We start from the raw sequence: 72,089 nt of genomic DNA, 5'->3' as shown, positions 1-72,089 counted from the left end.
GGAAGTGTCTGGGGCTGATCTAGACTGGTCATGGCCATGTCTGGTTAACACAGCCACTGGGGACACATAGAATAAACTCAATGAGCCTCTCAGAGAGGGGTTGGGACTTCTGAGCTGAGAGAAGGAAAAGAAGACCCAGAGGGGACTGTGTTGGGCAAAGAGGTCCTGGAGGGGCACACCCCGACCTCCTGCCCAGGTCACCTGCTCTCGGGATCCCTGGATTCAGACTCCAACCCCGTCTGTTGAAAGTAAGGATGCTTTTGACCAGCGTCTGTCCAGGTGACTTCCCCAGCAAGTGACTTTTGAGATCTGCTGCCTTCCATCTCTATGAGACAGTCAGCAATGAAAATGGGCCTGCTCAGGAGAATGAAGAACACCAAAGACACAAGGTAATTATGAGCCCAAGAGACAGAAAGGGCCACATAAATCAGAGACTACATCAGCCTGAGACTGGAAGAACTAGATGGTGCCCAGCTACAACTGATGACTGCCCTGACAAGGAACACAACAGAGAACCCTTGAGGGAGCAGGAGAACAGTGTGATGCAGACCCCAAATTCTCATAAAAAGACCAGACTTAATGGTCTGACTGAGACTGGAGGGACCCCTGAGGTCATGGTCCCCAGACCTTCTGTTAGCCCAGGACAGGAACCATTCCCAAAGCCAACTCTTCAGACAGGGATTGGACTGGACTGTAAGATAGAAAATGATACCAATGAGGAGTGAGCTTCTTGGCTCAAGTAGACACTTGAGACTATGTGGGCAACTCACATCATACACAAAAACTAATTAAAAATGGATCAAAGACCTAAGTGTAAAACCCAAAACTATAAAGACCATAGAAGAAAAAAAAGGGTAAATGCTAGAGGCCCTAATAAACAGCATAAATAGGATACAAATCATAAATAACAATACACAAACACCAGAAGATAAGCCAGGTAACTGGGATCTTCTAAAAATTAAACACATATGCTCATCAAAAGACTTCAGCAAAAGAAGGGAAAGACAACACACAATACAGGAGAGGTCAGCACAACTGGACTAAACCAAAAGCAAGGAAGTTTCCTGAATAAACTGAACGCTTCGAAGGCCAGCACAGCAGGTGTGGGGGTTTGGGGACCATGGTTTCAGGAGACATAAAAGTCATTTGGCATAATTAAATCTATTAAGAAAACATTCTGCATCCCACTTTGGAGATTGGCATCTGGGGTCTTAAACAGCTAGCAAGCAGCCACCTACGATATATCAACCGGTCTCAACCCACCTGGAGCACAGGAAAATGAAGAACACCAAAGGCACAAGGTTAATTATGAGCCCAAGAGACAGAAAGGGCACTATAAACCAGAGACTACATCACCCTGAGACCAGAAGAACTAGATGGTGCCCGGCTATAACAGACGACTGCCCTGTCAGGGAACACAACAGAGAACCTCTGAGGGAGCAGGAGAGCAGTGGGATGCAGACCTCAAATTCTCATAAAAAGACCAGACTGAATGGTCTGACTAAGACTAGGAGGACCCCGGAGGTCATGGTCCCCAGACCTTCTGTTAGCCCAAGACCATTCCCAAAGCCAACTCTTCAGATAGGGATTGGACTGGACTATGGGATAGAAAGGAAACCCTGGTGGCGTAGTGGTGCTACGGCTGCTAACCAAAGGGTTGGCAGTTCAAATCCGCCAGGCACTCCTTGGAAACTCCATGGTGCAGTTCTACTCTGTCCTATAGGGTCGCTATGAGTCTGAATCAACTCGACAGCACTCGGTATGAGATAGAAAATGATACTGGTGAAGAGTGAGCTCCTTGGCTCAAGTAGACACATGAGATTATGTGGGCAGCTCCTGTCTGGAGGGGAGGTGAGAAGGCAGAGAGGGACAGAAGCTGGCTGAATGGGCACAGAAATAGAGTGGAGGGAAGGAGAGTGCTGTCTCATTAGGGGGAGAGCAACTAGGAGTTCATAGGAAGATGTATATAAATTTTTGTATGAGAGACTAACTTAATTTGTAAATTTCACTTAAAGCACAATTTTAAAAAAAGGGGGCCCTCTCTGTCTGATGTCAGGAGACTGCTCACGCAGAAGGGAGACAGCTGTCTCGCGGAGGAGATGGTAGGAACCAGGTGGAGCCCTTCAGGGGGGCTGGCGTCTTTTGACAGGCGTTATAATCTCTGCCCAGGATGTCTTTAAACATGCCCGATACTCATGCTGGGTCTCGGGCAAAGAGTAGACCCTTTGTGAGAAGGTGGGTGGGGAGCTGGGTCCTGGCCAGGAAAGGATGAGGCCCTAACTGGAACCCTCTGGCTGGGGAAGGGTGCCTGCCCGCCCGCTCTTTCTCCTGTTTTCCCGCCTGCTGCAGCTTCCCTGCAGGTTCCCCTCACCTGGCAGCATTGGGGCTGGTGTGTGTGTGTGTGTGTGTGTGCGCACGCGTGTGTGTGTTATGTCTGTGCATGAGCATGTGTCTCTATGCGCATGTCTGTGTGAGACTGTGTGTGTGTATACGTGTGTCTGTGTGTATGTCTGTGTGTATACCTCTGTGTGTCTATGAGACTGTGGATGTGTGTGTGGATGTGTGTAGCTATGTCTGTAGTTTGTGTGACTGTATCTGTGGTCTGCGTGTGTGTGTATGTGTGTGTGTCTATGATGTGTGTGTGTGCAATCTGTGTATGCATGTGTGTCTATGGTCTGCGTGTGTATCTGTGTGTGTCTCTGTGGTCTGTGTGTGTGTGTTTGTGTCTCTGTGGTCTGTGTGTGTGTGTTTGTGTTTGTGGTCTGCATCTGTGTGTATGTCTGTGGTCTGCACGTGCATCTGTGTGTGTTTGTGGTCTGTGTGTGTGTGTATCTATGGTCTGCATATGAGTGTATGTGTGTGTGTCTGTGGTGTGCGTGTGTGTGTGGTCTGTGTATGCGTGTGTGTGTCTGTGGTCTCCGTGTGTATCTGTGTGTGTCTCTGTGGTCTGCGTGTGTGTGTGTGTGGTCTGCGTTTGTGTGTGTATGTCTGTGGTCTGCGTGCGTATCTGTGTGTGTGTCTGGTCTGTGTGTGTGTGTTTGTGGTCTGCATCTTTGTGTGTATGTCTGTGGTCTGCATGTGTATCTGTGTGTGTTTGTCTGTGGCCCGTGTATGTGTCTATGGTCTGTGTGCGTCTGTGGTCTGTGTGTGTCTCTGTGTGTGTATATGTGGTCTGCGTGTGTACCTGTGTGTGTATGTCTGTGTTCTGTGTGTGTGTCTGTGTGTCTGTGGTCTGCATGTCTGCGTGTCTGGAGCTAGGAAAGGTCAGCAAAAATAATAGCTGAGTGAGTTAACATAAAATAGAAAAGCTATGCATTAATAAAAGTTTATTTCCATTGTTAAAAAGAAGAGATTTACTTTTTACAAATATTTTGAAAGAGATTTGTCTTCTCTACCCTAGGATAAGGAGCCCTGATGGCACAGTGTTTAAAAGCTCAGCTGCTAAGCAAAAGGTCAGCAGTTAGAATCCACCAGCTGCTCCCTGGAAACACTGTGGGGCAGTTCTACTCTGTCCTGAAGGGTCCCTATGAGTTGGAATCGACCTGATGGCAATGGGTTTTTTGTTTTGGGTGTACCCTGGGATTTGAGAGCAGCGAGCAAAAAGAAACCCCGGCCCCAGGGCAGTCTCTGGGTGAGGATGCTGCCACGTTGTGCCCTCAGCAGGTCCTCAGTCCACAGGAACGCCGTGTGTCAGTCACGCCTGCAATGGTGGCCTTGCAGCTTGTGCACAGCGCTCAATGATTCTGATAGGTAATTCCAGGAAGTGTGGTGTAAAATCCCAGGGAGCATGCACCAGGCGTACGTCTTGCACCAGCTCCTAACTCCCCGTGGTCGGACTGCTGCTGAAGATTCTGGGTGTCCTCGCTGCATAACCTGGGTCCGCACCTTGCTTGGTGTACTTAGCAGCGACTTGTGGCGATCGTCACAAACAAAGCCACCTCGTGCTTTTTAACGCTCTGCCCACTTAAGGACAAACACAAATTAACAACAAGAGGTTTTAATTCTCCCCTTTGAAAGTAAAAGAAGGGATCCACCACCATCGCCCCCACCATCTTCCTGAATTCACTGAAGTTCTTTGTGTCTCTCTGAAAAGTCTGGATCAAGGCAGTCCGCCAGGACCTGGGAGCTGGCTTTTTTGAAATGGAGTCATCAGGGAAGATGGAGCCCCTGACTTCCAGCTTCCTGGAAGGAGGTGGTCATAACTTCTGGTGGCTCCTGCTGTAAAGATACTAGAAAATTAGCAATTTTATCTTGACGACATGACTGACGTAGGCTGCATCTACCGGGCTGTACAAAGGGCCAGATTCCTTTCTGTCCTCACAGTGGCAGAGGATTGCCTGGGCTGCATCACGTTCTGGCTTAATGCTTATTCACTAATGTAACTGTTTTCTTTCTCTTCTATTTTTGTGGAAAGGTTTTCTGGGTTGAGGGGTGGGTTTTGTTTATAATTCTATTTCCCCGGCACCTAAGACCAATTCCACTGTCTAGATGTATTGTAACCACTTGACCAGGCACCTCCGGGCAGACACTGAGGTTGTTGCCAGCTTCTGACTATATAAAGATGCAATCAATATTCTCGTACAAATGCTATTCAGCCCATAGGGACAGATACGTGGATGGAAAATTCGTAGAAATGGAATTGCTGGCTACACGCATTATAAATTTTTATGTTATTGTTGTTAGCGGCTGTCAAGTCAGCCCCCAAATCCTGGTGACACCACGTGCAGCGGAACTAAATGCTGTCTGCAGCCATCCCCATGATTGGTGGCAAATGCGACCCCTGTAACCCATAGATTTTCACTGGCTGATTTTTTGGAAGTAGATCACCCAGCTTTTCTTCCTAGTTTATCTTTGCCTGGAAGCTCTGCTGAAAATTATTCAGCATCATTAAAAAAAACCAAAACAAATAAACCCGTTGCCGTGGAGTCGATTCCAATAGGACAGAGTAGAATTGTCCCATAGGGTTCCCAAGGAGCGGCTAGTGGATTCGAACTGCTGACCTTTTGGCTAGCAGTGGAGCTCTTAACCACTGCGCCACACTTAAACCTCTACTGACGGATGGGTAGTAGCTGTGCTTGAGGGGCATTGACCTGGGGTCAAACCCAGGTCTCCCACATGGAAAGTGAGAATTCTATCACTGAACTATCACTGCCCCCTCAAAAATTTTTATACCTTTTTCCAAACTGCCTGTCAAAGAAGGTGTATTAATTGGTAATTTGTGAGACCGCTTTCTCCTCCATCTTCACCAACAGTATTTTTTGTCTTTGTCAATTCAATAGGGAAACCCTGATGGCATAGTGGTTAAGTGCTACAGCTGCTAACCAAAGGGTCGGCAGTTTGAATCCTCCAGGTGCTCCTTGGAAACTCTATGGGGCAGTTCTACTCTGTCCTATAGGGTCACTATGAGTCGGAATTGACTCAACGGCACTGGGTTTGGGTTTCAATCCAATAGATTTAAAGAATGGTATTCCATTTGAATTTTAACGTGCATTCTCTTTATTTTGAATGTGTCTGAATATCTTTTTATATATTGAAGAACTTTTAGGAGTCCCAGGGTGGTGCAAAGAGTGAATGTTCTCTCCTGCTAACTGAAAGGTTGGCAGTTTGAGTCTCCCAGAGGTGCCTCAGAAGAAAGGCCTGGCAATGCACTTCCAAAAAATCAGCCTTTAAAAACCTTTGGAACACAGTTTTTGTCCGACACCCATGGTGTTGCCCTGAGTTGAAGTCAACTCGATGCCAACTGGTTTGTTTTAAGAATCTTTTGTATTTCTTGGTGTCTGTGTTCGCAAGCTGTTTTACCTATTTTCCTGTTACTTTGTCCGTCTTTATTATGTTAATAAAACCAAAAAAAAAAAAAAAAAAAGCTGTTGCCACTGAGTAGATTCTCACTCATAAGGTTTCCAAGGCTGTAAATCTTTATGGAAACAGACTGCCCCATCTTTCTCCTGCAGAGGGCTTGAACCGCCGACCTTTGGGTTAGCAGCCGAACGCTTAACCACTGTCTCGCCAGATCTCCTTGTTAATTTACAAGCCCTGTTTATATATGTGGAAACCCTGGTGGTGTAGTGGTTAAGTGCTATGACTGCTAACCCAAAGGTCGGCAGTTCAAATCCGCCAGGCCTCCTTGGAAACTCTACGGGGCAGTTCTACTCTGTCCTATAGGGTCGCTATGAGTCGGAATCGACTCGACGGCACTGGGTTTGGTTTTTTTTATATATGAACAAAAATTAGTACTTTTTCTGTGATGTATGTTACAGACACTTTATTTCATTTCTCATCTGTCTTTTTTCTTTGTTTATGGTGTTTTTGCTTCTTACATGATTGCTTTGGCCAGGCTAACGTTTTTTATTTTATTCTTATTGTTGATTTCTATTGATTTTTTTTTTTTTTTTTTTATGGCTCCTGGGTTTGTACTATATCTGAGAAGGACTTCCCCATTTCAAGGTTATTCAAGGAAACTATCCTGTGTTTCCTTCTGGTACGTTTATGGTTTCAAATTTTACAACTGAGTCTTTGATACCTCTGTCATTTCTTGGAGTATAAGGAGTGAAGTAGAGATACAATTTTATTTTTCCCAAAGGACTATCTTGTCTCAACATGACTTACTGAACAATTGGACTTTACTGTACTGACACCAACATTGTCTCTCTCCATACTAAATGCCTGCGTGTGTGTGGGCCTGTCGTGGATTGAATTGTGTCCCCCCAAAATATCTGTCAACTTGGTTAGGCCATGATTCCCAGTATTGTATGATTGCCCACCATTTTGTCATTTGATGAGATTTCCCTATGTATTGTAAATCCCATCTCTATGATGTAATAAGATGGATTAGTGGCAGTTATACTGATGAGGTCTACAAGATTAGATAGCGTCTTAAGCTGATCTCTTTGAAATATAAAAGAGAGGAGCGAGCAGGGAGACCAGGAGACCTCATACCACCAAGAAAATAGTGTTGGGAGTAGGGTGCGTCCTTTGGTCCTGAGGTTCCTGCGCTGAGGTGCTCCCAGACCGAGTGAAGACTGATGACAGGGACCTTTCTCCAAAGCCGGCAGAAAAAGAAAGGCTTCCCCTGGAGCCAGATCCCTGAATTCGGACTTCTAGCTTCCTGGATGTGAGAGAAATGGTCACAGCCTTGAAAACCCTATGGAGCAGTTCAACTCTGACACACATGGAGTCTCCGTAAGTAAGAATCAACAGCAACTAACAACAACGTAAGCATTTTAAATAATCTAGTAGGATTTTTTTTTTTTTTTTTTTAGTAGGCTTAGTGCCCCGGTGTAACCTTCTGTTCTAGGATTTCTCTAATGACTCGTGCCTGCTGATTTTTCCATGTGAACTATAAGATCAGTTTGGCTAGTTCTAATTAGACAAAACCTACTGTATATTATTGGTATCACAAGAAATTTACAGACTAATGTCAGAAAACTTGACCTTTTTTTTTATTGTGCTTTAAGTGAAAGTTTACAAACTAAGTCAGCCTCTCATAGAAAAACTTACATACACCTTGCTGTATACTCCTAGTTGCTCTCCCTCTAATGGGACAGCACTCTCTTTCCCTCCACTTTCTGCTTTCGTGTCCATTCAACCAGCTTCTGTCCCCCTCCACCTTCTCATCTCCCCTCTAGACAGGAGCTGCCCACATAGGCTCATGTGTCTACTTGATCCAAGAAGCTCCCTCTTCCCCCCTATCATTTTCTATCCCATAGTCCAGTCCAATCCCTATCTGAAGAGTTGGCTTTGGGAATGGTTCCTGTCTTGGGCTAACAGAAGATCTGGGGACCATGACCTCTGGGGCCCTTCTAGTCTCAGTCAGGCCATTAAGTCTTCATCCCACTGCTCTCCTGCTCCCTCGGGGTTCTCTGTTGTGTTCTGTTCTGTGTTGTGTTCCCTGTCAGGGCAGTCGTCGGTTGTATTTGGGCACCATCTAGTTCTTCTGGTCTCAGGCTGATGTATTCTCTGGTTTATGTGGCCCTTTCTGTCTCTTGGGCTCATAATTACCTTGAGAAAACTTGACCTCTTTATCAGATTGAGTGTTTGTAGCTAAAAGTAGGATTTCGTTTTCACTCATTCATTCAAGAAAACATATTAGAGTTTTCTTTTTAATCCATCCTTTTCTTTAATTTATTTAGCCCATCCTTTTAACCTACACAGTTCTTTTTAATCCATTCTTAGGCATTTTGTCATTTTTATTGCTACTGTATATAGGATATTTTCTCCCCATACATTGGCTTTTTCATTGCTGTTTGTATATGTCAGTTCCACGCTGGCCACCTCCCTGAGTTCTCTTTCTCTATGGTTTCTATGTGGACTTTCAGTAGATCTTCTTGGGTTTACGGTTGTCAACCCTGCTCACTTCAGCAAACTTTCAAGCCAAGGTCTGAGGTTGCCAATGGGTGGAACAATGCTTCCTCACATAGAGAAGAGCCAAAGCCAGGTCAGCTTCAATAGTGGGTGCAGTCCCCCACGGCCAGCAGGTCAGTCCCCACAACTGACACAGGGCTGGTATTCTGTACACACCCCGCTCGTGTTGTGGTTGAGAGACCCTGTTCCTCCCCTCTGGGAACAGATATAGCAGTGGGGTTGGCCAGGTGCCATGTGACATGCACGAATCAGCAGAACAAAGAGGTACTCACTAGACCTGAAACAAGGAAGGAGTCTCTCTGATAAAGAAGAAGAAACTGGGACAGAGGGAGGCTCAGTTCCCAGCTTCTATTATTAGAAAATGTTGTAGATCCAAGACTTCCAATTAGGTGGTCCAGGTGAGGGTCGCAGGGCCTGTGGCAGACCACTCTTCCACCCCCAGGCATGAATCATTTCATCTGCAAACAGCTCTCTCTTCCTCCTTCTCCTCCTGTTGGCTGGTCCTCCCAAACCCATGTTAAACAACAGTGTGATTCAGGACACACTTCCTCTGCTTCTGCCTTTCATTTCAGTACATTCCTCATTCAGCATGACTCCGACACTGGTAGAGGTCTGTTAAGTATTCTATTTATCATTTGAACAGTCCATGTATTTATTGTTAAGACTGTATTTTAAAAACATGAGCCCATGTTGAATGATATCAACTTTCTCTTCAACATCCGTGGAGGCAACCGTGTGATTTTTCTCTTTTGCTCTATGAATACAGAGATCCCTATTGAGAGATTTCCTAATATCAAGCCATCTTTGCAGCCACAGGGTCATGGCTTCTTCACTTTTACACATTCTGCTTTGTATTTTTAATTGGTATTCACAAGTGAGATTGGCCTGTGGCTTGGTTTAGTTCTTATCTTCCTGGGTTTTGGTATCGGGTCTTCTGCCAGCTTCGTAAAGAGAATTTCGAAGTTTTCCTTCCTTGTCTGTGCTTTGCAGCCAGTGGTTAAGAGCTACGGCTGCTAACCAAAAGATCAGCAGTTTGAATCCACTGGCCACTCCTTGGAAATCCTATGGGGCAGTTCTGCTCTGTGCTGTAGGGTCGCTATGAGTTGGAATTCACTCAACGGCAATGGGCTTTGGTTTGGTTTTGGTGTTGTCTGTTCCTTAAGGGTGTGGAGGAATCACCTGTAATACCATAATGGGCCTGGGGCCACTTGAACCTTTGTAGTTACATAGCTTGCGGCCCTCGGGGCCCAAAGCTGAGATCAGTGGAACAGCAAGGGGTGGGTAGCACGTAAGTGAGAGCAGTCTGCCCAGGTGCAATAAGGAGGTGCGTTGTCCGTAGAGAATTGAAAAACAGTAGTAAAACCAACGAAATTCAGTCTGCTTTATTATTATTATTAACATGTGCTATCAATTCTAAACAGTCAGTGAAAAAAAAGCCCCCCTCTTGAGCAGACCCCTCTTGGCACATCCCTGGCTAGGACATCACAAAAGCGCACCTTCCTCAGTAAGCCTGCACAGATCCTGAACCCTGCCAGGGCCTGGCGCCTGGTCTTACAGCTTGGTCTCTGCGTGGTTATCGTATTCGAATCATACTAACTCATCCCTGCAGCATGGGAAGATGGAGAAAAGAGAGTGTTCGTCATGTGAGTTGTGTGACATTATTATAAGCCTATTAGGGGATTTCCCAAAGAAACCCCAAACCTTCACAAAATTGAAACTGAAAATAAAAGTAGAGAACCCATCAGTGGCTGTCAATCAACTCTGACTCATAGTCACCCCATAGAGTTTTCTATGGCTGCTTTTTTGGAAGCAGATCACCAGACCTTTTTCCTGAGGCACCTCTGGATGGACTCGAACCTCCAACCTTCTGGTTGGCAGCCAAGTGCATTAACTGTTTTACACCACTCAGAAACTCCAAAGGCAAGAAGAATCAAAATGAACCCTCTGCTCTTTGGACCTGCTCCCAGAATATTGCTTTTGTGACTTGGAAAAAATACTTGCTGGGCCTCTGCCCACCACACACCCCACACATGCCCTCTCTTGGAACCAGCCAGAGAAGGTTTGGAAAAAGCCTTCCAGCTTTGCTGCATCTTGTCCACGAGACCCATAATATTTCCCAGCCAGCTGTCCTCCCACCAGTGCCACCAAGATGGCTGCCTCTCTCTGGCTTTCTTCCACTAACACAATCCTATCAGAATCTCAATCCTTGCTCTTATTTCATAAACCAAACTGAAAAAACCAAACCCATTGCCACTGAGTTGATTCCAACTCACGGTGACCCTGTAGGACAGAGTAGAACTGCCCCATAGGGTCTCCAAGGGGTGGCTGGTGGATTCGACAAGCAGACCTTTTGGATAGCAGCTGAATGCTTAGCCACTATGCCACCAGAGCTCCATTTAATAAACCAGTGAGTTTAATTCCTGGGGTTCAGGGTTACTCTGCTCATGACTAGCCTGAACTATGTTGTTTCCCGCTTGGGGAGTGAAGTTTATTGGCAGAGAGAGGAGTAGCCATCCTAGTGAACGGCCTTCAAGGCTGTGAGTTAGCATCGTCCCTGGACAGTCTCTGCAAGGGCTCCAGGGAGTGGCGGGCAGCCCTTCCCACACACTGCTCCCCACCGCAGGGAAGGGCTGCTCTGTTCAGCACAGAGCCTCACAGTGAAACCTGTCCACCGTGGGTGACCCTGCTGGTGTTTGAAATATCTGTGGCACAGCTTCCAGCATGACAGCAACACACCACCCACCACAGTGGGACTAACTCAAGGTCAGCTCACAGGAGTCCTTGGTGCATTTATGCAAGGGGCCCCCTAGGGTACTCAGAGACTGAGCACTAAAGATGGATCATAATGGTGCAAAGGGCAGAGCTGTCAGACAGCTGTCTGAGGAATCTGGACCCTCTAGAAAAGGCAGCGTCTCTGTTCCCCAGTCAAACCTGCCTAATTTCATTCTTCGCTTCCCAAGCAAAGCTGAGTCATCAGAGCAGCTGCACTCCCAGCTCCGAGCTGGGGGATAAAAGGCTGCAGCAGACGTAAACATGCTTGGAACGTACGAGATCATTCTGTGGTGCTGACATATTGCGGAAGGGAATCCAGCATGCGGGACTTTAAAAATCTAATATGGGTATTTCCTTTTTTATAATTTTCTTTTATCTGGAAGGTAAGAATGTATGGTCCATAGTTACTTATGTCGAAAGAAGCGGTGATGGTTTTAGACATCAGTGGGCTTCATTCCATGGCCCATTGTAAATGTTTCATTTAAGCATTGCAAACAATAAATGGGAGATGAAAATGATGACATAAGGGCATTTCAAAAATCTGTAGCATTTCAACTTCATCTGCCCCAAATGTGTGCTGGTGCCTGCAAACCATCATCAGGGCTACAAATGTGACTGTGGGGAACAGTGAGGGGCTGCAGGAGCCCTGTTATGTTAGAGGAGGTTAGCTTCTCTGTTAGTTAGCCGTTAAAGTCTTGGGGGCCACTCTGAACGTGTGTATCTGTTTTGCCACTGCCTGTCCTTCCTTGGGCGGAGGGGCTCAGCAAGTGTTTACTGACAAGTGGGTGGATGATAGGGTCCCCGGGTGGTGCAAATGGTTAATTTGCTCAGCTGCTTCCTAAAAGGTTGGAGGTTCCAGTCTACCCAGAGGCACCTTGGAAGAAAAGCCTGGCAATCTACTTCTGAAAATCAGTCATTGAAACCCTATGGAGCACAGTTCTACTCTGACATACACGGGGTCACCGTGAGTCAGAGTTGACTCCATGGCAACCGGCTTGGGTTTTGGGTTTGGGTGGATGTCGGGTTGCCCCAGGCCTGCATTAATTCCTGCCCTAGCCCAGCTCACGCCTTCCTGATGCCCGGGTTAGCATGCAGCAGACACTCCACTGTTGTGAGCCTCTGCCTTATCCACACGTACCCACCATGCCTGGCAGACGCCCACCCCCACGCCCAGCTACAGCTTGCCCAGGCATGGCTTCTCCCTCTGACCCCACAGCCCTGCAGACACAAGCAGGCACCCAGCAGACAGTCCTTGCAAAACTCGAAGCTGGGCCAGGCCTCCTCATTCTCAGTCCACAGCAGGAATTGGGGCCAGAGAGTTTGTCCTGGGGCTCCTCCGTGTCCCACTGAGGACTACTCATCCTGGCTGCTCTGCACAGAAACCGCCCACAGGCCTTCTTCTTCCTGCATTGGGCAATGCGGGGTGAAGGGAGTCCAGGCCCAAGTGGCCCCCAGGCCTTCTACCCACCACTTCCTCTCTGAATTTTCCATTCTTCACTCTGGGGAGAGGGAAGGGGGCACCACTGCCCCCAGGATGCTCCTCCCCCCACCACTGCTGCCGGTAAGCCCCCACCCCATGCCCATCAGTGAGCACCCTGAGCTGCCCAAGGCCCCCACCTGGCATGCTGCACACCAGAGAATTTCATGCCGTCTGTGTGGGTGCTGGGCCACGTCAAAGCTGCTGCCATTGCCCTCTGTCCTCTTGCTTCTCTGACCCTGAGCCCCAAATTTGGGGCTGGAAAACACAGTCATCCTGGGGAGGGCACCTCACCTTCACCACTCACACCTGGGTAGGCAAGCGGTGTCTTTAGGATGGGGCTCGATGGAGCAGCTGCCTGGTGGCCAGGTCAGACCCCAGGCAGGCCCTCACTAACTGGGGCCCTGCCTTGCAAGCGGTCAACTGGGGCACAGGGAGTTTTCTCCTTGGGGGAGTCACCATGGCTGCAGCTGCCAGGTACAGGCGTGCCTGGCACCCCTCCCCTTCCTTGGCCAGGCCATTTGCATGCTTGGAACAACCCGTTCAGTTTCTGGGCCCGCCCGGCCGGCAGCCCCAGACTGGTTTTGTACTCAGGGAACCAGTCCCGGGCTGGGTGCGGTCTGTTTTCGGATCTGCATCTGTAACAGCAGCCCCAGGGAGTCCGCGGAAGCCCCAGTGTAAGGGCCATCCGAGGGCCCCCATGCCAGTCCCAGACCCCGCAGAGTCCTGCAAGCCGCTGGTCAGTGTCCTGCTGTGGTGGGAGGCAGCAAGGCCCTGGCTTCTGAGGCCCCATGCACCCTCCATCTACAACTCAAGGTCACCTTGGTGCACAACCATGCACTTCCAGCTGTCCTAATACTTCCAATCATCATAATCAATGGTTCTCAGGTGCCTCCTCTGTACCAGGCACGATGCCAAATGCTTCAAGTGCACCCTCTCAGGCTTACACCTCGCTGGAAGTAGGTGCCCGCATGCCCATTTTAAAGCTGAGAAAACCAAAAAAACCAAACCTGTAGCCATGGAGTTGACTCTGACTCCTGGTGACAGAGTAGAACTGCTCCATAGGGTTTTCTTGGCTGTAATTTTTATGGAAGCAGATTGCCAGGCCTTTCTTCTGCAGTACCACTGGGGGGTTTGAACTGCCAACCTTTCAGTGAAGAGTTCAGCCCAAGATGTTTGCACTATCTAGAGACCAACTTAAAGATGGGGGCCCTTTGAACCATACCCTGCCTGGGTATGCCCATACTGTCTTTAGCTTTCTAGGGATGCATTTTCTGAAGGCCGTAGGTGGGCCTCTCCCCCTCACTGACAAGGCAGTTATTCCGAAGGGCAGACATGCTGTTTTGGGGGCCCCCATGATGACATTGGGGCTCTTCAGACTGTCAGTTCCACTGGATGACCAGCTGTCATTGAAGGAGATGTACCACCTTGTCCTGGTGGTGGCTCCTGAGCCTGCCTTTGGAACTGTGCATTGGCGCCAAGTGGAAGGAGGGAGCAAGGGGTGCTCAAATGCAGCCCATGCTTGGCTCAGCGCTTGCTCCGGGGGGTAATGGGAGGTGGGCTTGCTTCTCTTCCCCAAAGGCCGCTCCTCCATCCAGCCATTGCTCAGAACACATGGCCTGTCTGAGGGGACGGTCCGTGCTTGTGCATTTTCACCATTCGGGTGAGGGGATAATAACGAGTGTGTGACCCCTTGGCTCTGCCTGCCTTGGGATGCCTTGTGTCCCAGATGCGTACTCTATGGGACCTCCTCATCTCCTTTGCTTTGAGAAGTCTTACTCTTGTTCAACTGGTCCTCGGGCCACAGGATCCCAGGACATTCTTGTCAGCTTTTGTCCAGGCACTGGCCAGACACCAGGCTCATGCTGCTGTGTCCTGGCAGTCCCAGACCCCCTGCACCTGAGTCTTGGTCCCCCTCCTGGAAGAAGCCGATCTCTTGAGTGCACACCTCTTGGATGTATGCTGTTGTTGTCGTGAGCCACTGTGGAGCCTGCCTGATGCCTAGAGACCCCATATACAACAGAAGGGAACAATGCCCAGTCCTGTGCCATTGCCGTGATCATTGTGGGTAGGACCCTTGTGCTCCATAGGGTTTTCACAAGCCAGGTCTTGAAAGCAGAGTGGGAATTTCTTTCTCCTCTATTAGATTCCATCCCTGCATCTGCCCACCCCTCACTTATCCACAGAGTGCTCTCTTCACTCCCTGGGGCCTAGAGACACTGCCCACCAGCTGCCGTGTCCTTGCACCCTGACATTGTGCAATCAAGAGGGAAGATGTGCCCTGACCACAGAAGGCAGGGATGGGCAGCCTCGGGGGGCTTTCTGGACCACCCCTGGGGCAGGGGCTGGCATGATACATCCACACGGTTTCTCTGTGGCCCCTGGTCCTCTTCCCCACCTACTGAGTCAGCTCTCAAAGGGAAGGGGCCCTTTGTAGTCCCCATGTCAGGTACCAACAACAAGGGGCTTTAGGGGAGCCCAGGTGGGACAAAAACACTTTCCTCCCCTCTCCTCCCCGCCCTTTCTCCAGACTGTCCCAAGCCACTGCTGGGCTGGGCCACAGAGCCACGAACACTCCCCCTTGGGTCTAGCACGGAGTCCCCTGGGACTGGGGCTGGGGCACACACTGGAGCCACAGCCAAGGCTGCCTTCTGCCCAGAGCTCCCACCTCATGGGGCAGATGGCACTTCACAGTGACGGGCTGCAGAGGAGGCGTGTGGGGGCTGAGGGCCGGCAGTGTTTGCCCAACTCCGCCCTCCTCCCTTTCCCTTGTCTGACACAGGGGCAGCCTGTGCATGGAGTGTTGGGGTCGAGGTGGGTGTCAAGGAGGCAGTGGGAAAGCTGCTTCCCCCCGGCTGGATGATAGCTGGACTACAGAAGTTGAGGACTCCTGGCCTTGGCTCCCCCCGCCCACAGCCACAGCTGTCACCCCAGACCTGAAGCAGGATGGAGGTACCCTAGGGCTGGAGCAGAGTTCTGTGTCTTAAGGTCAGACAGGAGCCCTGGGGCAGCAGCAGAGCCATGCGGAGGCCCCCATAGTGGTGCATGGGACCTGGAAGGAGGGGCTGGGGGCCGGCGAGGATGAGGAAGTCCCAGCCCAGGAAGCCCCCGCACCAGGTGCTGCCAGAGTGGAGTCACAGCAGGTGAGTCAGGACTTGTACAGGAATGGACGTTGACTTGTTTTCTCATGCAAGGACTGTGCTCTGACAGCATCTCCCGTGCCCATGCACAGAAAGGGGCCGGGCTTTGCAGGGAGAAGGAGCTGGGTGACTCGCTGGGCCCAGGCCTTGTGACAGGAGAGCCAGTAACGTGCCTGCTGACGGTGATCCAGCCGCTCCATCTGCGTCATAGAGCAATGAGGCTGCTGCTGTGCGTCATCAGAGCGGGGACAGAAAGGAGGGGAGCAACCCAGCACTCAGCTCTGCCCTTGCTGATGAGGTGAGGGAGAGGGGGCCAGGAACAACTGCTGCTTTGTCCCTAAGTCAGAAGAAAAGGGTACAGGGCACTCCTGGGGCTGGAGGAAGGGATGGGTGCCATCTTGGAGAAAGGTATGAGCCCCCTGAGTCACCCATGGGAGCCTCCTGCCTGGTGCAAGGCCCCTGCCCTGTGTACCTGCCCAGGACCTGTACCTGTGCCGCCCACACCTGCTCCTGTCTCCTGTGCCCATGCTGCCACTCACCCTCCTACACCTAATGGGGAGCATCAGAGGGAGCACCCTCTGCAGAGAAGGCCGAGTCCCTGCTGGACACCCCTATATCCATCCCTCCTTCACAACCTGCTCTACTGAGAGCCCTTCCCATGGTGTGGCTCCATACCCCTCTCTCCCAGATGTCACCTCTCTGGGGGATACCTCAGCTAAAGTGCAGCACCCCTCCCTGTGTTCTTTCCAGCCCCTGGCCCTCTCTGCTTCTCTTCCCTCACTCACCCTCACCTTGTATTGCTTCACTCTTTCAGAGCTGGCTGACAGCCTCCCCTCTGCAGGGCTGGAGCACCATGAGGCCTGTGACATGGAGCCCGCTGCTGTGTTCCCAGTGCCAGGCACGTTTGTTGAATGAACAAATGAATGAATTGAATGAACTAATGAATGAATGATAAATGATGAACAAATGAATGATCAAACCAATGAATGAATGAGTGATTCTGCCTTGCTCCCCTGAGCCAACCTGCTTCTGCCTGGCCCTGTCAGGTCTCTGAGTAGGACACAGTGCCTACCACTCCTCAGGAGCCTCCAAGCCTATCTGTTCTCACGTCTGAGTCCTGGAAAGTGGAGGGGAGGGGGTATGACAGCTTTGGCCCACTTTAAGGGTCCCAAGAACCTCCACAGCTCCACTCCGTGGGCACTTCTTCCAGCTGTAGGATGGCCCGGGTTGGGGGAGTGGGCACGGGGAAACCACTACCCAATGCAGCGTCCTCAGTGCAGGCGTGGGTGGTCCATGGTCACACTGGTGGCTACCACAGCCCAGAAGTGATCAGCAGAGGTACAGACCTCATTGAGAAGGCCTAGACAAGAGAGTGATCAATGGTCATGTGTCATGGGGAGGACAGTGCCCTCTGGGGCCCCTGGAGGAGCTGGAGGAGGGCTTACACCTGTTAATACCCCATTCGTACTCGCCCCAATTGGGGTGGCCTGGGACACACAGGCCAGCAAGGTAAATGACAAGACCCGTTCAACATTCTTGAGAACGTGTGCTCTGCAGCTCCTTGAAAATAGGCACTTAATTACAACTGTCATGGCAATTACAAACCCTGTTCATTTATTCCCCAGACACTTTCGCAGGATAAAGCCATTGCTCCAGGTTGAGTTATCACATCCTTGATGGCCCGAAAGCTAGCTTTATTTTTAACTTATCATCTTTTGGACATTTCCTAATTCTAACTGGACTTCACCTCCATCTAGTTCAAACCAGCGGGACTTTATACTGCTCCCTTTAGCGTTCACTCATCCATCAACACACACTTTTCATTGACTAGTCCCCCACCAGAATTTGGACTCGATTAAGTGCTCAACCACTAGCCGAAAGGTTGGCGGTTCAAACCCAGTCAGTGGTGCCTTGGAAGACAGGCCTGGTGATCTGCTTCTGAAAAATCAGCCTTGAAAACCGTCTGGAGCAAAGTTCTGCTCTGCACACGCGGGGATGCCATGAGTCAGAGTCAACTGCACAGCGTCAAACGACAAACACCACCAGAACTCACACGAACAACCTGCTGGACTTCATCCCTTCGTTTTTCATTTCTTACCTTCTCTGATTCTTCCAAAAGCCTCCCAGCAAGAATACAAACCTATTAGAGTTGTTCTCTTTAGCCACTTACCAACATCACCTAGATTTTAATTTGGTTCAAAGAGAATAATTCCCGCTTCCAAGTTCCAAGCTAGATCCGGATATAATCTCTCCTGGGGCCCTTGGCCCTTGTGGTTTCTCTTTTCTTGCTGTGTTTCTCTTCTGCCTCTGAGATGCAGAATCTTCTCCTGGTCTCTGGCCTCCATCTACTCCTTCACGCTGGTAGCTGATCTCGTCGCACTGTGACCCGGGGTTTCTTCCTCTTCTGCCTTCCTTATTCTCATGCATGCTAGGGGTTACTTCAACGCATCTGGGGATGTGGGCCATCAGCTTCTCAGCCCTTACTTCCACCTCTTTGTTTTCTCATCCTGCATCCTCTCCGGTCAGGTAAGGAGCTCTCAGTCTGGGGGCTATAAACACCCTAAGGTTGTAAGTGAAAGTCTGTGAGTGTGTACACGTGTGTGAGTGTGTAAATGTATACACATGGGTATTTGTATGCATGCATGTGAGTGTGAGCATGTCAACATGAGAGTGTGTGTGAATGTATTTATGTGACTAAGTGTGAGTACGTGTGTGCATATGTGAGTACAAGTGTGTTTCTGTGAGTGCACATGAGTGAGTGTGAGCATGAGTGACTGTTTACATGAGCAAAAGTGAATATGAATGGATGAGTATACACGTGTGTGTACATGTGTGAGTCTGCGTGTGTACCGTGTGAGTGACTGTGAGCTTGAGTGTGTAAGCACGTGAGAACCTAAGCGTGTATGAGAAGGTGAGTGTGTGTATGTGAGTATGATTTTGTGTGTCCGTGTGCACGACTATGCACATGAATGAGTGTGAGCGTTTATGTGAATGTGGGTGGGGAGTGTGTCAGTACTTTGTTTAGAGGAGAGGTCTCCCTGGGGCCACCCAACTCCATGCAGGCGTGGCTGCTCAGCGGGTCTGGGGGCCCAGGGAGGAAGGCATCAGTCCCTGTCTGCGGGCTGCTCAGGCTGATCCTGCTGCCACAGGTGAAAAGAAATCAGGCTGTGGGGGGGGCTCCTCCGTCAGCACCTGTGGGTTGTCTTGACATCATCCTCGGGCCCCAAAACATGGATCATCAAGGTTTGCACTTAATAAGGAAGTTTTCCACCCCCACCACCTCCGGTTGTGGCTGAGCTGACTCCACCGATGGTGCGTCCATGTGTGTCAGAGTAGAACTGCGCCCCTCAGGGCTTTCAATGGCTGGGTTTTCACAAGTACATTGCCAGGCCTCTCTGCTTCTTGGTGGTCTTGAACCTCCAACCTCTCGGTTAGCATCTGAATGTGTTGACCATTTGCATCGCTCTTAGACAAAGTCAAATAACACTGGGTAATAAAAGTACTTGGTTGTTGATTCTGCGCCCAAAACAACCAACTAGCTGGCTGACACAGGGTGGCTAGGAGATGGGTGGCACCCTGAGGACTCCTTGTAGCCTGAGGGCCAAGTCCCTGGATGGTTTGACCACCCCAGGTGTCTGCCAACCCCATCCTCTGGGGTGTCCCAGGGAGCAAAACCATGTACCTGCCTTCAAAATGGATTCCACAACGTTTTGCAACAGTAGCAAACATGCTAATATTTATCTTCCTAAAATGCATTTCAAATACAGGTAAAAATAATTCTGAACACATAGAAATAGGTCACCAAGGCCCTTAAGAAATGAAATAACATATCTGAAGACACTAGAAACACCCACGAGAGATAACACTGGAGCAAGTCACTCTTGTGGAGCCCTGTGGTGTTCCAACATGCCAAGCTTTGCACTCATTAGCCTATGTCATCCTCATGGCACTCCATGAGCTAGGGGACATCATAGCATCACCCCCATTATATAGCAGAAGAAACTGGGTATGGATGCAAAAGCAGCTTTTCTAACCAAGACTCATGTTGCATAGTAATCTTGCCTTCCTCTTGTCATTGTTGTGTGCCATTGAGTCAAGTCTGACTCATAGCAGACCCCATAGAACAGAGCAGAAGTGCTCTGAAGGGTCTCCAGGCTGAAATCTTCTCAGCAGCATATCACCAGGTCTTTTCTCCCACAGAGCGGCTGGTGGGTTTAAACTACCAACCTACTAACCAGCAGCCAAGCATTTAACCATTTTACCCCCAGGGATCATAGCTGATCCATACTGACAGCAATATGCCATGTCTATCACCTATTGGGTATTTGAGTGCATCGGTGATTCAGTGGTAGAGTTCTCGCCTTCCATGCAGGAAACCAGGGTTCAATTCCCAGCCAGCGCACCTCACACACAGCCACCATCCATCGGCCAGTGGAGGCTCGCGTGTTGCTACGATGCTGAACAGGTTTCAGCAGAGCTTCCAGACTAAGTTAGACTAGGAAGAAAGGCCTGGTGACCTACGTCCAAAAATCAGCCAACAAAAACCTTCTGGGGTCACAGTGGTCTGAGCTGCAACCAATCATGGGGATGGAGCAGAACTGGGCAGGGTTTCGTTCTGTTATGCACAGGGTTGCCATGAGTTGGGGCCGGCTTGACAGAAGCAACCACAACATCGCTGGGGATGTACAGTGCCCAGATGCACTCCCGCGAGTCAGGGGCTGACAGAAGGAAGTTTTCTGGCCAAATCTGTCCTGGGTCTATCGAACTGCACCTGATTCAAACATGCAAAACTCAGACACTCCCGAAGAACTTGAGGCTGCTCTGCCTTCCACCCCTGCGGCCCCTGGGCAGCCCCAGGGCCTTCCAGCCTGGTCCCTAACAGTGCTGATGGGCACCTCCCAGAGAGCTTCAGATCTCAATGAAACTCTCGTGCTTGGAGGGCGTGGTGGTCAGGGAAGATGGGCTGGGCGGCAAAATCAAAAGACTTTGTGTTTCCCCGAGTTTGATCTATACCGGCATGTCCCAAACTGGCCAGCCCAGAGGACACCCACAGCCGCTCAGGAAAAGTCATACACGTGAATTACAGTCACAGCCCAAAATATGTCTCAAATTTAATACTGCTGCAAGAACGATCAAAATTGGGTTAAATATACATGATGTGTATTTTGGGGTTAATAGAGGCAGAGATGTACATGTGCGTAAGTGTGTGCACACATACACACACACAGATACACATGCACACACACCACACACAGACACACAGAGAAACACACAAATACACACACACATGCACACACAGACACACAGCACACACATTTACACACACATACACAGACACACAAAGACACACATTCACACACATACCACACATAGACTCACGGAGACACACACATTCACACACATACAGAGAGACAAACAGACATGTATACAGGTACACAGAAAGACACAGAGACACACGGACGCCACACACAGAGACACACACATTCAGTGGCCTGAGTGAGCATGAGTCACAGACGTCTGACAGATTCCAGCAAAGCCTGGAGGGACAGCATGGTGCGTTCTTGGGGCACTGTGGCTGGCAGGCTGAAGCTGTAAGGCCTGGGCAGCTGGCGAGGAGTGCGAGGGGGCCTGGGGGAGGCTGTGGCTGTGGGCAGCAGTGCCAGGATGGATGCTAAGAGGAGCCTGAGGCCTGAGTGGGCCCAGGTGGGGCAGGAATGCAGGGCCAGACCCAAAGCCTCACCCCGGGCAGGCCATCTGGGGCCCTAGGAGAGAACAGGCCCTCCCTGCAGGTACGCAAAGGAGGAGAGGATGACACCACAGGGTGTTCATCTCCACTGACCCGGGACCAGCTGGGGCTCTTCCAAGAGGCCTGCCCATGCCCAGCGCTGGCTAAGCTCCCTGTGCCAGGAACCACCTTTGCTTGCCGAGGGCGGGCCTTCAGGAGGCTGAGGAACATTCTGGCCGATTGGTGAGCTTGGAGAAAGCCACCAAGCCCTTCTGAGGAACCCATCCCTCAAATGAGCCAACTTATCAACTGCTCAGAGCCTGAACATGAGCCAGGTCAGGGCATCGCCAGGAGAGCGTCCGGTGGAGGTTTATTCCAGCCAGCTCGGAACTAGTCCCTGTGCGTGGAGCTTGGGAGCCAGGCTGAGCGAGAGCTGGAACTTTCCAGAGGCACCTCCACGAAAAGTGTGCCCCCAAGCCCCTCCCAGTGTTCTTTTCTAGGAACGCTGTGGTTTATCGGAAGAGGAGCCTCGTGGTGCAAACGGTTTTTGCTCACGACTAGAGGTTGGCAGTTCAAACTCACCCGGAAGTATCACAGAAGACATGGGGATCTGCTTCTGTTAAGATCACAGCCAAAAAACCCTACGGAGCACACCCTTTTAGCTCAATAATGAAGTCACTCCTGAGGTTCACCTTTCATCCAAAGATTAAACAGGCTCATAAAACCAAACAAGACCAAATGGGCACAGCAGCCCAGGGGCAAGGATGAGAAGGCAAGAGGGGACAAGAAAAGCTGTTAGTGGGGAACCCAAGGTCAAGAAGGGGAGAGTGTTGACATGCTGTGGGGTTGGCAACCAAGGTCACCAAACAATATGTGTATTAATGGTTTATGGAGAAGCTAGTTTGCTCTGTAAACCTTCATCTCAAGCACAATAAAGAAGAAAAATGAAAAGAATGACCTGGTCCTGATACATGTTACAACATAGATGAACCTTGAAACCGTTTTGCTAAGTGAACTAAGTCAGACACAAAAGGACAAATATTGTATGATTCTTATAGGAAATATCCAGGATAGGTAAGTATTAAAAAAAAAAAAAAAAAAAAAAACCTATGGAGCACAGTTCTACTCTGACACACATTATGGAGCACAGTTCTACTCTGACACAGGTGGGGTCCCCATGAGTTGGAATTGACTCAATGCCACCTGGTTTGGTTTTTTGGTTTAGATTAATCAGAAGAGAAACTGAGACACAGGACGTTAAAGTGACGTTCTGTGACAAAACAAACTGCTCAGGGCTTTCTGCTGGTGAATTCATGCATCCTCTCTTCCCAGGGCCTCAGTCACTGTCCCCTTGTCCTGCAGATCCTCAAAGCCCCCCTCAGCATCAGGAACAACTGGGGGTCTGTGTACCTTGAGGTATGCCCTGCGTAGGAAGTGAATACATTGGTGATTCTTCACCCTACAGCATGTCCCCCAGCACCCCTGCTGTGGCCTTGGGGAGGGCCAGGGTCCTTCTGCCCCCTGACATTGGCTGCTGCCACGAGGGTTGTTTGGAACAGTGGGATGGCCATAGACGTGTGCCAGTCAGCATTTACAGGTGCCAGTGCACCTGGATCTGCCTCAGGCGCCTCCATGGCACCAGCAGAAGAGCACACCTGGCTGGCCCACTGAGTCAGGGAAGTGAAAGCCCCCAGAGCAGGCCTTTGTCCACCTGTAGCTTGGAGCCCAGCCCAGCCAGTCTGCAATCAGCTGAGCCCCAGGCAGCCTCAGACAGAGAGCAGGAATCAAAGGCAGCTGGTTTTCCCTGCTGGGGGCTGTTTGATATGCATCATTACAGTGGTGACAGCTGATGGACACCACCAACTGTCACTTCACCCTCCCTTAACACACGGACTCATGCCCACCAAGCAGTCCCATGCCTCCAACCACCCCTTTACTCTGCACTCATAGTGGCCGCCTTGGGAAAGGTCTGCCTGGGTTGCAAGAAGATGTGTTCTCAGATGAAGTCCTTGGCCACCCATGTATCCCCCTTCCAAACCCATTGCTATCGAGTCGACTCCAACTCATAGAGACCCTTGCCTGGTTCTTATTTCCCCAGAGAGAAGCCCCACCCACTTCCGAGTGAGTCCTTTTAGGGAGGAGAATAAAGACAGCAACCTATGCTGTGTCAATTTGCCTTCACACGCCTCATGTCCCCAAGCTCATCAGCTTGCTGGCACTTGTCATTTAAATTCCAAGATCAAACACAGTTCCAGAAGCTGAAAGTTGGATGACTGGTGGGCTGGGTGACTCAGCGCTCCTGGGAGAGGCTCCCCACCCTCCCAGGCCCCCCTCCCCCAACTGGACCACCAGGCTGAGGGAGCTGCGGGAGGCACAGACGTCAGCGCTGATGGCCACCGCTCACACACCGCTCACCACCCTCCTCCCTGTCTCCTCCCGATGGCAGGGAACAACACCTTTATCGTCTCTACCAGCCCCAGCCATGAACAGGTTGTCAAGCTAAAAAAAGCAGCATTGTTCAGCGGCTCTGAGAAGGCGTTGCCTGCCACCAGTTTGACGTCTTTGCTGGCTGGTTTGCTTCAGATGACAAGTCTAGGTGACATGGCTCTGCCCACACGCGGCTGGCGTGAGCACGCGTGGGCAGGCACGCAGCCAGAGAGGCCCTTGGGAGAGGCTGGGAGATTGGAGACCCCAATGGCTCAGAAGGCACCACCGGGGGGGCCCCCATGATGCACCGTTCAAACGGCAGGGTGGTGACAGGGGTGCACACTGAGGGCCCTCCTCTCCTTGGAGACAGACAGCCTCTGAACTGGCTGTGGACTCCAAGAACGTTTCCATTCTGAAATAGCTCTGCACGAGAGCACACAGGACCTGGGTTATGGGTGGAGGATCGCGGGCCTGGCCAGGAGAGACCCTGGTCGTGGGGGCCGCTGCCCTCTCTGCTTCCTGGAATGGGCCACCCCAGGCCACCAAGCCACGTGCCCTCCTGGCCCTGCCTCCTACAGCAGCGGGCTCCACAAGATACCCCGGCCTGGGTTTCTGCACGTGCTGGACAGGTGCGTCCACTGCTCCAGAGACGCAATGAAAACAAAGCAAGGAAATACGCCCAAAGCCTGGCAGGCAGCGGCTGTCGGTGAGTGCCTCTCTCAGGGCGTTCGTGGTTAATCTTTTCCTCATCGCAGCATGGGGGCTTCCTCCTGCCCCAGGCATCAGATGACACTGGTCTTGATCAACTAGTGCTGCCATAACAGAAATGCCACAAAGGAGTGGCTTTAAAAGTCAGAAATTAATTTTTTTCATGGCTCTGGTGGCTAAAAGCCCAAATCAGGGTCTTGGCCATGTTGCTTCCTTCCTCTTCAATTGATAGCCCCCAGCGTTCCGTGGTTCCTGGGCGGTCCTCATGTGGCATCTGCTGTCTCCTGTGTCTGGGTGTGTCTCTGTGTCTAATCTGCTGTTCATGTATCTCAGAAGTGATTAGGTTTAGGACCCACCCTACACACACATGACCTCATCAGGTTGACTGATGCCATTTACATTAGACTGCATTGGAAGGTGACTGTTTTACGTTAAATTACCTTACGTACACAGGTGTGGGGGCCAGAATTTCAAAACATATTTTGGGGAGACATAACTCAATCTATAACACCCCTGCATCCAGAGGGTAGGGGCAGGTGGAGCGGCAATGGTTGGGGCTGGAGGCCTTTCTCCCAGGCCCTGCAGTCTCGCTTCCCAGCAGCCCGTCTGCACTGAGGTGTCCCCAGGAGGCCCTCAGGAGGCTGGCAGAGAGCAAGCGGCAGAGGGTGGGACCAGATCCTTCTGCCTGTTGTCCTCTGTGCTCACCCCATGTGTGGCAGGTACTGCAGAGATCTCTAGACACATGGCACATGAAGATGGACTCAGGGATGTTGAGGTCAAGAATAGGGGACTTGCAGGAGGGGGGTGTCTGTGACAGCACCTCCAGCCCCCCAAAGAGCCCCAGCCCCATGGGGAGGACGCTAGACAGACCAAGTACGGCTGAAGAGGGCACAGCCGGTTCCAAAGTGGGTGGCTGGCCGTAAAGGCGAATGCTCTGACGTCCAGAGCTCTTGCAGGTGGCATGTTAGTGGCCGTAACAGAGCATCACAAGCTGGGGGCTTGCAGCAACAGAAATTTATCTGGAGGCTGGGAGGCTGAATTCAGGGTGTCAGCAGGGCTGTGCTCCCTCCGGAGGCTCTAGGGGAGAATGCTTCTTTGTCTCTCCCAGCTTCTGGTGGCCCCAGGCTTTCCTTGGCTTGTGGCAGCATCACTCTAGTCTGCCTCCGTCTTCACATGGCCATCCTCCCTCTGTGTCTCTCCTCTTCCCATGAGGACACCAGTCATTGGATTTAGGGCCCACCCTACTCCAGGATGACTTATTTTGATCTGATCATGTCCACAAAGACCCCATTTTCAAATAAGGTCATGTTCACAGGTATTGGGGGTTAGGACTTGAACATATCTTTTTGAGGGTCACAGTTCAATCCATTACAGATGGGATGAGCCATGTTCAGGCAGACAGTCTGAGTGTCTTTCCTGGCGTGGGTGACACTGGGGCCACTGCACACAAAGACCAGCCATGCTCAAATGTACATGAGCTCCTTCAGGCAAACATTTAGGGAGGACTCCATCTCTGTCACCATGAACAGAACCGCCACCCTCCGCACAGCCCCTCCTCTGAGCCTCCGCCCCAGCTGGGCTGCCCCTTTCGGGCCCTAATGGCTGAGGATGGCCACTGGCCAGCTGTGCCCCACACCCCTCTAGCCATGTGCTCCCCAACAGACCCCTCATCACAGCCTTTCGTATTCTGACTCCAATCGGGGCGTGCAGAATTTGAACACAGTGCAGAGCTAGCCCAGATAAAATGCACACTGATATTAGACTATTTGGAAACCCTCGTGGCGTAGTGGTTAAGTGCTATGGCTGCTAACCAACGGGTCGGCAGTTCGAATCAGCCAGGCGCTCCTTGGAAACTCTATGGGGCAGTTCTACTCTGTCCTATAGGGTCGCTGTGAGTCGGAATCGACTCAACAGCACTGGGTTTGTTTTTTTTTTTTTTTGGATTAGACCATTTGGGGAAAAATACTACAAATTGAATTTTTTTTAACTAGATACCTAAAAGAGAAAGAGGGTGTGTGTGACAGAGAGCACTAGGGAGTGCCTGAGGTCACCTGAGCCCCGATTTTTCATGGCCGGGGCCCCAAAGTCATTGGAGACCTGAGGTGACAATCATCGCCTGAGCCAGGACGGCATGCAAGGAAACAGGAGACGCCAGGTCCCTGTTATCAGTGAGTGCACACCAGGCTGGACTGCTGCTTCCGAGTTCCTTTTATGTGACAAGATAATAAACCTCTGTTATGGATAGTAAACCCCCAAAATGTGTATCAACTTGGCTAGGCCATGATTCCCAGTATTGCGTGATTGTTCGCCATTTTGTCAACTGATGTGATTTTCCTATGTGCTGTAAATCCTACCTCTATGACGTTAATGAGGCAGGATTAGAGGCAATTATGTTAATGAGGCAGGACTCAATCTACAAGATTAGGTTGTCTCTTGAGTCAATCTCTTTTGAGATATGAAAGAGAGAAGTGAGCAAAGAGACAGGAGAACCTCATACCATCAAGAAAGCAGAGCCAGGAGCCCGGTGTAGCCTTTAAAAATGGGATTTCTGCACTGAGAAGCTTCTAGGCCAGGGGAAGATTGAAGACAAAGGCCTTTCCCCAGAATTGATGGAGAAAGCCTTCCCGTGGAGCTGATGCCCTGAATTTGGACTTCTAGACTACGGAATATTGCTTGGGCCCTGTTGGTGAAGTGGTTAAGAACTCGGCTGCTAACCAAAAGGTCAGTGTTTTGAATCTAGCGGCCATTCCTTGGAAACCTTATGGGGCAGTTCTACTCTGTCCTATAGGGTCACTGTGAGTTAGAATCAACTCAGTGGTAACGGGTTTAGTTTTGCTTTTTTTTTAGCCTCCTAAAATGTGAGCATAAACTTCTCTCTGTTAAAGCCGTCCACTTGTAGTATTTCTGTTATAGCAGCACTAGATGACTAAGACAACCTCTACCTTATTTTATAAAAGGGATATTTTCTAGCCTGTTAACCTGTTCATCACCGTATCCCCATGGCCCAGCAGGCAGTAGGTTGTTAAGCACATCTGGCCACATGGTGGGCACTCAAGTAAACAGATGGGCTGGGGCTGAGGCTCAGCCCTCCTGACCACTCCCATTTGGTCTACCTCTACCCTGTCTGGGAAACCCTGGTTATGTCGTAGTTAAGTGCTACAGCTGCTAACCAAAAGATCAGCAGTTCAAATCTACCAGGTGCTCCTTGGAAACTCTGTGAGGCAGTTCTACTCTGTCCTAGAGGGTCGCTATGAGTCATAATCGACTCGAGGCAATGGATTTAGTTTTTTTTTTGTTTACCTTGTCTGATGGGGCTGGAAAGAACATTCCAGAAGTGTGTGTGTAAATGCCGCTAAAAGGCCTCACGTAAGCTGACTGGGGACACTAGAACCTTGCTTTGATGTAAAAACACCGCCCACTTGACCGTGGCCCCAAAATAAACATACTTCAAGAGTTTAAATACAAACTCCTCCAAGTGCAGTGGAATTGTGGGAAGAGGTACTTTTAAAGTAATAACAAGCAGACCTTGAATGTGTGTGGCATCCCCGTCTTGGAAGAGTTTGCCCCACAGGGGAGTGTCACTGAGGGCCTGCTGTGTCCTGGGCTGCTCGCCATTGAGGGTGATGAGGCTGCTGGTGTGAACGGCCACCATGGGCCTCAAGAGTCTCCCCTACAGGGCCTTGGTTGTGGCTTCGTGAGGGGCTATCTCCTGGAGAGGCCTCAGCTAATCAAGTCAGCCCAGCCTGTGCAACGCTCCAGACCTAACAACAGCGTCCCTTGCCCAGGACACGGGCCGATGCCCTGAGCAGATGGGGTGTCTTTGAAATGCCCCACCCTCAGATCGCGTTACTATGTGAAATGGCGTTGTTGTGCCAGGCTCACAATGCAGAATGTGGGGAACACAGACCGAGCCCCAGCACTATGGGAATGGACAACGTGTGTCATGGATAGAATCATGTCTCACAAAAGGATATATAACTAGTATAATTGATGTCACTAAGCTGTATACATGTAGAAAGTTGTGTTGGCAAATGTTGTGTGATAGATTTATTTACAACAATAACAAAGAAGAGCGGCTGCCGAGGCTGCTTGTGTACAACAAAACACCTCATGGGATTTGTTTTCTTGATTTCTGTTTTTTAGGGTCATAGCTTCATGGAACATCCCAGTTAATTGACCTAATACTGTGTTTAGTGCTTCTGTTCTACCTCCTAGTTCTTTGCACAGCAGCCATCTAAGTCATAACAGTTGGTCTCTATTCACATGTAGCAAGACAGGAAGGAGAGTCAGGAATGGAGGATATGGAATGTGTGGCTATTTGCCCATGAACAACTGCCTCCTTTGCCATGAGACCAGAAGAACTGAATGGTGCCCGACTACCATTACTGAATGTTTTGATCAAAGATTCTGTAGAAGAATCCTGGTCAAAAGGAGGAAAAACATAGAACAGAATTTCAAATTCTCATAGAATCCAGACCTTCTGGAATTATTGAGACTGGATGAACCCCCAAAACTATTGTCCTGAGATAATCTTTAAATCTTAAACCAAAGGTATGCCCTGGGCTGAGGGCTGTGGGGATCATGGTCTCAGGGAACATCTAGCTCATTTGGCATGACATAGTTTATAAAGAAAATGTTCTACATTCTACTTGGGTGGGTAGCATCTGGGGGCTTAAAAGCCTGTGTGCAGCCATCTAAGATACTCCACTGGCCTCACGCCTTCGGCAGCAAGGGAGAACGAAGAAAACTGAAGACACAAGGCAAAGATTAGCCCAAAGGACTAATGGACCACAACTACCACAGCATCCACCGGGCTGAGTCCAGTAGAATGAGATGGTGCCTGGCTACCACCACTGACTGGTCTGGTCAGGGGTCACAACAGAGGGTCCAGGACATAGCTGGAGAAATATGTAGAACAAAACTAACTCATCAAAAAAAAAAAAAAAAGGCCAGACTTACTGGCCTGACAGAGACTGGAGAAACCCCAAGAGTATGCCCCCCGACACCCTTTTAGCTCAGTAATGATGTCAATCCCGAGGCTCACCCTTCAGCCAAAGATTAGACAAGCCCATAAAACAAAATGAGACAAAAGGGGCACAACAGCCCCGGGGCAAGGACTAGAAGGCAGGAGGGGACAGGAAAGCTGCTAATAGGGAGCCCAAGGTCGAGAAGGGAGAGTGTTGACATGTTGTGGGGTCGTTAACCAACATCATAAAACAATATGTGTACTAACTGTTCGATGAGAAACTAGTTTGTTCTGTAAATCTTCATCTAAAGTACAATAAAAAAGAAAAAGAAAAAAAAAATCCCCTGAAGTCTTCTTTAAACCAAACAACAGTTTAGCTTAATTAGTAAAGAATGTCTGCCTGGAGCATTGTGCTCTTTTAAAGAAGCATTTATATGGGATCAAGTTAAAAATACTAACTGGAAAGTTCAGATAGGAAGTTTATGGCACAGGAAGTTTACCTTAATGGTGGAGGAACAATTCAGCAAAGGGGGGTGAGAATCGTTGCACAACCTGAAGAATGTAATCAATGTCACTGGATGGTACATGTAGAAATTTTTGAATTGGTGTATGTTCTCCTAAGTATATTTTCAACAACGACAAAAATAAAATAAATTATGTAGATATAGATATATAAACATGTGACCGTGACCCTGTTTGCAAATAGGGTTTTCTTTGTTAGGTAATGGGGTCATACCAGAGTAGTTTGGAACTTAAACCTGATTGTTTCTGAGTAGTGTCTTATAAAAAGGGAGAATGAGGAGAAGGCAGAAGGGGACAGGAGCTGGCTGAATGGACACGGGGAATACAGGGTGGAGAGGAGGAGTTTGCTTTCTCATTAGGGGGACAGCAGCTAGGAGTATATAGCAAGGTGTGTACAAGTTTTTGTATGAGAGACTGACTTGATTTGTAAACTTTCACTTAAAGCACAATAAATTAAAAAATTAATTAAAAAAAAAAGTGAACATGAGACTATGTTGGCGTCTCCTGTCTGGAAGGGAGATGAGAGGGTAGAGGGGGCCAAAAGCTGCCCGAATGGACATGAGGAGAGAGTGGAGGGAAGGAGAGAGTGAAGGGAAGGAGTGTATAGCAAGGCGTATGTAAATTTTTGTATGACAGACTGACCTGATTTGTAAACGTTCACTTAAAACACCATAAAAATTAATTAAAAAAAGTGAGACCAGAGCCACACACTGGAGAAGACACCATGTGAGGTCCCATCTACAATCAGCCAAGGAAAATGGCAAGAAATGCCCAAGGCTAACAGAAGCTGAAACAGACGAGGAAGGGTCTTCCCCGAGAGCTAAGAGAGAGCACGACCCTGCCAATGCCCTGAATTTGGACTTCTGACCTCCAGAACTGTGAGACAATAAACGTCTGTTCTTCAAAGCCACCCACACATGGTGTTTGTCACAGCAGCCCCATGAGACTAAGAGCACACAACACCCAAGCCCATCTATAGTAGGGAGGAAGCCAGGCAGGGCGGAGGCCTGGGTCAACACTGATACCAGACAGGACCTGCTTCACTGACATCGGCTGTCCTCCCAGCTGGGACCACAACCCTGACCCAGCACATGCTTCTCAGGTTGGAGAGGAGGACAGGTGGACCCAGGCTGGAAACACCCGTCTCAGCACTCGGCACTTCTGAGAACAGTTGCCTGATGTGTCCACAGGCTGAGAGTGGGGTGCACGGACCATCTGTGTGAAGACTGTGGGTGTGGGCGTTGCACGCAAGAGGTGTTGTACGCGTCGCTGTGTGTTTTATGTGAGGGTGTGTGAATGTGAGGGATGAGTGTGTGTGAGCGTGAGTCAGTTTAGAGGTGTGTGTGAATATGCATGCTAATATGTGTGTGTGCAGGCATGCATGTCCGTGTGTGTATCAGCCTGTGCAAGTATGTGTATGTGCATGAGGGCATTATGAGTGTGAATGTGTGATGTTTTGTGAGTATGGGGGGCAAGTGTGTGGCAGGTGCACAGATGTGTGTGAGGGTGTGTGTATAAATGGTGACAATGTGAACGTGTGTGTCAATGTGTGTATTTGTTTCCATGTGTGATGGTGTGCGTGCATGTGTGTAAAGTAAATGTGTGTGTCAGTGTGTGCCAGTGTATGTATGCTTGTCAGTGTGTGAAGGTGTGTATCAATGCCTGTCTGTGTATGTGACAGTATGTGTTGTTATGAGAGCGTATGCATGTGTGTGTGTGAGTGCGTATGTGTGTGTGCTTCTCACCAGACACAGGGTGCCATCCTGAAGGCTCGCCTGGCCCCTTGGGGCAGGGCTGACACCACCCCTGCCAGCCTCACGCTGAGGCTCCAGCCCCTCTTGGTACAACCCCTGGCATCCATAGCCCATCACCCAGAGCTGGCCACCAAATGCACCCTCTGTAGCTCTCCCTCTGCCAACAGGCATTTCTTGTGCTTTTCCAGTGGGAGCTGCCGCTTTCCTGAAAACTGTCCACTGGGAGACCCTCTGGCTGTGCCTGTGGCCAGCCAAGCCCAGACCACGCTCTCCTTAGAAGTATGTGTGTACCTGTGACACTGCAACAAGCAGACGCCAGGGCAGGAAGGCTTCCCAGATGGGGTCTGCCTCCCCAATATGGGGGAGAGCCTCAGCCCACAGGGAGGCCAGGGCCACCAACACACGGCCCTTGTGCCCTCCTGCCTGTCCACTGTGAGCTGTGGAAGCAGAAAGAAGAGGCCCAGGATGGGAGAGCAGGCTCTGGAGGAGGTGGGGCAGGCTGCTCTGCATAGGGTCCCTGCAGCCCTGCAGCCCCCTGAGGACAATCTACCATTGAAATGGAGCAAGGAGGAGCCTGTCCAGCCTTCTGCTCAGGCCCTGACGAGGCATCTGCAGCCTCGCTCTCCAGGACGCCCTCCAGATTTGCAGGCTGGGTGTCCAAAGGCCTGGGGGAAGGAAGCCGGGTCAGAGGAAGCTGCTGAGTGAATGCATGCATCTGTGTATGTCTCTGTGTGTGTGTGTGTATGACTGTCTCATTGTGTGTGCTCTTCTATGTGTATCTGTGTCTGTGTGTGACTGTGTGAGTGTCTGTGTCTCTCTGCGTCAGTGTGTATCTGTGCGTGCAGCAAGCAGGGGTTGTTCCTGGAGGTGGGTCTTGGGGAGGGACCCCTGTGCCCGCCTGGCATCCACCAGTCAGCCACTCCCGCTACACTTAGCAGGACCAGTGGGTACACAATCCCATTGCACTGGGCTGAGAGAAGCATGTTACCGTCAATCTGGCTGGCTCCAGCCTGTCATTTCCCTCCTACCCCCACCCCAATAAACCAAGTTGAGCTCAATGGCACACACAGCCAGCTCAGGGACAGGAGGCACGGCCATCACACAGATCCCCAGGGAAGGCATCCTCCCTCCCCGTCTGTGCCACAGCCCACTCTGTCCATAACCTCTGACCACGGAGCAGGGGAGTAGAGGCCAAGAGGGTGGCCGCTGGAGCCTCTGGGAAGCAGGGAGGCTGAGAGGGATTCACGGCTGGGTTCCAGGGACCTACAGAGCTGGGTGGTGAGAGGCGGCGGGGCTGGAGAGAAGTGTGGGCACAGACCCTGGCCTCCAGGCCATAGGGGTGCCCACACTGCACAGAAAGCTACTCTGAGAAGCACCGTGAGCTGGAGGCTTTGAGAGCCCAGAAGACAGAGCCAAAGGAGTCGGGTTTGCGCGAGGGTGAGGGCAGTGGTCCAGCAAGGGGAGAAGCCCTGCAGCAAGAAAGCGCCCCACCTGGACCCACAGAGACCTGTGTGCTGGGGCTCTGAGTGCCATGGTGGGGGGCGAGAGGCAGGTCACCAAGCCTCCAGCATGTCTGTCTGGTCCCACAAAGGAGGGTGCTGCTGGAAAGCTCCATCCAGGGCTTGCACCCTAGAACAATAGGATGGACTTCAGAGTGCTGGGCCAAGTGTGCCAGAGCAGAGAGGAGCGGACTGCTCTGGAAAGCTCTTGGCTCTCAGCCGGGCACCTACAGATGGCCGAATGCGGTCCTGAACTGGGGGTGTCCAAGGTTGGTCCCCACAATCACACTTGACCCTACACTCAGAGGGACTCCTTCTGCTGCCAACCCCAGCCTTGACACAGCCCCAGCACTCACACACACACACACACTCACACTTACACAGAGAGATACATGCACAGACACAAATGCACACACATGCTCACGTCCAAGTGCACTTATATGCATGCACACACGTGTGTATGCGCACAGATACATGCGTACAAGCACTCACATGCACACACAGTGAAGACACACATGCACACATGTGCAGCGGCAGGAGACCAAAGCCTACCCATCTCAGCCCTGGCCGTGTGCCTTGGGGGCTCCTGGCCCCTGTGCCTCAGTCCATCACCTTCCTCATGGGCCTGGGGGGAGAGGAAGGCAGGAGAGGGCCTGGCCTTCAAGATCACCCCACACTGGCTCCAAGTAACGCCAAGTCATAGAGGGCAGCTTGGCTGGGGGATAACAGGGTTATAAACCTCTTCTCATAATAGTGCCTCAGGGATCCTTCAAATGGTCCACATGATGGTGTGAGGTCCCTAGTCCCGTGGGAATGCTGGGACAAATTCCTAATACCTCCTGGAGGCTCAACACCCTCACATTCCTGCCATCTCCGCCTCTAGAGAAGTCACCCCAGAAGGCCAAAGGAGCAGGACTATCTCCACAGAGGAGTGACGAGCTAATGCCGGTGAGGGCGTGGGAAGCTGCCCGCGTTGCTGTTGCAGGTGCAGTCTGCTGTCCCTCCTGGGAAAGCCCAGTGGTCACAGGTGGTCTGTGGAGGACGCTGACCATGAGGATGGACACTGCCCGGGCCTGCACCCAACAGCACGCTTGATCCTCATGCACACTGATGTTCCCAGGCCACTCGCCCAGCCTATGAAGCCAGACCCTGCCCGTCCCCTGCCTTTCCAGGCAGGCTCACTGTGGACCAGGGCCACTGGGGGGCAGGCAGCAAGAGAAGCCAGCCTCAGGTTGATGGGACAGGTGTTTTTGGCAGCAGCAAGCTCCCCCACCCATGCCCAGCTCTACCCTCACCCAGCCCCACCAGGAGCCCCTGGCACTGGCCCCAGGACCCCAGGGCTCCCAGGTGATGGGTGGTGGCATACTGTGTAGCCTTTCTGCATCCCCTCTCACCTATAAAGTGGCATCCATCTTACACGGTTGAGGGCAGGATTCGAGGGGATGGTGAGTACGGAGCAAGTTTTAGACCCAGGAATGCTCCATGGATATGTGGACGTGGACCATTGCTGCCATTTTGCCTTCTTGTCCTGCCTCCTGAATGGAAGCAAAGGTCTGGTCTGAGCTGGCCTGGAAGTAACTTCACCAAGTGGAAAGAGGGGAGGAAGAGACAGTCCCTTCCTGCTCCCCCATCCGAAAGCCCTAGGCACTATGAGCAGAGGGATGGGGACAGGGTCCGCAAGAGAGGTTAAACCAGACAAATGGATCACACAGGGAAACACTGAAGGCAGCCAGATGGTGCTCCCATTTACACCCAGTGTGTGAAAGCCAGCCTCCCTCCAATGGCCTTTCTCAGCTTCCTATTTTCCCTTTTGAAATCAAAAGAATCTTTTGCCTGGTTCCACTGCTAGGGAATGGTGGGGGGAGTAGGCGGGGAAAAGTAACGGTGTTGAAAAGGTTTACAGGGAGATTCACACTGGAAAGCACCTGTTGCTGAAAATAAAACAGCTCAGATAGTTTGATGTCCTTGTATAAATGTGGCAGCAACTAGATTGGTGTGTCTCTTCCTGCGGGGCCATAGGCCAGCAGATGCCTGGCAACTACACAGGGAACGGCTTTGGGCTCATCTCATCAGAAATCTGCCGTTGTAGAGATGGGCCTTCCCAAGACCAGGGCCGGCAAGAAAGTCCCTGCTTCAGGCCTCAGTTTCCTGGAGGTGTGTGGGAACTGCCTCACCAGGAAAGGAGGGCCTTCCTATCCTTGAAGATTCAGGTTCCACACCCAAAAAGTCTGCCAGCCCTTGGGAGCAAGCTTCCGGGGGAGCTGTAGAAGCACCTTCCAACGGCCCGGATAGAGGGTGGGAAAGAACTTTCCAGAAATCAGCCAGCACCCCAAGGAAAGGGTGTCATGGCCCACTGGGTTTTTCCCACTGTTAATTCTATGAAATGGCTCAGACTCAACAAAGGCAGGGCCACAGGTCTAAAGGTGAGGGAAGTTAGCCCATCAGCCCCCCAAGTCTTCGGTCTCTGGTTGAATCGTTTCTGGAAACTGGGCAAACGCTGCCTATAAATAGCCTTAATTAGTAGAAGCTGAAATCCTAAATTAAGTGTTATTGCATTTTTAAAAAAAATCTTGTCATACCAATTTTTGTTTCAGGTATCTATTGCTGAATAATGAACAACTCCAAATGTGGTGACTTAGAATAAAAATGACCGTTTGTTATTTCCCCCAATTCTGTGGGTTGATTGGGGGTACTTCTGCTCCCCGGGGTGCATCTGGGGTGTAAAGATGGCTGGGAGGTCCAAAATGGCCTTACTTCCATGGTGGCAGTTTGGATTGGCTGGCAGCCATGATCTCAGCTGTTGGCGGAGGGTTTGGGCCTCTCCACATGGCGGCTTGGGCTTCCTCACAGTATGGCAGCTGGGTTCCAAGAAGTAGGACAAAGTTTTCTTAAGGCCTGGGCTTGGAAGTCTCAGAACATCAGTTCTGCCACATTCATTTGGTCAAAGTTAGTCACTGGGGCCAAGAAAATTAAAGGGGTGGGAATTCAAGCTCCGCATCTTGATGTTAAGTTACAGCACATTTCCATTCTCACAGGAGTCCCTTATGTTGCTCTTTCACAGCCTCACCCACTTTCCTCCCATCGCCACCCTTTCCTGAATTCCCGCAACCACTGATCTGGTCTCCATTTCTGTAACTGTGTGGTGTCAAGGTAGTTATGTAAATGGAATCATTCAGTATGTGGCCTTTTGAGGTTGTCTGTTTTTTTTTTTTTAACTCAAAGTAATGCCCTGGAGATCCATGTGTGTCTTTGCATGTATCAAGGGCTTGTTTCTTTTTACTGCTGGGTAGGATTCCATGGTATGGACGAACCACAGTTTAACCATTCACCGTCAAAGGATATCTGGGTTGTGTCCAGTTGAAGGCGATTATGAATAAAGCTGCTATGAGCCACCATGTACAGAGTCTTGTGTGAACATATGTTTTCATTTGTCCGGGATAAATGCCCAAGAGTCCAATTGCGTGATCGTATGGTAATCACATGTCGGGTTTGTTAAGCAACTGTTTTCCAGAGTGATGGCGCCATTTTACATTCCCAGCAGCATCGTGTGAGAGTCCAGTTTTTGATGCATAGACATCTCTATATTATTTTCCTTAGGGTTTTATAAGGGGCACATGGTTTTATAAGGGGCCCTTGATACGATCATAGCAACATTTTCTCACATGTATTTTTCCACCAAAAAAAAAAAAAAAAAAAAAACGTTGCTATCCAGTCAATTCCAACTCATGGCGACCCCGAAAGTTTGGTGGTTCAAACCCACACAGAGGAGCCTCCTTCTGAAAAGTCACGGCCTTGAAAACCCTATGGAGCACTTCTACTCTGCACATATGGGGTCGCCATGATTTTCTACAAATCCTTTTAAATTGCTGAGCAGTTTTCCAGCACTTGGCTTCATTTTACTACATGCGTATTCATTTAATAACTACATCTAAGCGTTTACTGTGTGACGTGTGGCTAGTCCTAAGGGGTATAAAATTGACTAGCAGAGACTCAGCCCCTGCCCAGACAGCGCTGAGAGCCTGGTGGAGCTGCTGACATAAAGCAAGTCTACAAATGGGCGGTATTGCAAACTGAGAAGTGCGGTGAGCTAACAGTGTGGGGCTCTGAGTCCGCACAGTGGGTCCCAGCAGGACCTGACCTGAAACTCAGGGATAGCGCCTTCCAAAATGATGTCTAGCTGAGGTCTACGGGTGGCAGTGGAAAGCTGGCTGCACACAACCCCATGTTGGTCAACATCTAGCTTGTAGCCAATGCAGCGCTGGTGTGAGTAACACTGACCCCACCCCCCTCCCCAGGGCAGGGCACACCTGCTCACCATAGCTCCCTGTTGTGTGACCCTCACCTAGCACGCTGCAGGCATTTGTAGAAAAATGGTGCATGTTGATAAGCCATCTCAGAGCAGGAGCTCACCCTGTACAGAGCTCCGTTTCTGCCTTCGGTTCAGCCCCTAGCAGTGAAATTATTGGTGCACACATTCCGAGGCTTAGAAACTAATTTCGACTGTTCATTTGAATCCCGGGTTCAAGACTGCTACAAGGATCCTCTCTATGAGCATCTCCTCCTGGCTGGGCCCCGAATCCTGAGGCCACGGGGACCACCACATGTAGACAGGAGCAGGCTCAGTTGTGAGGAGCAGAACTGGATCCAAGCCCATCACCAAACTGGAAATACTGCCCTAGCCTTGGACCCTCCACATTCTCCCCACAGGAAGCCAGGGTTGGGGCAGCGGTGGGGGTGTGGACCGGTGAGAGAATTTTCCATAGTGGGGTGAGAGAAAGGGCTGGGGACTTGTGTGCCTAGAGATAGAGACAAAAGTAAACAGGGCTCAACTTTGGCCTCCTTTAAAAATCAGCAGACCGATTTGGTAAAGAAAAAAGGAAAGAAGGAAGGGAGGGAGGAGGGAGGAGGGAGGAGTGCTGTAACAGGTGAGTCCCAGTGACCATTAGGAGTCCCTGGGTCATGCAAACGGGTGAGCGCTTAGCTGCTAACTGAAAGGCTGAAGGTTCGAGTTCACCCAGGGGCAGCTTGAAAGAAAGACCTGGCAATCTACTTCTGAAAAATCAGCCATTGAAAACCCTATGGAGCTTAGTTCTACTGACATACATGGGGTTGACATGAGTTGCAGTTGGCTTGACTGCAACCGGTTTGGGTCTTTGGTTTAAAGTTTTTTGAGCACTTACTGTATGCCTGGCACCATGCAAAGCATTTCGTACACATCGCCACAGCTAAACCCACAGACGCTCATGGATGAGGGACTGGGGACACGGATGTGAACGTGGCTACCTCAGCCACCAGCCAGTAAGTGGTGGAGCTGGGGTGCAAACCCAGCAGTTGGACTCTGGAGTCCAGACTCCACCTGGACCAGTTAAATCAGAACCAGCATCAGAACCACCAGAACACCAAACCAAATCCATTCCAATCAAGTCGATTGACTCACAGCGACCCTACAGGACAGAGTAGAACTGCCCCGTAGATCTTCTAAGGCTGCAGTCCTTACAGAAGCAGGCTGCCATGTCTTTCTCTGCGGAGCGGCTAGTGGATTTGAACCACCAGCCATACAGTTAGCAACTGAGCACTTAATCATTGTGCCATCAGGGCTCCTTATATAAGGACTGGTACTTTTTAAAAACATGGCAGGCTATTCCTATGCAGCGAGGCCTGCACAGCTTCTGGGGGTGAGAAGCTCGTCTAAGCCATGATGCTCTGATAGTCGGGTCCCACGAGCCCACTCTTGCTTCGGGGTGGCCAGGTGAAAACTCCTCTAAGTACTTTACAGGGTTAACTGCTGGCTTCTTCCATGGCTCTTGGAGGAGGTTGGCTTCGTCCCATGTCACCTGGCAGGGTTCTCAGCCACGTTCTCAACTCCCAGCCTCACCTGTGCAGCCTCTCACGAGCTTTGGTCACCTTTAGCCCTCTAATGACGATGATGACAGACAGGGTCCACTGCCAAGGTGACTTCCTGCAGCATCTGACCCGTCACTTCCTCCTAGGCTGAAATACCCTAGTTTGAGGCATCATGTGGTGGGGGGGGGCAGGGGGCAGGGAGCATAACTAGGCAGATTGAGCAGGACTCCCCCAAAAGGAAGGTTCCTACCCCAACCACCTGTCCGCAGCCCGAAGCTGCCTTACCCCCGAGTTCTCCGATTCAGCTCTTTAGATGCACCAAGTCCAGCTAGGCATTTGCTCTGGACTTGTGGGGCTTGAGCCCACTCTGGGAGCTCAGCAGCCTGGCCACAGCCAGCTTGGTTGGCAATTACCTGTTTTTGCCTTTCGCTGACTCACCTGTCCTCAGTGAGCTCAGCCTCCTCCCATGGCCCCTGTGATGCTCGGGTGTCTGGACCAGGGTCTAGGGCCTGTGCCTACCCCAAGGAGCTGCCTGGGGGCCCTCTCCAGCCACAGCAGCTTGTTTCCAGCTGGATCTAAGGTCCAGATTCCTCAAACCATCTCTTGCAGGGCCCAGACATGCTAACCAGACCTATTGCTCATACCTGGCACTGGGATAGGTGGCCCCTGTTCCTTGGGACCCCACACACACAAGCTGCTGCCCTCCCCTAAACCCTGTACCTGCAGGTGGTCCCCGGATGGTGCAAACGGTTAAGTGCTCAGCTGTTAACTGAAAGAATAGAGGCTCAAGTCCACCCAAAGTCACCTCAGAAGAAAGGCCTGGCCATCTACTTCTGAAAAATCAGCCATTGAAAACCCTGTGGAGCACAGTTCTACTCCAACACACATGGAGTCACCATAAGCTGGAGTCAACTTGACAGCAACTGGGTTTTGAATGGAGATAAGAGAAAGAGCTACCTGCTGTCTTAGGTGTCCAATCTCCCAGGACATTGGCAGTGGAAGGGCTAGACCCTTGCTGTGTCAGGTATTCCTACAGAGCTACCTCCGTGTGGAACACAGGCAGAAACCTGAGCCCAGGTCAGGTTTCAAGCCTATGCCTGCTACCCACGCTCAGGAAACTTGGGGAACATTCTTCTTTTATTTTTAAGGTACAACTTATGTACAATAACCTGCACCCATTTAAACTGCTCAAGTTGATGAGTTTTGATAGCTGTCTACACCCATAAGACTACCACCAAAACAAAGTTACAGACATTTCTGTCATCCTCAAAGCTTCCTCATGTCCCTTTGCAGTCAGTCTCCCTTTCCCCACTCCCAGGTAATCACTGATCTGCTTTTCGTTGGTGGGGGTACATGCAGTGTAATCTTTCTGGAGGACAGTTAGGCAATTGCTACCGAAAACTTCTATGACCACCTGTCCTTCCACTCCCTTCCCCTCAATCTCTCCTCCCCAGCCTCACTCATCTCCAGCCCTCCTGGAACACCCAAGCATGCATGCCACTGCCCCAGGTCCTTTGCACGTGCTCTGCCTCCTGTTATTCCTCTAGGAGGCTGCTCCCTCATGTCTAAGCCCACATGTCACGTTATCGGAGAAGCCTATCCTCCACCATCCTGTGTTAAATGGGCACCTCTGGCCCCCTCACATTGTCCTCTGTTTCTTTTTACTCCAAGCACTCTCCACTGTCTGACATACTTCGTCTCATGTACTTGCTTGCCATCTTTGGTAAGCTCCAGCAGAGCAGAGTCTTTGTCTGGCAGGTTTACTGCTCCAAAGTAAAGTGTTCTAGCCTCTTGCCTCCACCACTCAGGAAGACAGGGGCAGAGGTTGTGAATGTTTTAACAACAATTCACAGTACCTGCCTCCATAGGTTAAAATAAAAACACCACAGATGGAGCCACGGTAAACTGGGAGTGGGGGTCAGGGTGGGGATTGGCTTCCAGCTCTGCCATCTGTGCTGTTTGAATCTGATAGCCATGTGCTTAGATTACTTTCTTCCCTGGCTGGTACAAATAGTTGTTGCTAATGAAAAGGTTGGAGGTTCTAGTCCACTCAGAGATGCCTCAGAAGACAGGCCTGGCAATCAACTTCCAGAAAATTAGCCATTGGAAGCCCTATGGGGCACAATTCTACTCTGACACACACGGGTTGCCATGAGTCAGCATCGATTCAACAGCAACTAACAACAACCAAATGCTACATAAAAAGGAGAAAAGTATCATGGGATAGTATTCCCTCATGGTGTTGGCCAAGGTGGAAAGGACACTCTCGTTAGGTGTCAGTGGAGTGGAAAGGGGCCTTCTGGTGCTGCTGGGGTGTTAAAGGTCTTCAGACTGGATGTGCCTTTTGTAGTGGATCCTCTTCCAAGAGCTTTTCCAAGGAAACAATTAGGTGTGTGTGAGAAGGTGTGTACAGAGATGTCCATCCCAATGCCTGCTGTTGCTGTGAGGTGCCATGGAGTTGATTTCAACTCAGAGCAACCCCATGTGTACAGAGTAGGACTTCTCCATAGGGTCTTCCAGGCTGTGACCTTTCAGAAGCAGGTCTTTCAATGTGCCTCTGGGTGCATTTGAACCACCAACCATTCAGCCGGTAGTCAAGAGCTTACCCATTTGTGTCGTTCAGGGACTCCTTCCCAATGCCTAAGAAGGTATAAAGAAAGAAATGCCATAGAGAGGAATCTGACGGCAGCCATTAAAATGAGATTGCCAAGTTGTTAGTTATTAACGTAAAGAATGCCTTGATACACCACTGTTAGTGAAAGAAGAGAGGCCTCCTGATACCCAAGTCCATCTGCCCAAGCAAGGGCCTCAGACCCACCCAGAGGGTCTCCAGGGACTGCTGGGGCCCCAGGACAAGCTGCCATCCTCTCCAGCCCCCAAAGGAGTTGGAGACCCCACCTGCCACAGGTCCTTCTGCAAGCTGGAGGTGCACCCACACTCCTGGGTCACCCCAGACTCGGCAGTTGATCCCTCTGGACATTTTCTTGTCCCTCCCAGGAGGACAGGCCTTTGGGAGGGGCAGAGCCAGCCCATCAGGCTGTGGAGGTCTGTGCTTGGCTCACCCAGTTCCCAGGAGCAGAGTCAATATTTACCCTACGTGTATGCCTGGTGGGCCATTCTTGTCACCTTCCTGAAAAAAAAGAGAAGAAACCTCCAAGGTGACCTGCAGCTGGTGCCCTAGACAGGACCAGCCAACAGCTTATGAGCCGACAGTCTTAGAAATGACAGCATGAGAGCACACGTGTGCACACACATAGAGTCACAACTGTGCACATGCACATACACGCACACTCACGCACATACACGCTACACACTTGCCTGCACACACATGCATGCACCACACACACATGCACACTCACACTTACACACCACACATGCACACACCTTCATATACATACACATTTACACACACTCGTCCACTCATAAGGGTGTTGCCCTTGGGTCAGGTGAGTTGGGGACAGGTTCTTTCCTTCATTTTTCTCAGATATGCTGACATTTCTCCAATGAACCAGTGTGCTTTTAAAATGTCTCTCTCTAACCCAGCGTGCGCACAGCCCAGCCTCAGTGACTGCCCCTCCCGTGCCAGACCCTGTCTTTATCTAAAATTGTGATGTTGTGCTCACTTTGCACCATTTTGCATTCATTTTGATTTGTACAAAATTTTGCATTAAAATACTTGTCATGGTTACTGAGGTTTCTGGTGCCCCCTTATATTTTGTGCCCAAGGCAATTGCCTCGCTTGCCTCACCCTAGCCCCAGCCCGCCCAAGGCTCAATCAGCCGTGACTAGGCAGGGGCAAGACCTACAGACTCACGTGGCAAGCCACCTGCAGGCAAGGTCTTAGAAAGGAGGTTTCCACAACTCTTGAGTAACCAGGGGCAGTCCCGTGGCTGACAGTGGCCACAGCCAGGCCTGGAGTTGAGGGCTCCTGAGTCCAGGTCACATACACTCTCCACCCTAACACGCCACCTCCCTGGGTGAGGGGCATTCTCCATGAGGGGCAAGGCCCAGACTCTGAAGCCAGACTCCCCAGGTTCAAATCCCAGTTCGGCCTGACCCTGGGAAATATGCCTAACTGCTCTGTACCTCAGTTTCCCCTTCTGTAAAATGGCGAGAATAATAGTACCCACCTCCTAGGGTTGTGTAAGGATTAGTGATAGTATTTGCAAAGCTTAGAAAGCGTGCCTTAACGTGTCATCAGTTTTTGATAAACTAAGTGGAGGGGGACATTACAGGGAAGTGGCAGGAAGCTCAAAACGCATCCAAGTAAAAGCACACATACATAAAGAAGAAAGAGCCAAAATCAGAGAACTGTCCCGACAACTTGAACAAATAGAAAGCGAGCAACAAAAGAATCCATCAGGCACCAGAAGAAAACAAATAATAAAAATTAGAGCTGAACTAAATGAGTTAGAGAACAGAAAAACAATCTAAAGAATTAACAAAGCCAAAAGCTGGTTCTTTGAAAAAATTAACAAAATTGATAAACCATTGGCCAGACTGACTAAAGAAATACAGGAAAGGAAACAAATAACCTGAATAAGAAACGAGAAGGGCCACATCACAACAGACCCAACTGAAATTAAAAGAATCATATCAGATTATTACGAAAAATTACACTCTAACGAATTTGCAAACATAGAAGAAATGGATGAATTCCTAGAAAAACACTACCTACCTAAACTAACACATTCAGAAGTAGAACAACTAAATAGACCCATAACAAAAAAAGAGATTGAAAAGGTAATCAAAAAACTCCCAACAAAAAAAAACCCTGGCCCGGACAGCTTCACTGCAGAGTTCTATCAAACTTTCAGAGAAGAGTTAACACCACTACTACTAAAGGTATTTCAAAGCATAGAAAATGATGGAATACCACCTAACTCATTCTATGAAGCCACCATATCCCTGATACCAAAACCAGGTAAAGACACCACACAAAAAAGAAAATTACAGACCTATATCCCTCATAAACATAGGTGCAAAAATCCTCAACAAAATTCTAGCCAATAGAATTCAACAACATATCAAAAAAATAATCCACCACGCTCAAGTGGGATTTATACCAGGTATGTAAGGTTTGTTTAATATTAGAAAAACCATTAATGTAATCCACCATATAAATAAAACAAAAGACAAAAACCACATGATCTTATCAATTGATGCAGAAAAGGCATTTGACAAAGTCCAACACTCATTCATGGTAAAAACGCTCAGCAAAATAGGAACTGAAGGAAAATTCCTCAACATAATAAAGGGCATCTATACAAATTTTTTTTTTATACAAAGCCAACAGCCAACATCATTATAAATGGAGAGAGCCTGAAAGCATTTCCCTTGAGAACGGGAACCAGACAAGGATGTCCTTTATCACCGCTCTTATTCAACATTGTGCTAGAGGTCCTAGCCAGAGCAATTAGGCTAGACAAAGAAATAAAGGGCATCTGGATTGGCAAGGAAGAAGTAAAATTATCTCTATTTGCAGATGACATGATCTTATACACAGAAAACCCTAAGGAATCCTCCAGAAAACTACTGAAACTAATAGAAGAGTTCGGCAGTCTCAGGTTACAAGATAAACATACAAAAGTTACTTGGATTCCTCTACATCAACAAAAAGAACATCGAAGAGGAAATCACCAAATCAATACCATTCACAGTAGCCCCCAAGAAGATAAAATACTTAGGAATAAACCTTACCAAAGATGAAAAAGACCTATACAAAGAAAACTACAAACTACTACTGCAAGAAACTAAAAAGGACCTACATAAGTGGAAAAACATACCTTGCTCATGGATAGGAAGACTTAACATTGTAAAAATGTCTATTCTACCAAAAGCCATCTATACATACAATGCACTTCCGGTCCAAATTCCAAAGACATTTTTTAATGTGATGGAGAAACAAATCACCAACTTCATATGGAAGGGAAAGAAGCCCCGGATAAGTAAAGCATTACTGAAAAAGAAGAAGAAAGTGGGAGGCCTCACTCTACCTGATTTTAGAACATATTATACAGCCACAGTAGTCAAAACAGCCTGGTACTGGTACAACAACAGGCACATAGACCAATGGAACAGAACTGAGAACCCAGATATAAATCCATCCACATATGAGCAGCTGGTATTTGACAAAGGCCCAGTGTCAGTTAATTGGGGAAAAGATAGTCTTTTTAACAAATGGTGCTGGCATAACTGGATATCCATCTGCAAAAAAATGAAACAGGACCCATACCTCACACCATGCACAAAAACTAACTCTAAGTGGATCAAAGACCAAAGACCTAAACATAAAGACTAAAACGATAAAGATCATGGAAGAAAAAATAGGGACAATGTTAGGAGCCCTAAAACAAGGCATAAACAGTATACAAAATATTACTAAAAATGACGAAGAAAAACTAGATAACTAAAAAAAGAGCTCCTAAAAATCAAACACCTATGCTCATCTAAAGACTTCACCAAAAAAGTAAAAAGACCACCTACAGATTGGGAAAAAATTTTCAGGTATGACATCTCTGACCAGTGCCTGATCTCTAAAATCTATATGATTCTGTTAAAACTCAACCACAAAAAGACAAACAACCCAATCAAAAAGTGGGCAAAGGATATGAACATGCACTTCACTAAAGAAGATATTCAGGCAGCTAACAGATACATGAGAAAATGCTCTCGATCATTAGCCATTAGAGAAATGCAAATTAAAACTACGATGAGATTCCATCTCACTCCAACAACGCTGGCATTAATCCAAAAAAAAAAACCACAAAATAATAAATGTTGGAGAGGCTGCGGAGAGATTGGAACTCTTATACACTGCTGGTGGGAATGTAAAATGGTACAATCACTTTGGAAATCTATCTGGCGTTTTCTTAAAAAGTTAGAAATAGAACTACCATACAACCCAGAAATCCCACTCCTTGGAATATACCCTAGAGAAATAAGAGCCTTTCCACTAACAGATATATGCACACCCATGTTTATTGCAGCACTGTTTACGATAGCAAAAAGCTGGAAGCCACCAAGGTGTCCATCAACCGAAGAATGGTTAGATAAATTATGGTATATTCACACAATAGAATACTACACATCAATAAAGAACAGTGACGAATCTGTGAAACATTTCATAACATGGAGGAACCTGGAAGGCATTATGCTGATTGAAATTAGATGCAAAAGGACAAATATTGTATAAGATCACTATTATAAGATCTTGAGAAATAATATAAACTGAGAAGAACACATTCTTTTGTGGTTACGAGAGAGGGGAGGAAGGGAGGGTGGGAGAGGGCTATTTACTGATTAGTTAGTAGATAAGAACTACTTTAGGTGAAGGGAAGGACAATACTCAATACATGGAAGGTCAGCTCAACTGGACTGGACCAAAAGCAAAGAAATTTCTGGGATAAACTGAATGCTTCAAAGGTCAGCGGAGCAAGGGTGGGGATTTGGGAACTATGTCTTAAGGGGCCTTCTAAGTCGATTGGCAAAATAAATTCTATTATGAAAACATTCTCCATCCCACTTTGAAGTGTGGTGTCTGGGGCCTTAAATGCTAACAACTGGCCATCTAAGATGCATCAATTGGTCTCAACCCACGTGGATCAAAAGAGAAGGAAGAACACCAAGGTCACACAGTAACTATGAGCCCAAGAGATAGAAAGGGCCACATGAACCAGAGACTTACATCATCCTGAGACCAGAAGAACTAGATGGTGCCTGGCCACAATCGATGACTGTCCTGACAGGGAGCACAACAGAGAACCCCTGAGGGAGCAGGAGAACAGTGGGATGCAGACCCCAAATTCTCATAAAAAAGACCAGACTTAATGGTCTGACTGAGACTAGAAGAATCCCGACGGTCATGGTCCCCAAACCTTCTGTTGGCACAGGACAGGAACCATTCCCGAAGACAACTTATCAGACATGGAAGGGACTGCACAATGGGTTGGAGAGAGATGCTGATGAAGAGTGAGCTACTTGTATCAGGTGGACACTTGCGACTGTGTTGGCATCTCCTGTCTGGAGGGGAGATGGGAGGGTAGAGAGGGTTAGAAACTGGCAAAACGGTCATGAAAGGAGAGACTGGAGGGAGCGAGCGGTCTGACTCATTAGGGGGAGAGTAAATGGGAGTATGTAGTAAGGTGTATATAGGCTTATGTGTGACAGATTGACTTGATTTGTAAACTTTCACTTAAAGCACAATAAAAATTATTTAAAAAAAAAAAAAAGGCATCCAAGGGGGGCTGACTGGGAGGCTGGAGCCCTCCACACCCATTCCACCGGCCTCGTCTTTAGGCCTGGCCTGGAGCCGAAGACTCCCCAGCTCCACATCAGCTGATTTGTACCCCACCTTTGTTCATCCACAGTCGCCAAGAAAGATCCGACTTCCACAGGCCCTGGTTGGAACCAGACTTTACTCACGTAGAAACGAGATAGAGAAGTATCAGTTCCACGTGTGGACATCGGCTCTGCATGGCCAGCAGGACTCAACCCACAGCTGGCACATGGCCGATGGCCATGCACATCTCTCTTCTGTGCTGCAGGTGAAGGACCCTGTTCCCCCTTCCCCACCCCCCAGCAAGAAACAGATATAGAAGTGGGGTTAGCCAGGTGTCATCTGATGTACACGCTTAAGCACGTACATACCATACGTGCACACGCTCACATGCACACGCGTGTACCCGATAAGGAAGAAAAAGAAACTGGGACAGAACCTCTATTATCAGGAAATGTTCCAGACCCAAGGCTCTGATTAGGCAGTCCATGTCAGGGCTGGAAGGCTGCATGATAAACTGCTTTCCCAACAACCTTCCTGCCCTTCAGGCACCCCAAAGGAGCACCTGGGTGTATGAGTCCATGGACAGATATCCAGAAGGACGGACAGATCCACGATATAAATCACCACACAAATCCCAAAGCATCAGGACAGACAGTGAGGGCTTTAAGGGAACAATTTAGGTGTGAGAATTTCTTTCCTTCCAATCAGCAGGCTCCTCACTGACTTACTCAATTAACCCGCATCCTCGGTGATCAAGAGTGAAACGGGCTGGATGGCCCTTTTGCCGAATGTCCCCAAGATTCCACTTAACAGAAGCCAATCTATTCAGAAAGAGCTTAAATAGAAATTTCTTCTCAGAACCCTCTAAACGCACTTGAACTTAAGTCTAATTTTATATAAGTTATGTAACATTTTCCTCTCATTCAATAATAGTGAAAATTTCCCTATGAATGGTATTTGTATTTAGGGGAAATTTACTCCCAGAAGGAAAAACGATTCTGGCTCCCGCGGCAGAGACTGAAGCCATACACTGAGGACTCTGGGTCTCCTGGGAATAAAACCCAATACACCAGAAGTGTGGCTCAGACAGAAAGTGCTGACACTTCCCTAGCCTGACTTCTTTTCCATCTTAGCTGAAGCCTGGTCCTCGCTGCTCTCTCAACGACCACAATGACGACAGTAAAGAGAACTGGCCACAGCAGCCCAGGTCAGAGGGCTGCACCAGCCCCAGCTAGGCCCAATGGTAAGTTTTCAGTATCTCTATTTGTTTATAGGAGTCCTGGTGGTGCAGCAGATAAGAGCTCGGCTGTTAATGGGTTTGGTGGTTCAAACCCAGGAGCCGCTCCATAGGAGAAAGATGTGGCTGTCTGCTCCTGTAAAGATTACAGCCTTGAATACCCTATGGGGCAGTTCTACTCTGTCCTATAGGGTCGCTAGGAGTTGGAATTGACGCGACAGCAATGGGTTTCAATGGGATATTTGTTTATATTATCCAGAATGGAAACACAAGGCTTCTGGATCAAGGCGGGAAATGGACATTGCTACAATCCATCGTCCTTATTCAGCTTCAACAGTTTTACATGTACATGTGTGTTTGTGTGTGTGTGTGTGTGTGTGTGTTTGGTTTTATGGATGTGAGGCAATGAATTGCACTTGTACAGCCCTTCTAGCCATGGTCTTCTAACTCCCACAAAATGATTGACTGGAACTATGCAAACTGAGTGACTTACGGTCCACCAAGGGGATTGGTCAGTTTACTATGCAAATTGAGTGATTTGTGGTCTACCGAGGAAATTGACAAGAAGTGGGCTTACATAAGGGCCAATTGCACAGAAGTTCAGAGGAACCTCACTACCATCAAGAAGAACAGTCTGGAGCAGAGTGCAGCACATTCTTTGGGTCCCTAGGCTGATAGCTCCTAGGCCCAGAAGAGAGAACTCTTGCCCATGCAGGGCAAAGGCCATGCAGGGCAAGTGCGCCTAAAGAACATGTTTCTTAGTGCAATCAAGTATATGAGACAAATGGGCAACACCTGCCCAAAAGAAAGACAAGAAGGCAGAAAGGGACAGGAAAACAGGAAATGGGGAACCCAGGGTGCAAAAGGGGAGAGTGTTCACACATCGTGGGGATTGCAACCAATGTCACAAAACAATTTATGTATAAATTGTTGAGTGAGAAACTAATTTGCTCTGTATACTTTCATCTAAAGCACAATAAAAAAAAAATTTTTTTTTTAAAGAAATAGTTGAAATTAGCTCGAAGAATGTGAAGATAAAAGTGTCATAAAAAAATGTCTGATGAATCTATTCTGTAACAACTCGGGACGAGATACGTTATTTCAACAACTGGCTTGGAGAACGTCGCGAAGAGAACATCAGCCTGGTAGTTGAGAGAACTTAATGAAAATTAAAATGCTTTGAACTGAGCAAAAAAAAAAAAAAAAGATAGTAATAAAAAAGAATGTTATATAAGTAGAGTCATATAGTATGTGACCTTTTGAGTTTGGCTTTTTTTTCACTTGACATAATCACCTTGACACCCGTCCCGGTTACTGTGTGTGTCAATGGTTTGTTTCGGTTTTATTGTTGGGCAGTGTTCCATGGTGGGGAACGACCACAGTGTGTTTTGCCACTCATCTGTTCAACCATTCACCGTTTGAAATGTTTCCAGCATTTGGGTCTCACCTAAAGCTGCTATGAGCATTTGTGTTCAGGTTTTTATATGAACGTAGGTTTTCATTTCTCTGGAATAAATGCCCAGGAGTGCAGTTATTGTTGGATCATACTATCAGTGGTTGTTTAGATTTTTAAGAAACTGCCCAAGTGTTTTCCAGAGTGTCTGAACTATTTCACATTCTCACCAGCAATGTGTGGTAACCTTGTTCCACCACATCTTCACCAGCATTTGCTGTTGTCACTGTTTTTTAGTGTAGCCATTCCGAGAGGTGTGTTGTGATACACATCTCTTGATGCTCTTAATTTGCATTTCCCTGATGGCTAATGACATTGAACATCTTTTCATGTACTTATTTGCCATCCCGATATCCTCTTAGGTGAAATGTCTCTTTTGTTCATTTTCTAATTGGATTGCTTTTTTGTTTTGTTTTTATTTTTTACTCTTGAGTATTGAGAGTTCTTCCTGTATTCTAAATACAAGTCCCAGCTTTGCGCAGTTGCGTGATTATTGCTAATAGATACAAGTCCTTTGTCAGATACATGGTTTGCAAATATTTTCTCCCGGTTTGTAGCTTTTTGTTTTCATCCCCTTTAGTAGGATCTTTCTCAGAGCAAAAGTTTATGATTTTGATGAAGTCCAGTTTATCAGTTTTTCCTTTTATGGATCATGCTTTTGTTGCCAAGTCTAAGAACTCTCCACCTTAGCCTATGTCCCAAAGACTTTCTCCTATGGTTTTTTCTGAAAGTTTTATATTTTTACAGGTAAGTCTATGACTCATCTTGAATTTATTTGTGTATAGAGAGTAAGACTTACGTCCAGTTTTATTTATTTATGTATTTATTTTTACCCGTGGATGTCCAATTGCTCCAGCCCCATTTGTTGCAAAGGCTACACTTCCAACATTACATTTCTTTAGCACCTTTGTCAAAACTCAGTTGTGCATAGTTGTGTGCATCTATTCCTGGGTTCTCACATAGATCTCCTCCACCAGTCTATGTGTCTGTCCTTCCTCCGATACCACATTGTCTTGATCACTGTAGCTTTACAGTACCTTTAGCAGTTCTAAAAAGCCAAGATGTCACTTTGAGGACTAAGGTGCGCCTGACCCAAGCCATGGCCTTTTCAGTCTCCTCATATGCATGCAAAAGTGGACGATGAATAAGGAAGACCAAAGAAGAATTGATGCATTGAATTATGGTGTTGGTGAAGAATATTGACTATACTATGGATTGGCAGACAAATGAACAAATCAGTCTTAGAAGAAATAAAACCAGAATGCTCCTTAGGAGCGAGGATAGACACATAGTCAGGAAAGACCAATCATTAGAAAAGGACATCATGTTTGCCAAAGTAGAAGGTGAGCAAAAATGAGGGAAACCCCCCATGGGAGAAATTAACACAATAGCTACAACCATGGGCTCAAGCATACCAACAATCATGAAGATGGTTCAGGACTGGGCAATGTTTCATTCTTTTGTACATAAGGTTGCCATGAGTTGGAGTCAACTCGATTGCAACTAAAACAATAGAGTGTCTTTTGAATTTTAAACCTGGTGGAAGGTGTTATTTGTTCAAATATGAGAAATTAAAGTGGTGCTTTTTAGTTAATAAAATGAATGTTCCTTTCTGAGAGTGTTTGCCTTTTCCTTGAATCGCTGCCAGCCATGAGTATGCTCCCACAGAGGGCAGCATTTGGGGACCCCTGAGACCAATTGCAAAAGTACATCATGTGTTTACCTTGGGAGGCAGACCACTGGAAGGAGGATCTGAAGATAGGACGTTTTCTACACTGCAGTAAACTGACCAAAGGCATTAAAGCGCATGTCCTTAAGATGCCTGGGGCTTTGCCTCTTCGGCATGGGACTGGTTTGGGGAAGTACAAGCAGGACAGTCCCCGGTGCAGCCTGCTTTCTCTTCTGCTGGGAAGGCCAGCTATTCCAGGCCACTAAGGTGCTAGGCTCTGGCTAAAACATGACTCATCACAGGGAAATCAGTCTACCTCCATAGACCCTTGCTGTCTGCCAAGTCACAGAGACTGTGCTGCGCAGAGACCACATGCTACTTTCACAGCACCCAAAGGGCTCAACTCTGCTGCCACCAAAAGAGCCACCCACCAGGACTCACTGCCTCCATGAGGCAAGTGGGACCAGCCCTGTTGGGCACTGTGTCTGGACCTCTGGGCCTTGAACCACCGCTGTGATGGTTGATATTGTGTGTCAACTTGGCTGGGCCATGATTCTCAGTGTTTATATGTGATTATTCCCATGATGGAATCTGCCGTGGGTAGCCAATAATTTCCTTGGGGGTGTGGCTTGCAGCCAAACATAAGCAGACATTCTGGCTTTTTGCTCACTTTGGATGCTGCAGCTGCCTCCTGTTCGTCTGACCTGCTCTTGGAACTTAAGCTATCAGCTTATTTGCAGATCTTGGGATTTGTAGATCTTCACAGCCTGTGAGCGAGAGCCCTGCTCTCCAACTTGCTGATCTTGGATTCACCAGCCCCTGGGGCTACATGAATTGAGAGAAGCCTCTATCCTGATCCACGGACTTGGGACTTCCCAGCCTCTACAATCTCGTGAGCTGTTTCCTTGACATAAATCATCTATTTATATGTTTTACTTCTCTAGAGAACCCAGCCTAAGTCAACCACCAATACCCAGGCTGCACCCCAGACAAATCCAATCAGAATTACTGGGATGGGACACAGGGAACCATATTTTTAAAACTCCCTGGGTGATTCTAATGCACAGGCAAGTCTGAGAACCTCAACGTTTGGGTTTCCAGGAAGAGAGAGTTCATCAAGGTGGAGCATGGCCTTAAAGAGTGCACTGAGCCAGATGGAGAAGAGATGGGAGTGAATTCCAAGTAGGGAAAAGGACAAGAACAAAGGTGCAGAGACATGAACACCTGTACGAATCTCCTGGGACTGCTGTAACAACTTACCACAAACTGGGCCTCTTAAAACAACAGAAACTTATTCTCACATTTCTGGAGGCCAGAAGTTCAAAATCAAGGTGTGGGCAGGGCCACGATCCCTCTAAAGGCTCTTGGCAGGGGGAATGGGGGTGGAATTCTTCCTTGTCTCTTCCAAAAAGCTTCTGGTGGTCCCAGATGTTCATTGGCTTGTTGCTGCATCACTCCATTCTCTGCCTTCATCTTCAGGTGGCCTTATTCTCTTCTGTCTCCAAACTTCCTCTGCTTCCCTCTTATAAGGTACACATGTCATCGTACCTGGATAAACCCCTCTTCTCAATATCCTTAATTCGATCTCATCTTTTCTGTACAAGGTAATTTCACGGCTTCCATGGATTAAGACACAGACATACACTTGTGGACCACTAGTCAGCCCACCATAATACTCAAGCTACTCCTTGGGGAGCCTGAGAAACCTGGTACAAATGATTCGAGCTAGGAGTGGCAGGATATATGATTGTTCAACTCATTTGAGGCAGGATAATGGGACTTTAAATTCTAAGCTGGTAAAGGATAAGAACACGTAAGGCAAGACCCAAGGCTTGCCCGCAGGGTGGGAGGGATGAGTAGAGAGTTCCAGAAGAGCCCGCAGCTCATCTTCTCCAAGGCGGATGTTCTATACAGCCCCAGAGCTGAAGGAAGACGAGGACTGATGGAAGACAAAGGTCTCCAGAAGCCTGAAACTTGACCCCAGTAGCCACACGCAGCACAAAATATTTTTAATATAAATACTGAATGTTCTTTTGAATGCCATGATAAGGTTGCTTTGCATTTTTAATGGGCTAAATGTTAATTAGTTAAACACAAACATTGCCTGCCACAATTTCTGCAACCTTATTTTGGATTTTTTTTTTAATAAAATGGAACCTCAAAAAAATGGATGTTTCACAGGCCTCCCTCCACTTCTAAGAAGCCCTTCAGACCCCACCCAAAGGGGTTTGTTTTCTGTTACTGTTGTTATTAGCTGCTGTTGAGTTGGCCCCAACTCATGGCGACCCCATGCACAACAGAAAGAAACGCTGCCAAGTCCTGCGCCATCCTCGTGATCGGTTGCTGATTGAACCGTTGGCTGATTTTCAGAAGTAGATCACCAGGCCTTTCTTCCTAGTCTGGAAGCTCCACTGAAACCTGTTCAGCATCATAGCAACACATGAGCTTCCACTGACAGATAGGTGGTAGCTAAGCATGAGATGCCTTGGCTGGGAACAGAACCTGGGTCTCCTGCATGGAAGGTGCTAGTTTTTTTTTTTTTTAAGCATGAGATGCCTTGGCTGGGAACAGAACCTGGGTCTCCTGCATGGAAGGTGAGCATTCTACCACTGAAACACCACTGCCCTCTCTTTCTGTTACTAAGGGGCCTAAAAGTCCCGTGGAAGACTGTCTGCCTATAAAAATGACAGTACCTATAGCACAATGGATAGCTTTTGTGTAGCCTTTCTCACCATGGTCTTGTAACCCCCACCTAAGTGATTGGGTGGGACTGTGAAAATAGGGTAATTGTGGCCCACCAAGGAGATTGGTCGGTTTTGCCATCCCACTGGACTTGAAATGAAATACTCCAGAGGCAGGAAAGAGCCAAGGAAGAGCAGCCAGGAGAAGAGGGCGCATTCTTTGGACCTGGGACCCCTGCGCTGAGAAGCTCCTGGAACCAGAAGACAGAGAGAGAGAGATATGGTGGCAGAGAAACGATGGCAGGAGATGGCGTGGTGGGCTTTCCAGCCCATGCAGCGAGAAAGCTGAGTGCCTTTGGGCAGGAGCCTTGCTGTCACAGAAGTGTGCCTCTGGACACTTATCAGCAGAGCTAAAAGAGCTTTGTAACACCTGCCCGAGCAGGGCAGAGGCTGAGGGTCAGGGAGGCATGCCTGCGAGCACAGCTAGGAAGAGGCTGTCCTGATGGAAGAACTGTACCCCAAGCATTCCTGAACCTGAATTATAGCCTGTTACTTCCCTAAAAACCCCTTAATCATAAGATTGTCTCTGAGTTCTGTGTGGCCATTGCAACAAATTATAGAATCCAGCAGAGAAGTAGAGATTGCCATGGGAGGGATGGCTGGTGTCAGAAATGGTAAAGATGGCAGAGAGAGGAAGCATGTCTGACCTCCCCCTCATAGGAATCAGCCTTGGGCTGCTGATCTTGATTCTCCGTCCCCCTTTTGAAGAGATAGGAGTTCAGATACCCGCTCCATGCTGTTTTCACAGTGCCCATGTGCACCAATGCATCTCATTTCCTGACAACACCAGAGCTTAAAACCCCTCCTCCGTGTTAGCTTCAATTACCTTCTTAACACCCGAAATGGGACATGAAGGGGGATTTGTAGCTACATAACTGAATATTTATAGAGAAGACCAAGGAGAGCTGTGTTCTTTCCCACTCACAGATTGATTGTACAGTAGGGTGAACATAAATTTATAAAACATGGCTCAAGGATACTTCCAGAAACCAAGAGGAGAGTGCCACAAAGCCTTCATCAACCCCAGAGCTCAAAGGTCTCGCTGGCTGAGTTACCTATTTTGAGGTGATATCTGCCGAGCATAAATTCAGTTCCAAAGCTAACACCCCTCCTACTTCCAAATTGCTTTTTTATTAACTTATTAACTTACATTGCCTTAGGCCTTGTACTTTGGAAAGTACTTCCAAAAACATTACCTCATTTTGGCTTTATGACAACCCAGTAAACAGAGTAGATCTCTCTCTCCTCTCTATCAACCTACTTATTCTCTCTCTTCCTCTCTCAAGAATGCTCGGAGTGGGAAGGGAACTTCAAAAAAGGAGGTAAAAAAATGTGTTCAACGTGTAGAAGCTATTCTTCCCAGGTCTCTGCCTCACTAGTTAAGAGATTCTAAGAGTTGCTACAAGTCCCAAAGTTACTGAAGAGTATTTTCCTGGCTTTTGCCTGGCTGTGACCCCTCCTCACCTGGGCACTTCTTTGTGAGTAATAAGGAAATAAGCAAAGGCACTTGTTTAATGGTCTTCACGGGGTCAGGTTTCCTTGGGCGTGTGGGTACAGGGTCACCTGTGACGTACGTACCCCAATGAACTTCCTCCATTTGCAGCAAATAACTGATCCCTCACCTGTCCTGGCAAAGCCTCCAGGTTTCTACATGAAACACCATGAAGCCAGAAGCCTCAGGTGGGGGGTAGAGAATTGTAGATAAAAACTTGCTTACACAGTGCAGGCAGAGGGAAGAGGCCTGCCCTGGTTCCCAGGTGATGGGACCTCATGACCCATCTTGTCATTATCCCCGCCCCCAACCCCAGCCAGTCTGGACATTTGTAGGAGGGGCAAAGCTGAGGGAGAGGGGTCAGCACAGTGAAATGCGGACTGCTTTTTGCCCATCTAGAATTTGAGAGCAGGCAGGATGGGAGTGTGGATTAAATTGTGTCCCCTAAAAGGGTAAGCTCAAGTCCTAACCCCTGTATCTGTGAACATGACCCTGTTTGGAAGGAGGGTGTTTGAAGATGTTATCAGGTTAACAGGAGGCTAGTAATCAAAAAAAAAAAAAAGACTCAAACCCGTTGCTGTTAAGTCAATTCTGACTCATAGTCACCCTATAGGGTTTCCAAGGAGCGGCAGTGGATTCAAACTGCCGACATTTTGGTTAGCAGCCCAACACTCAACCACTGGGCCACCAGGGCTCCATGAGGTGAGTAGGGTGGCCCTAATCCTATATGAGCAGTGTCCCTATAAGAGACTAAAAAACAGATACACAGACGCAGAGGGAAGACGCCATGTGAAGAAGGAGCAGAGACTGGAGCGATACAGCCATAAGCCAAAGAACGATAGGAATTGCTGGCAGCCACCAGAAGCCAAGAGAGAGGTATGAAATGGATTCTCCCTCAGAGCTTCCAGAAGGAACCAACTTTGCTGACGCCCTGATTTCAGACTCCCAGCTTCCAGAACTGAATGAGAATCAGTAGCTACCAAGTTGGTGGTACTTGGTTACCACTGTCCTGGGAAACCGACACGGGGACTAACCCATAATATCTGTCCAAACAGGGCACCACAAATGTAAAACCACACAGATAACCTGCCTCACTGCACAGGTGCCGAGGTTCTCCACTTTCACCTTTTAGTCCCACAGCACTCGCCCCTTAGCAGCTGGGCAGTAGTGTGGTTTCTTACTTCCTCCCTTTCTTATATTATCTGAGGTAACCCTGTACTGCAGTCTCTACCGCTCTTCCCTCCTTTCAGCTTCCAGCCTGAAGAGTGAGTCCTGGGTGGAGAAGGACGGAAGGCGAGGCCTTGGCCGTGATTACAGCAACAATCGACAAAGGAGTAGCTCCCCAGAGACCACCTCCCCTTTCTCACCTCTACCAAGAAATGGAGGACTGGAGGGCATGCCTCCCGATGTTTCACTTCTGCTGAATAAGAAAATTCTTCTCCTTCCTTGAGCTTTCTGTGGCACTGCCAAGTTCTCCTGGCTGAGGTTTCCCCTTTCTTTATTCCTTGGGAAGCAGCGGTGGCCTGGGCCCCGGCACCGCTGTGCGTGAAGAGAACAAGGATGGGGTCAGGAATCCACCCAGGTGTACCCTTACTCTCTGTTGTGAATGAAATTCTGAGTGTTAGGAAGTAGGGTCTTTGAAGGTATCATCAGTTAGGTTAACATGAGGTGGTACTGGAGCAGGGGGAGCCCTAATCCCATCTGAGTGGTGTCCTCGTAAAAGAGAAGAGACACACAGAAGGAAGACGGCCATGTGAAGACAGAGCCAGAGGGTGGAGTGATGTTGTGACAAGCCAAAGGAATGTCAAGGATCTCTGGCCGTCACCAGAAGCCGGGAGAGAGGCATGGAACAGATTCTCCCTCAGAGCCCCAGAAAGAATCGACACAGCCACCGGCACTCTGATCTAGACTCCCAGCCTCCAGAACTGACCACCACTTCGTGGTATTTTGTTACAGCAGCCCTGGGAGACTAAGCCATGCTCCTTCCTCATGGCCAGTCACCCCATGGGGTGGAGAGGCCTGGGATGAAACAACAGAAAATTCCAGATTTCTAACCATGCTTTTTTTTTTTTTTTTTTTTTGCACCCTTGGGGAAGCTGTGGAGGAAGCAGCTCTCCAGGGTCGGATTAAGGCATGTGAGGAGCCTAAAGACATAATCTGTGGTCCCCTGTCCTCTGCTTACTCACGCATTTGAATGGCATATGTGATTTAGATATATACAAGTATGTATGTATGTGTGTGAGTGTCTTAGCTATCATGACGTAACTTCTTTTTAAATGTGACCATGACATTAGCGAATGAACACAAAAGTGGTATATATGCCATTTTAGCAGAATGAGATGAACGGGATTATAAACTTTTTAGTGACTGCGGAGCACTAAGATTTTTACTATCTACCATATTTTCTAAGAAAAGAATATTCTACATATTCTGTTGTTATTGTTGTTAGATGCCATTGAGTTTGTTCCAACTCATAGTGACACTACCTACAACAGAGCGAAACACTGCCCAGTCCTGCGCCATCCTCATGATCGTTGTTATGCTTGAGCCCATCGTTGCACCCAGTGTCAATCCATCTCATTGAGGGTCTTCCTCTTTTTCACTGACCCTCTATTTTACCAAGCAGGATGTCCTTCTCCAGGGACTGGTCCCTCAGATAACGCGTCCAAAGCATGTGAGAGGAAGTCTCACCATCCTTGATTCTGAAGAGCATTCTGGCTGTACTTCTTCCAAGACAAATTTGTTCCACCTTTTGGCAGTCCATGGTATATTCAATATTCTTCAGCAACACTATACTTCAAAGGATCAATCCTTCTTCAGTCTTCCTCATTCATTGCCCAGCTGTTGCATGCATATGAGGCTATTGAAAACACCATGATTTCGGTCAGGCGCACCTTAGTCTTCAAGGTGATATCCTTGTTTTTTAACAGTTTTAAGAGGTCTGTTTGGTGGTGGGTTTTGCAGCCGATTTGCCCAATGCAACGCGTCTTTTGATTTCTTGACTGCTGCTTCCATGGGTGTTGATTGAGGATCAAAGTAAAATGAAATCCTTGACAACTTTAATCTTTTCTCCATTTATCACGATGTTACTCATTGGTCCAGTTATGATAGTTTTTGTTTTCTTTATGTTGAGGTGTAATCCATACTGAAGGCTGTGGTCTTTGATGTTCATCAGTAAGTGCTTCGAGTCCTGTTCAGTTTCAGCAAGCAAAGTATGTCATTTGCATATGGCAGGTTGTTAATGAGGCTTCCTCTAATCCCGATGCCCCGTTTTTCTTCTTATAGTCCATCTTATCAGATTATTTGCTCGGTATACAGACTAAATATGGTGAAAGGATACAACCCTGACACACACCTTCCCTGATTTTAAACCACGCAGTATCCCCTTGTTCTGTTCAAACGACTGCCCCTTGGCCTATGTACAAGTTCTTCATGAGCACAATTAAGTGTTCTGGAATTACCATTGTTTCCAACATTATCCATAATTTGTTATGATCCACAGTTGAATGCCTTTGCCCAGTCAATAAAATTCAGGTAAACATCTTTCTGGTACTCTCTGCTTTCTGCCAGGCTCTATCTGACATCAGCAATGGTATCCCTCATTCCACGGCCTCTTCTGAAACCGGCTGGATTTTCTGGCAGTTCTCTGTTGATATACTGCTGCAGCCTCTTTTGAATGATCTTCAGCAAAATCTTACTTGCGTGTGATATTTATGATATTGTTTGAAAATCTCCGCATTTGGTGGTATCATGTTTCTTGGGAATAGGTATAAATATGGATCTCTTCCAGTCGGTTAGCCAGGTAGCTGTCTTCCTAATTTCTTAGCATAGATGAGTGAGTACTTCCAGCACTGCATCTGTTTGTTGAAACATCTCTATTGGTATTCCAACAATTCCTGGAGGGTTGTTTTTTTGCCAGAGTCCTCAGTGCAGCTTGGAATTCTTCCTTTAGTACCATCGGTTCTTCATCACATGCTGCCTCCTGAAAAAATTGAACGTCAACCAAGTCTTTTTTGTACAGTGATGCTGTGTATTCTTTCCACCTTCTTTGGTGCTTCCGGCATCGTTCAGTATTTTGCCCGTAGAATCCTTCACAGTGGCAAATCGAGGCTTGAATTTTTTTTTTCAGTTCTTTCAGTTTAAGAAATAGTGGAAGTGTTCTTCCCCTTTGGTTTTCTATCTCCAGGTCTTTGCCCATTTCATTATAATACTCTACTTTGTCTTCTTGAGCTGCCTTTTGAAATCCTCTCTTCAGCTCTTTTACTTCATTGTTTTTTCCTTTTGCTTTAGCTACTGGACGTTCAAGAGCAAGTTTCAGAGTCTCTTCTGACATTCATTTTGATCTTTTCTTTCTTTCCTGTCTTTTTAACGACCTCTCACTTTCTTCATGTATGATGTCCTTGACATCATTCCACAACTTGTCTGGCCTTCACTCATTAGTGCTCAATGCATCAAATCCATACTTGAGTTGCTGTCTAAATTCAGGTGGGGTATACTCAAAATCGTACTTTGGATCTCGTGGACTTGTTCTAATTTTCTTCAGCTTCAACTTGAACTTGCACATGAGCAATTGATGGTCTGTTCCTTCCACAGGCAATCCCTAGCCTAGTTCTGACTGAATATGTTGAGTTTTTCATTGTCTCTTTCCACAGATGTAGTCGATTTGATCCCTGTGTATTCCATCTGGCGAGGTTCACGTATATAGTCACCGTTTATGGTAACGAGAAAAGATATTTTGCAGTGAAGAAGCCATTGGTCTTGCAAAATTCTATCATTCAATCTCCAGCATCATTTCTATAACCAAGGCTATATTTTCCAACTACTGATACTTATTCTTTGTTTCCAACTTTCGCATGCCAATCACCAGTAATTATCAATGCATCCTGATTGCATGTTTGATCAATTTCAGACTGCTGAAGTTGTTAAAAATCTTTAGTTTCTTTGCCTTTGGTCTTAGTGATTGGTGTGTAAATTTTAATAATAGTTGTCTGGTCTTCCTTGTAGGCATATGGATATTATCCTATCACTGACAGTGTTGTCCTTCAGGATAGGTCTTGAAAAGTTCTTTTTGATGGTGAATGCAACGTCCTTCCTCTTCAAGGTGTCTTTCCCAGCATAGTAGACTATATGATTGTCTGATTCAAAATGGCCAATGCCAGTCCATTTCAGCTCACTAATGCCTAGGATATCAATGTTCCATTTCATTTTTGATGGTGTCTTAGTCATCTAGTGCTGCTATAACAGAAATACCACAAGTGGATGGGTTTAACAAAGAAAAGTTTATTCTCTCACGGGCCAGTAAGCTAGAAGTCCGACGGAGGCTTTCTCTCTCTGTTGGCTCTGGAGAAAGGTTCTTGTAACGCATCAGTCTTCCCTTGGTCTGGGAGCATCTCAGCACAGAAACCTCAGGTCCAAAGAATGTGCTCTGCTCCCGGCGCTGCTTTCTTGGTGGTATGAGGCCCCCGTGTCTCTCTGCTCATTTCTTTCTTTTATCTCTCAAAGAGATTGGCTTAAGGCACTTTCCAATCTTGTATATCTCATCAGTATAACTGCCACTAATCCATCTCATTTCATCATAGCGATAGGATTTACAACCCACAGGGAAATCACATAAAACGATAGACAATCACACAATACTGGGACTCATGGCCCAGCTAAGTTGACAGACATTTTGGGGAGACACAATTCAATCCATGACAGACAGTTTCCAATTTTCCTAGACTCATACTACATATATTCCACTTTCTGATTATTAATGGAAGCTGTTTTCTTTTCATTTTGAGTCATGCCACATCAGCAAATGAAGGTTCTGAAAGCTTGACTCTATCCACACCTTTAAGGCCAACTGTACTTTGAAGAGGCAACTCTTTCCCAGTCATCTTTTGAGTGCCTTCCAACCTGAGGGGCTCATCTTCCGGCACTGTATCAGACAATGTTTCACTGCTGTTCATAAGGTTTTCACTGGCTAATTTTTTTTTCAGAAGTAGACCGCCAGGTCCTTCTTCCTAGTCTGTCTTAGTCTAGAAGCTCAGCTGAAACCTGTCTACCGCGGTGACCCTACTGGTATTTGAATACTGGTTGCATAGCTTCCAGCATCATAGCAACACACAAGCCCCCACAGTACAACAAACTGACAGACACGTGGGAGCCACATATTCTACAACAAAGAAAATGAGTCAGTGAGTTTAGTTGTTTCTACAATCAATGTAAAATTTTGTTGCTGTCCCACAACAAAAAAAGTGACTTTCGCCAATATTGCTTTAAATGTCTCATGCTTCAGTTTTGATGCTTATTCCATAATAAATGCCATAATTATAAATGTTTATTAGAAAGAAATAGTATTCTCCCAAGAGACCCGCAAGATAAGGTGTTTCAATTACACAGGAGGGGGCTGTAGGAGACAGATGTCAATGAAGGTTTTGAAGTGGTAGGGGCTTCATAGCTTAAACAGCCTTGTGCGTGAGCACCCTCATGACCCTTATGAACTTTATTTCTGGCAGGCATATTCTCACGCACTGGAACTGGTCTCAGTTTCACTTAGTGCCCTGCCAGTTCCCTTTCACTGCACTCCCCACTTTTCCTTGTGTCCTGTCTGCTTGGCATCTATGGGTATTCGCTTTGGACAACTGTCACCCCGGTTTTGTTGATGCCCTAAGCACACGCTTACCTTGCTTGTTGGGTAACCTGTCCCTAAAGGGTTCGTTCAGGAGGGCCAAGTGCAACTGAAGAGGCATTCTGAACCCATGTGGGAATGAAAGAGAGAACCACTGCCCAAGACTTCCCTCTCCCCTAAACTGGAAAACAACTTCTGAGAAAATGTAAGTGTGAGGGAAATGCCTTATTGCACATTTGAGTTTAACAAAATTATGAGTATTAGCCAAAGTCCTCCTGGTCAGGCCTTAGGAGAAGACATGCCTTACTAGTAAAACCAAAAAACCAAACCCATTGCCGTCAAGTTGGTCCCAATTCATGGCAACCTCCTGTGTTACCAGGTAAAACTGCTCTATAGCATTTTCTTGGCTACAATCTCAATGGAAGCAGATCACCATGTCTTTCTTCCATGGCACCAATGGGTGGGTTCAAACCACCAATGTTTAGGTTAATCCCGCACAAACCATTCGTACAACCCAGGGATATACCTTACTGTTAGCACACAATATATAAAAAACCCATTGCCAACAAGTTGATTCTGACATGCAGCGACACTGTACGACAGAGTAGAACTGCCCCATAGGGGTTCCAAGGAGCAGGTGGTGGATTCAAACCGTTGACATTTTGCCTAGCAGCCTGAGCTCTTAACCACTGTACCACCAGACCTCCCAATATATAAAAGGAGCCATCAAAGGAACCAGATCCTTGGGCAATCCTGGAAATTCACACCAAGATCAAAGTTATCAGCAAGAAGGTATTTCAGGCAGTGTTGACCCTACAGTGAAACCTGGAAACAGCCTTAAATATCAGACGCTCCACCTGGCTTTGGGAGTCTGAGTACAGCGAGTCTCGGCTCCATTGTATAGTAAACACACATGACAAACACAAAATCGTCTAGAAAAAATGGAGTGGGCACCGATAACAAGCTTGCAAATGCCCCATGATAACCTCTATGATCACTCGCAGAGGAAGCGGACATTGCTGTATTAAGGGGAGGAGGGTGCTGGTGTCATTTTTAAAAATAAAATTGTTGGGCTAAACTCTTCGAGGTGGCAATTATTCTGAACACCAGTGCCTCCTGACATCCTTACCTGCATTCAAGATCCATGCCTCCTTCCAGGGGCTTCTTCAATGACAACACATGCCATAATTCCTAAGTGTTAAGTCAAGTAACTCTTCGACTTAAGTTTGCTCCTAACTAGGTCAATAGACATACTTTGACTTTGCTTATACCATTACATCACTTTGAAACCCCTGTTCCATAAAACCCATTGATGCATAGCAACCCTATTGGGCAGAGTAGAACTGCCCCATAGGGTTTCCAAGGCTGTAATCTTTATGGAAGCAGACTGTCATAGCTTTCTCCCTCGGAGTGGCTGGCAGGTTCATACCAACAACCTTTCAGTTAGCACCTGAGGACTTTAACCACTGTGCCACCAGGGCTCCTTCCGTGTTCCGTAGGTGGGTTTATCTGCTTCCTAGGGCTGCCGTAACAAAGTCTTACAAACTGGGTGGCTTTAAACAACAGAAATTTACTGTCTCACAGTTTTGGAGGCTAGGGATCTGAATTCAGGGTGTCAGCAGGGCCATGCTCCCTCCGTCTGCTCTTGGAGGAAGATCCTTTCTTGTCTCTTCCAGCTTCTGATAGCCCCAAGCACTCCTTGGCTTGTGGACACATCACTCCAATCTCTGGCTCCATCCCCACATGATGTCTCTCTTTGTGTCTTCTCTTTCATAAGGACACCACTCAGATAGAATTAGGACACACCCTGTGCCATAGGATCCATGTTTTAACTGGTAACATCTGCAGAGCCCCGGTGGCATAGTGGTTGAAAGCTCGGCTGCTAACCAAAAGGCCAGGAGGTCAGAAGTTCAAATCCACCAGCAAGTTTCCTTGGAAACCCTATGGGACAGCTCTACTCTGTCGACTTGACAGCAATGGGATTTGGTGGTAAACTTTGCAAAGACCCTATTTCCAAACAAGGTCACGTTCACAGGTACTGGGGGTTAGGACTTTGACATATCTTTTGGGGAGGCACAGCTCAATCCATAATAGTGGGAAAGAGCAAAACTTTGGTCCACCACAAATTTCAAGTCACTTGTATCCAACACAGTGAGGCTTAACTCTAGAGAGACTGCTTCCTGTTAGAAGACAAGAGCGGACTTCATTGGTCCTGGGAAAGCTGTGGATGGCTAGGGGTTGGAGGCTGGGCTCTGGAAGCCAGGGAGGTCTGGGCTGCCTGGCTGAGCCACAGGGCCGAGGGCAGACGCAGTGGCCCCCATTTTGGGGGATAATTATGAGGCCATCTGCCTGAGAGAGACATAATGGAGTTTCCAGGAAATCTCTGCACAAATAACCCGACTTCAGAGAATAAAGGAAATTTGCCTTTTTCCATCTGGCAAATGCAAACCGCGGATCCTTCAGGCTCAGACAGCTGCTTTCCCCAGACGGACTTGGAATGATTTTTTCAGGCCAAAGCCCACAGGTTGACTTCAAAGCAGCTGATGGACTGGGTCCTGGAGCCCCCCTATGCCTCTGCCCCTCCAAGGTCCAGCGCCCTTGGCCAGAGCCCCCAGGCCTTGTCTGTCAGCCCAGTGCCTTCAGGGTGGGAAAACAGCCTCTGGTCGCCTCATTCTGCCCTACACCGCACCCAGGAGAAGGTAAGGTCAGCACCTGGCTCTCCCTTCCTCTCCTCTCCCTACCTTCCCAGCCCCCTGGTGTTCTCGCTCTCTGGAAAGGCTCTGGGCCAACTCAGTCAATCCCACAGTTGCAGGACCGAGAATTACCTCTCATCCAGCCTCTGGCCCCCAGGTGCCTCATTTCCCCAAGTCCTGAGCACGTCCCCAAAGTCCTGGCCACTAGGGAGCCCACCACCCAGAGTGCACCTCCTTAGTCCCCAAGGCCAGTCCATTAGAAAGTTCTCCGACATTCAGAGTGCACCGCAGCCCACGTCATGGACAACGTTTGTCTGGCTCCCTGGCTGTCCCCCCCAGCCAGGATGACGTAGGAGGGCTGCTGGCCTAGAGACAGGGATACCAAGAGGCCAAAGCCCTGGGTGGGTGGCATCTGCCAGGGCGGGCTGGGACACGTCATCTCATTGCTGGGACAGCTGCCCCTGCCATTCAGTTTCTGGTCTTGGGATCCACCAGACAGCCTGGTGGGGACATCAAGGGAGCGGAGCCAGGGTCTCAGGCTGTATGCCTGGGGGCTGGCTGCGTGTGGGGAACCAAAGGATGCCCCTTTCAGAAAAGGGACGTGACTCATCACAACTCACCTAGGTCTTTCAAGCACTGGCCTCACCTGCTCAGAACCTGGTTCAGTTTCTCACCACTAATACCCTCCTGCACCCAGAAGCCCCCAGCACATCCAGACCCTCCCCCTAAGCCCATTCGTGCTCAGCCCCTCACCAGGCTCCCAAGATAGACTTCTCCATTCTTGGTCCCTGAACCCTTGCCTGCGGCACTGCCCCAGCCCATTGGGACCACCCCATCGTTAAGGAAGATGAACCCTAAGAAATCTGCCTTTTGATTTCTAGCAAAAAGGCTAGAGCTCAGGCCCCTGGGTTGGGGACAGGGAAGGAAGGCAGACAAAGTTCAAAGCCTGACAGGCTATCATGTGGCTGCCATTGGCTGCTTGGGGACCTCGGGCTGACCCTCCACTGAGGAACCAAGGAGCAAACTGAGCCTGCACGCACCCACCCACTGTGGGCTTCATGCTCCATCTGCAGCCAGCGACACCCTCTGCTCCTTGGAGTACCTGCTCTTGTCATCAGAAGCCCGACTTACCAAGGGACTCCCCATCTGTGAAACCAGCACTCCGAGCTCTCTGAGAACCCTACGAGGCTCTCCCAGTGGACCACCCAGAGGCCAATCAAAGCTTGAAGGGGCCTGGAAGGCAGGATGGTGCCTCACTGGAAGGAGTGAGTCCTGGCAGTCTTTTCCTCAAGTTCCCCTCAGCACTTGGGACCTAGGACCTGCCAGTTGAGGGCGTCACACCACGGCCATGGCAAACCACAGTGACATGACCAGCAGAGATCTCAAGCCAAAGGCCAGGAGAGGTTGCTGCTCTTCTTTGGGAGTACGAAAGGGCACAGAGGGGCGCTGCCTGCCAACCAGCAGGAGTGAGTGCTGCCCATGGCCAGCAAGGAGGATATACGTGCCTCACAGACGGGCGGGGAGACACCAGACTGTGGGGCCCCCTGGTGGTCCATGAATTCTGCCCCTCCAGGCACCTCTGGGCAGCCACGGGATTCATTCATTCATTCATTTCTTCAAGTGCCTGGAAGTCCCACTGTGAGAACTTTGAACTCTTCCTCCTCTGTTCTGAAGGATGACTCACAGGGACTCGTTGATACGTCAGCTCAGCCATGGGAACAGTGGTAACTTTGGGGCCCAGGGCCTGCAGTGAGCCCCTGGACACTGTCCCATCTCCTTGTCTCCACAGCTTCTCCTCAGGGACACCCTTGAGGGGCTGAGGCCCATTAAAGCTGAAGTTACTCTTACTGTCTGAACATTGTCACCGCCCCCAGGAGGAGAACACAAGAGATGGCCCATGTGCGCACAGGGGAGCATGTGGCCTTCGAAACCCCCTCACTGTCTCCCAGGCACCAGGGTCCAAAAAGCACTCAGGAAAGCCGTCCAGCTGACTTGCCAGGCCCCAGCCTCCTCCCATGGCACAGCACAAGCCCAGCCTGTCCACCATCTAGAACCCACCTGCTAGAATTCACTCAGCCCGTGAGTTTACCAGCAGTGGTGGGGATGCCTGCTGAAGCCCCCCTGTGGGATGACAAGTCTCCTTACCTCCATCCATCCGCCCTCCTCCTAGGGGAAAGCAGCTGGGCCCAGGCACTGGGAGAAACGATGCACAGGCCAGCCCCCCTCCAGCTGTGTGGGAGGGAGGCCCCTGCCCAGCATGAACCGAACTTTCAAATCAGCAGCCAGGGCCACCACACGCCTCGGCTGAGCTGCTTGGCTGAGAAAAAGGAACTATAGAATCTCTGGCGAGGTCTGAGGCTGGAGGGAAGGGGGGCTGCTACTTCACATGGAGTATTCGGCCTTCAGCCTCACAAAACGGAAGGCCAATGAGACGAGGAGAGAGACTGCCAAAGGGGCAAAACTTATCCAAAACTGTGGCAGTTTTCTGCCAGGGTGCCAGAGCCTCTTTTCCCTTCTTCCCGTTGCCTTTGTGTGTTCTGGGAACAGGATACAGATATGCCATTTAGCAGGGAGCTAGAAATGTCGATCAAATGGGAATAAAGAGGGAAGATGAGATTACCACCAGGCATAGACATTGGACTTAAAGGTAGATTTGACTAAACTAAACCTGGAGTCACGATGCTAAAAGGTGAAAGAAAAAACAGCTGGCCAAAGGCCTCTAATGTTAAAAAGAAAAAAAAACAGTTTTTAGTTGCCACCCAATTGTCTCCAATTCATGGTGACCCCATGCACAACGAAAGGAAACGCTGCCCAGTCCCAAACCATCCTCATGATCAGTTGTGGATCGACAGTTGTGCTCCAGAAGGTTTTCAACGGCTGGTTTTCCGAAGTAGATCCCCAGACTTTTCTCCCTAGTCCTTCTTTGTCTGGAAGCTCCCTGGAAACCTGTTCAGCATCACCGCAACACACGAGCATCCAGTGACAAACACGTGGTGGCTGCACGTGAGGTGTGTTGGCCAGGAACTGAACCCAGGTCTCCCACATGGAAGGTGAGAATTCTACCGCTGAACCACTGATGTCCCCTAAAAAAAAGTACATACACTAAAATGATGACAGTGACACTTTGGATTTCTAGTTTTCTGGATTCCAGCCCAAGGCCTCTGGGGACCAAGATCCTGCAGCTGGCAGGGATTCCTAGGGCAGTGCGCCTTCCCACATACCCACACTTTTCCCATAAACCTGCTTTCCTTAGGTGAGGCCTCAGATGGCAGGAGTAGGGAAGGAATGGGGAGAAGGAAGCAGAACAAGAGGGGGAGCAGCCGGGCAACCTGAAGCAGAGCTGCAGAATCATCCCGGTGATCAGGTGCCGCCCTGGTATCACCCCAGCTCTCAGAAAAACACCCACTTCTGTCGAGTTGATTCTGACTCATGGCGACTGCCTGTGATACAGAGCAGAACTGTTCCATTAGATTTCCTTGGCTGTGATCTTTATGGAAGCAGGTTGCTAGGCCTTTCTTCCACAGTGCCACTGGGTGGGCTCAAACAGCCAACCTTAAGGTTAATAGTTGAGTGCAAACCAGAAAAGTCAGGATAAAAAGAGGAGCCAAGTATAGGCATACCTCATTTTGTTGCTTTTGGATTTAACATGCTTCACAGGTGTTGCATTTTTCATGAATTGAAGGTTTGTGGCAACTCTGAATCAGGCAAGTCTATTGGCACGATTTTTCCAACAGCGTGTGCCCACCTCATGTCTCTGTGTCCCCTTTTGGTGATTCTCACAGTATTTCAAACTTTTTCATTATTATTATGTCTGTTATGGTGATATGTGATCAGCATTCTTTGATGTTACTATTGAAATTGTTTCGGGGTGCCATGAACCATGCCCATATAGGACAGAAAACTAAATCAATAAATGTTTGTGTGTGTTCTGACTGCTCCATCAATCTGCCTTTACTCCATCTCTCTCCCTCTCCTAAAAAAAAACTAGGGCCTCCTTATTACCTGAGATGTGACAATATTGAGATTAGGCCAATTAATAACTCTACAAGTGTTCAAGTGAAAGGAAGAGTAGCACATCTCTCACTTTAAATCAAAAGCTAGAAATAATTAAGCTTAGTGAGGAAGGCATGTCAAAAGCCAAGATAGGCTAAAGCTAGGCCTCTTGTGCCAAACAGTTAGCCAAGTTGTGAATGCAAAGGGAAAGTTCTTGAAGGAAATTAAAAGTGCTGCTCCAGTAAACACACAAATGAAAAGAAAGCAAAACAGACTTATTGCTGATATGGAGAAAGTTGTAGCCGTCTGGATAGAAGATCAAAGCAGCCACAACGTTAGCTTAAGCCAAAGCCTAATCCAGAGCAAGACTCTTCAATTCTATGGAGGCTGAGAGAGGTGAGGAAGCTCCAGAAGAAAAGCTTGAAGCTAGCAGAGGTTGGTTCCTGAGGTTTTAGGTAAGAAGCCGTCTCCATAACATAAAAAAGCAAGATGAAGCACCAAGTGCTGACGTAGAAGCTGCCGCCAGTTACCCAGAAGATCCAGCTAAGATAACCGATGAAGGTGGCTACACTAAACAACAGATTTTCAGTGTAGATGAAACAGCCTTATATTGGAAAAAGATGCCACCTAGGACTTTCATAACTAAAGAGGAGAAGTCAAAGGACAGGTTGACTGTCTTGTTAGGGGTTAATGCAGCTGGTGATTTTAAGTTGAAGCCAATGCTCATTTATCATTGTGAAAATCCTAGGGCCCTTAAGAATTATGCTAAATCTACTCCGCCTGTGCTCTATAAATGGAACAACGAAGCCTGGATGACAGCACATCTGTTTACCACATGGTTTACTGAATATTTTAAGACCACTGTTGAGACCTACTATTCAGAAAAAAAGATTTCTTTCAAAATATTACTGCTCGTTGACAATGCACCTGGTCACCGGAGAACTCTGATGGAAGTGTACAAGGAGATTAGTGTTGTTTTCATGCCTGAAGACACAACATCCATTCTGCAGCCCATAGGTCAAGGAGTAATTTCAAATTTCAAGTCTTCTTATTTAAGAAATGCATTTCATTAGGCTATAGCTGCCGTAGATAGTGATTCCTCTGATGGACCTGGGAAAAGTGCACTGAAAACCTTCTGGAAAGGATTCACCATTCTAGATGTCATTAAGAACATTCATGATTCATGGGAGAAAGTCAAAATATCAACATTAACAGGAGTTCGGAAGAAGTTGATTCCAACCCTCATGGATGACTTTGAAGGATTTAAGACTTCAGTGGAGGAAGTAACTGCAGATGTGGTGGGAACAAGAAAACTAGAACTTGAAGTAGAGCCTGTGGATGTGACCAAATTGTTGCAATCTCATGATAAAACTTTAACAGATGAGGAGTTGCTTCTTATGGATGAGCAAAGTGGTTTCTTGAAATGGAATCCTCTCCTGGTGGAGATGTTATGAACATCACTGAAATGACAACAAAGGAGATTTAGAATATTATGGAAACTTAGTTGATAAAGCAGCAGCAGACTTTGAGAGGATTGACTCCAATTTTGAAAGAAGCTCTACTGTGGGTAAAATGCCATCAAACAGTATCCATGCTACAGAGAAATCTTTCACGAAAGGAAGAGTCAACAGATGTGGCAAACTTCATTGCCGACTTATTTTAAGAAATTGCCACAGCCGCCCTAACCTTCAGCAACCAACACCCTGATCAGTCAGCAGCCATCAACATCGAGGCAAGACCTTCACCAGCAAAAAGCTGATGACTCGCTAAAGGCTCAGATAAGGGTTAGCATTTTTTAGCAATAAGGTATTTTTTAATCAAGGTATGTACAGTTTTTTAGACATAATGCTATCGCACACCTCATAGACTACATTATAGTGTAAACATAACTTTTATATGCACTGAGAAACCAAAAAATTCGTGTGACTTGCTTTATTGTGATATGTGCTTTATTTCAGTGGTCTGGGACTGAACATGCAATATCTCTGAGGTATGCCTATACCTAAAAAAGGCAACAGGAAATAGGAGACAGAGATAAATAATAATAAAGGAATTTTTTTTTTAAGGGGACAATATTGGGGACCATAAATGTTACTTCTCATTAAATGTTTCTAATAAATTAAACTTTGTAAATAAAGTCCTAAGCGAAGATTTTAAAGTAGAATTTCCCTTAGGGTGGGGCCAGGGATCCTATGGAAAGAAGAGGGCTCAGACAGGAGTATCGGATAGTGCATTGGTGAAGATACAGGGCACGCCGCTGTAACAAGGAGGTCCCAACCACAGTAATTTAAGCAAGGCAGAAGATCTTCTCCTTTGGGTTACCATCCTGTGGTTTGCTCCATTGCATGGGGTCCCAGGCTCCTCCTGTCTCATTGCACTCTATCACCATCACAGTGCTGTTTCCATCCCTTGGCCCGAGATGGCCTCTCCCCTACCTTCCTTCATGTGTAGTTTCCAGCAAGCAAGAAGGGGCAAAGGGGAAGGGAGGCACAATCTTGGCCTTTACTTACCACTCTAGAACTTGTACTCATGCCTCTACTTACCTCTGTTGGCCAAAACTTGGACATGTGGCCTTGCCTGGCTGCAAAGGAGGCTGAGAGATGTAGTCTTTAGCTGGGCAGCCATGTATCCAGAAAGAGAGAATGGATACTGGCTCACTAAAAGTCTCCACCATGCAGGCCCAGAGAAGACTGTTTCCTGTGCCTTTGTTCCTGAGCTGGTA

This window comes from Elephas maximus, chromosome 2 (genome assembly GCF_024166365.1).
Source record: "Elephas maximus indicus isolate mEleMax1 chromosome 2, mEleMax1 primary haplotype, whole genome shotgun sequence".
NCBI lineage: Eukaryota > Metazoa > Chordata > Mammalia > Proboscidea > Elephantidae > Elephas > Elephas maximus.
Note: the sequence above shows the minus strand (reverse complement) of the source record.